The sequence below is a fragment of the Helianthus annuus genome, chromosome 3 (assembly GCF_002127325.2).
Source record: "Helianthus annuus cultivar XRQ/B chromosome 3, HanXRQr2.0-SUNRISE, whole genome shotgun sequence".
Lineage (NCBI taxonomy): Eukaryota > Viridiplantae > Streptophyta > Magnoliopsida > Asterales > Asteraceae > Helianthus > Helianthus annuus.
Window position 1 is genome coordinate 19,190,974 of NC_035435.2, and position 72,089 is coordinate 19,263,062.

Genomic DNA, 72,089 nt, shown 5'->3' on the forward strand with positions numbered 1-72,089 from the left:
TGAAAAATCCAGTATTTTCTCATGGTCAACTTTATGTGGCTTTGTCGAGAGTCACGAGCAGAGACGGACTCAAATTATCAATTCTTGATAACGATGGTAACCTGGGTGGGAGTTGGCTACAAAGTCTATTTTTCCTACAAAGTGTAAAAAGTCATAAATCACCACAATTTCAGCCATAAAATACACTCAAAGCCCACAAATAACAAAGTGGAGATTGCTAAAACACCATATTTGTGGGTTTTGTGTTGTGTTTGGATGATAAGGCTTTGATTATCTAATGACTAATATTAGTGTGTTTTATGTTGATTATCATGTTGTGTTTTATATTCATAGTTCTACGATGGTGTGTTTGAAGTTTTTATGGACTGTTAAGGTTTGGATATTGTGTTTTAGTGATCTTCACTCTGTTATTTGTGGTTTTTGAGTGTTTGAATATTGTGTTTTAGTGATCTTCACTTTGTTATTTGTGGTTTTTGAGGGTGTTTTATGGCTGAAATTGTGATGTTTTATGACTTTGTACACTTTGTAGGAAAAATGGACTTTATAGCCGAACCCCACCCATGGTAACTTACTAATAGGACATCTAATGTTGTATACAAAGAAGTTTTTGCTTACTTGTAATTTGTATTGGTATTTCTATATGTATTTTGTGTAGTTTGTACCAATGTTTTAAAACCCGGTTTTTTAATCATACCGGATTAGGTACAAAAATGGTTTAACCGGTTGAACCGGGTTGTGCCGGGCGGTTCAACCGGGTTGACTAGTTAATTGTATAATTGCATAAATTACAACATTAACTCAAAAAATAATCCAAAACTGGATTAAAATGGAAATCTTGAACGAACGATGGGGTGATGGAAGTCTGGAACAAGTCACGAATGATGAAGTGATGAAGCAAGTTTTGAATTTTGATCGATGGAGATAAAATATTAAATGGAACAAGTCATGAATGATGGAGTGATGAAGCAAGTTTTGAATTTTGATCAATGGAGATAAAATATTAAAAGTTGTTAGGTTAAAGCTAAAAGTAAACATGGAGATGAGATGATAAAAAGTATAGATCCTAACCCAAAAACAGACCTGAGACGGTACCGGTATAACGGTTCAAACCGGTATACCGTATTTTACCGGCGGTACAAAGTCTATGTCGTTTCTCCTACTTACCGGGGTGTTTCGAACCGGATTTACATCCGAAAATGGTAATACCGGTATAACCGACCAGTATTTACCGGTTTTTAAAACATTGGTTTGTGCCGAGCCGCATTTTCAGGCTAATTGTTTAGATTTTAGAGTTAATTAATGCATAAAATACTTATGTCATTATACCATTGATGTACCCGACAACACTGTTAAATAAGATATTTTTCTGTGAAGTAAATGCCCTAATTTATTCAATTTATGGTTTTTTGTGTCGGTAAGGTCTATCAAACATGTGTCTTACTATGTGAACTTATTATTTTATAGATATAGATTTTTTTAACACAACCCATAACCCGTGAAACTCACAGGTATATAACCTAGTGTATTAATGTAGGAATATGTTTCGAGTTTGTTCCAAACCCCAACATTTTTAAATCAACTCGATTCCTATCTTACTTCGAAAGGAAAGCAAGCCGCAAACGACGATGATGACATTTTTTGACAAGGATGATGAGGATGACAATAACTATTAAGTATTATTGACATATGACAACTATCTTGTAATTTTCGGATATTATTTTAGGATATTATTATCGACATATTAAGTATTATGCAATTTTAGGATGTTATTGTACGGATTAAATGTTTTATGCGATTTTAGGATGTTAAGTATTATGTTTATTTAGTTTGTTTGTGTTGCGTAAAATTGGAAAATTGGCAGATTTGTATATAACCGGAAATATTGAAAATGCTGCAAAAAAAAATTGAAAAAAAAAAGACTTTAAGCCGTGACATGTGTCGTCGCTATTGACACTTACTTTTAGCAAAGACTTAATTCCAGCGACACATGTCGCCGTTATTGGTTTATATCAATAGCGGCGACATTAAGTAATAGCAGCGACATTAAGTAATAACAGCGACAAAAGAGCCTTTACCGGCCAATCTTTAGCGGCGACATATATGTCGCCGCTATTAACAATAGCGGCGCATATCAATCCTTTTAGCAGCGACATTTGTCGCGGCTATTGCCCCGTTTAGTTACGCGCACCGGTTATAATCAACCTAAATTGAACTTGTTAAAAAATACCATCATATTGAAGCAATAATAACCAAATATCATCAACAAAACTAAATTAGATTGGAGTATTTGAACTTCAAAACCACAATTGAATAAATATACAAGCTGTCGAATCAAGCCAAAATTGAATAAAAAAGGTTCAACGCCAAATGTGACAAAATGAAATATCTTCAAAGAAAAATTGAATCAAATAAAAGTTGGAACACCAAACGTGACAAAGCATTCTACAGAAAAAATTAAGAAGCGATTTTCTTCAAAAGCGAGACAACAACAGAAAAAATTAAATCAAACATCAAAATCGATGGCAGACACCAAATCAGAACTGATTTTCTTCACGTATGATAATCGCTCAACTAAGAAGCGAGAGAGGAGACGACGCACATTTTTGTGGATTTTGTTTGTTTCTAACCTTGTTGGCCCTTTATATTTATATATAAAGAGTGGTTACCGTTCAAAAAAAAAAAAGAGACATTTTTTTGAATCTGGAACTATAATGGTTGCGTAGATAGAGTAATAGGGTTTTTAAGTTTGGAAAGGGCAATTGTGTCAATTTAACTAGTATGGGGAAATATGCATTTTAAATTTAAGGTTAAGTAAATATGCAATTGAAAAGATTTTTAAGAGGAAATATGTAATTGTCTAAAAAATGTAACTTTGAAAAAAAAAATAGGGTAAGTTTAAAACGGGTAAGGATCCGCATGTAAGTTAAATGAGTATATGGTATAGACGAAAAAAATATAGTTGTCTAGTATTGTGCCATGTGCCCCCTAAAAAGCTTTGTTTATTAGGTTTAGGTATAAGATATAATAAATAAATAATGATGTAGCAATAGAGAGAGAGAGAGACAAATTATATAAAAGTTATACATACATACATACACACACACACACATATATATATATATATATAGGATAGAAGTTGGCCAGAAAGTCCAAATTTCCTAAAAAGTGTAAAAAGTCATAAAACACCATAATATTAACCATAAAACACACTAAAAATCCACAAATAATATGATGAAGATTACTAAAACATCATGTATGTGGGTTTTGTGTTGTGTTTTAGATGTTAAGGCTCTGATTGTGGAATGACAAATATTATTGTGTTTTATGTTGTTTAGCATTGTGTGTTTTATATTCATAGTTCTACGATGGTGTGTTTGAAGTTTTTATGGACTATTAGAGTTTGAATATGGTGTTTTAGTAATATTCATTCTATTATTTGTGAGTTTTAGGTGTGTTTTATATCTGAAATTATTGTGTTTTATGACTTTTTAGACTTTTTAGGAAAAACACACTTTTCGTAGGATCCTCACCCTATATATATATATATATATATATATATATATATATATATATATATATATATATATATATATATATATATATATAGGGGAAGGTTCATTTGAGAAGAAATTTAATGTGAGAAGAAAAAGAAGAAAGGGCATAATAGTAAAATACTATTTCATTTATAACTCATATAATTAATTTTTATCTCTTTAATTAATTAGTCAATTAATAATTAATTATCCTACATATAATCTACAAAACCTACAAATATCAAAATTTTCCTACGTATATCCTACACATTATAGAATTTTATCCTACACAGTCGAAATTTATCCTACACACCTCGAAATATATCCTACACAACTAATAATCTATCCTACACAACTAGTAACTTATTCTACACTTTAAATTAAGTTTTTTTTTTTATTTGGAAAAAGTATATATTTTGAAATGGACTTACAAATTTAATTTAGTTAGTTATTAAAAGGGAAGAATACAAATTAATGATTTATGTAAGTTTACCAATATACCCTTATATTAAAATTAAATGCAAATATTAAATGAAGTAAAATGAAGCATTCTTATTGATTGAAACTTCTTCTTTTTTCTTCTTACAAAAAATTCTTCCCATTTGAACTCTCCACTATATATATATATATATATATATATATATATATATATATATATATATGGTCGCTAAAATGAAAACCACCTCTATTTGTAAGAACCATAAGAACCACTTTCTAGCCTTTAAATCAACAAGATTAATGGATGAGATTAAAAGTTAGAAAAATTAATATTAAATACAATTTGTCTTATTATGTCTTTAATTTTTTAATTCAAAAGGTTAGTTTAGTAAAATAATACTTTTTTGTCTTTTTCTTTTTATTATTTTTTAATTACTTTTTTGTTTTATTATATTACTTTTTAGTTTTATTATATTATTTTTTATTTTTTAAAAGATTTTTTTTTTAAAAACAATTTTAAATTCAGATTTTTTGACAAAAACAATTAATTTTGCGCGCCGGTTTTTTACACGCCGTTTTTACGTCCGGCTTTTTTACGCGACGTTTTTTTGACGCGACGTTTTTAACGCCGTTTTTTACTGCGCCGTTTTTTACGCGCCGTTTTTTTAACGCACCGTTTTTTTAACGCCGTTTTTTAACGCACCGTTTTTTTTTTGCCCGGCTTTTCCACGCGACGTTTTTTTCGCCCGTTTTTTTAACGCGCCGTTTTTTTACGTTTTACGTTAAATTTTTTACGTTTTACCGCGCCGTTTTTTAACGTTTTATGTTTTTACGTTGTTTTCGTTTTAACGCGCCGTTTTTTTTACGTTTTTACGTTTTTTACATTTTTAACGCGTCGTTTTTACGTTTTACGATTTACGTTAAAACTTTTTACGTTTTACGTAAAACTTTTTACGTTTTTTCATTTTACGATTTACGTTAAAAAGTTTACGGTTTAACAGTTTTTTTTTTACAAAAACATTTTTACGCAACACGAACGCACCCAGAAACGCAAACTTTTTACGTTATACGTTTTACGTCTTACGTAAAACTCTTTACGTTTTACGTCTTACGTAAAACTTTTTACGTCTTACGTAAAACTTTATACGTTTTACGTTTTTACGTTAAACAGTTTACATTTTACATTAAAAAGTTTACGATTTAACTTTTTTTTTAACAAAAACTTTTTTACGTAAAAACGAACGCACCCAGAAATCGCATACTCGGGGAGGTGTCTCAGATATATCGTTATCATCATCGACTAGAGGGGAAAAATACCAAAACATCAAAACAAAGTGTATCTCGAAAAATAAAACGGGGTTTGGCTCAGATTCGCGGATAATCAAAAGGCTGCAAAAGAGGGGTTGCAGGTTTAAAAAACCTACCCTCCGCCGTCCTTGCCGCGCCATCTTCCGTTTTTTTTATCATCACCGCCGATTTCAAAAAGGCACCAGATTCAACCGATTTAAACAAACCCAAAAATGGCAGTAGCAAACAAAATGACAGTAACGGGATTCCACAGATCAAAAACCACAAATCAAAACATTCAAAACCCAGATTCAACAGATCAAAAAACCCAGGGATCGGATAAAAAAAAACTCAGATTTTGAACCTCGTAAAACATTCAAACATTCAAACCCACAAGGAACCTGAACATCATTCAACCCACATATCAAACATTCAAACCCCATAGATCAAGAACACAGGCCAAAAGATTCAACCGATTCAAACATTCAAAACCCAGAAAAAGAAAGAACACATACCAAAAATTCAACAGATCAAGAACACAGGCCAGGATTTCACATATCAAAAACCACAAATCAAAACATTCAAAACCCAGATTCAATAGATCAAAAACCCACAAATCAAAACAGATCAAAACCCACCAACCACCACCGCCTTCCCCCTCTGCCGAACTCCCACCAAAACCGCCGACTGAACCGTGACTGACCCACCGTCGCCGTCACAGGGTGCGGCTGACCCACCACCACCGCCTTCATCCACCGCCGCCGACCAACCACCGGCCAAACCCACCATCTCCACCACTAAAACCCCCCCTTCGGTCACCATCTTCGGTCACCGGAGTAGCAGAGAGAAGAGAGTGGTTCGGGTGGGGAACGATGGGGTTCGGTCACCATCTTCAGAACAACACCCCCCCACCCACCGGCCGGAGGTCAAACCGCACCACCACAAAACCGCCCTTCACCGGTCGTCTCCGAACAGTTGCAGCCACCATCTCTTTTGCAGATCTGAGATAGGTTGCAGATCGAAGGGGTTTGGAGCTCGCTACCCCCAAGTGTAGCCGACAACCCCCCTGTTTACGTACCGGAGGAGCCAGCGACGTCCCAGCTGCGGCTCCCTCTCTGGTGACACCTTTTCAGGCACTGGTAACCAGCCGGAGATGACGACGGTGGCGGCGGCAGTAGAGGTTCAGGCGGCGGCGATGATGATGTCACCGGACGGGGAATGAGACAGATAAGAAAGGGGGCAGCGGTGTTTTGTTTTGTTGGAGGGCTAGGGTTTACATTATGCTCTTTATCTTGTTTAGTGGAGATACAAGATGAGAGATTTCAAAATTTGTTCAAAAACAATACAGGAAGATGAGATTTAAATAGAAAGGATAGAGGAGAGAGGAGAGATGTAATAAAAAATTCAGTGATTTAAATGAAGAGAGAGAAGAGATTTGACATTTGGGGTAAATGACCAAAATACCCTTTGGGTTGTCATGTTCTGATTGGTTGAGAGTGGTTCTCGCGGTTCTTACAACTGGAGATGGTTTTCATTTTAGCAGCTCCCTATATATATATATATATATATATATATATATATATATATATATATATATATATATATATATAGGGTTAGGTTCAATTGTGAACACCCCCCTCATTTGTGAACTGTGTGAACTTATCCTAGCCCTTGATCTTGTTTAAATATTATAAGGGTAGGATTGTAATTAGATATATAAACACTAATTTTTTCTAAATTTGATATACATAATCAATAACAGTTACCATATAAATCCTAACCACCCCTACATTCTTGCAATCAAAACATCAGAATTGTAGGTTCCCCAGCATCATTCAAACAAAAAATCAAACCCACGTCCATATTCAATTCAATCGACTTTCATCATCTTCTTTCACATCAAGAAACTTGCATAATATTTTTATCCAAGCCATTCGTTATCCAGCATCAATCATTGGTTTTTTTAGTTCGATACAAATTAATATTATGTCCGACAAAAATGCTCAGGTTAGTGTTTCTGATTCTTTGGCGATTTCTCCAGGTCCTGAATGCGCAGAAGAAGATCACGTGTATATAACATCCATTGAGAGCAAGGTATATTTTTTAGAACATCATAGTAATTAAGATACTGGTTGTGTATTCATTTTAGAAACGATTAGACTAACTATCGCTGTCTAAAATGGTAGTCACCATCATCGTCTAAACCAACGATTCTTCATTGCCTGAACCGACGATTCTCTTGTCAATTTAACCTTAGCACCTGCAGATCCGCCATTGTATTTCCGAAGATACTCATCGTTTAATTGTTCATTGGGATTAACGAGGATTGTAACTAGAGGTGAACAAGTAACAAAGGAAAACGAAATGGTGGGGTGCAGTGGTGACCTCCTGGAAAAGTATGAATTTCCATTTTCTGCAAGCTTCAAGTACTCTTGAGCCCAATTTGAGTAAGAAACTGGTGTTTGATAAAAAGAAGTTATAATGGAAAAATATCGCCAATACGGATCACTAAAGATGGAAAAATGGGCAGCTTGGGTAAGGGATTAAAACGAGTAACGTTTTGGTACTAGTCTGGTGGATCCAAAAGACTTTTTTTTTCCAATAACTTTTACAATATTAAACACAGATATTGTGCAATACATTGATTACAAAAATTATATTCAGTAATAATCTAATTTCTGAATGAAATAATTTAAAGTTTGGGACATTCAACCTATTCAACCCATCTAACTCAGTTTCCTTTAAAGACTGCTTGTGTATCATTAGCCCTCACATATAGTTGACCCATTCACAAGTAAAAGGGGAAAAATATAACTGACAAGATGTAACAGAATGAAATCCTCACAATATTTAATACAATTTAACACAACATAAGCATACCAAAACAACTACATCATTATCACATCATTTTGAAATTTCTCATAACAGGTCAAATGTGGATGATTTCGCATTTTACACCAACATTATATGTTTGGTCGACAACAAATAACAAGTTGTCACTAAGCACACTGCATAGAAATGAACAAAAGATAAAAAGATAGTTTGCATTATCAAGATATGAAGAAACATAGGAAAAAACATAAGACGTCCCATTAGTAAGTCATAAGAGGTGACCCACTGCAGTGTACATCGGAAGCATTAGACACCCTTTGCTTTGGTGGCAATGTGTCACTTGCAGCAACATCAACATCAAGATTGATAATACTTTTCCTCTTTTGAGTCTTGTATTCTTCCACATCCACAGTTGGTTTCTCCTAGTTAAGAAGCATAGCCTGACCTTCTTCCACTATAGATGCATCCTCTTCAACAGCATACAAGATCTTCTTTTATGGCATCTACTACCTGCACATGCTTCATTAAAAATGCATTAGCCATATTCCAGGTTGCAGACTAATAAACAACCTTTTGTACCCCTGTGTATCGACTGCTTATAGACATGTGTACATAGTGCATTTTTTTTGTACACCTGTGTATCAAATGCGTAAACACATATGTACATAGTGTACAACCTAGGTTGCAGATGTCACACCCTCAAAATACCACCTAGGGAGTGTCCCTGATAGGCGTGTGACGTACCAATAACGAGCCACCAATTACATTGAACCCATACAAGTTATAAATAAAATCCCATTATTAATAAAAACATCTTCAACAAGTTTAAACGAAAATCAATAAGTTCAGCGGAAGCAAATAGTAAACGAAGTTAAACTTTTTCAAAACCAAAGTATAGTATCAAGAAACTAGTCACATAAATCCTTCCTGTCGACCCATGACCACTCCAGCTACTCCAGTCAGCAAGTTCCCAAATCCAAAATACCTAACGATCTGCGAGCATGCAACAAGTGTATCAGACAACGCTGGTGAGTTCATAGTTTTACGAAAACGTTGTTTACCAAGTATGTAGTTAATCCATTGAAGTTAATTCCGAAAGTAATGTTGAAAACAATGTTGATAATACCCCAATACAAGACGGCTTCTGATTATTTTGCCCTTTCTCCAATGCTCCTATCAAAGCATTGGTCATGACTAGGTCATTAGTTCAACACCCGTTCTCCCAGATACGGGGTGAGGTTGCCAAACCTAAGTAGCGCTACTAACTAATACCATGTTACCTTCCTGGTAACCAAACAACACGGAGGGACTTTAATGGTGATAGGAAGAGTATATTATCCAACATCCCGTTTTAACCCAAAAGACTTGTCCCTCCCAGGAATACCCACTGACTGTCCCAACCACCGGGACGCATGCTCAAGAAAGATGAACTCACCTTCGGTTTGCTCGGTAATGTTATACAATTTTTGATTCACAATGATCAATCAAGTCCTAGCACAAGTATCATTATAATCAGGTTCACATATCCGAAAGTCATGAGATCAACAATGTGCATATAATGTATAGCAGTCAAAAACACATATTACACATACAGCTTGTATCCAAGTTCCCTCACTAATCCCTATTTGACTCACCTCTTAACTGTGTTCGGCCCAAATCACTACCGGCCCACTAAACCAAAGGCTCACCTTTCATCATTAGTATTATATCTAATTATGGCACATAGTTCTTCACACATATATGCAAGTAATCATACAAAATACATGTATTCATATTCAACAGCCTATGCATGCAATCTAGCTTTTTAATACGTTGCATGGTGATACATTACATGTTCAACACAACAATTAGAAGGGCCCAACAAGTGTGCTATCCCTTATGTTCTCGAACCAATCTTATGGTGTGCGGCCCATTTAGATAACTCGCTTGAGTAGTGTGTGCCTAGGTTCCGAGTGTGCGCCCTTAATAGATCCGATTTGAACAAGCGTGCGGCCCAATGGGTTGATGTAGCCCGTTTCGGTACAAGGGTCCACCATGAAGGTGTGCAGTTCCGGAGGAGGTGTGCGATCCACCGTGTACGCTTAACAGTCATCACACAGATTCAAGACATTTTCCCTTAACCTCCCTAAGCCATTTAACCAAATCCCATTCCTTCATAATCACCCTCATTACCCCTAGTTAAGGCCCATCGGCCCATGTCCAACCCAAAATACCCAACCTGATCCCAATAATTTACCTCTGTGTATGTGTCTCAAGAAATACTAGCTATCATCAAAGCCATAACTAAATTATCATGCTAACATTATCGACTCATTACCCCATGCAAACCCTATCCCATGGTTATTATGATGTCCATCACGTGAACAGCCCACATGATGTCATGATTACACATTGATCGGCCCAATAGCATTCCTTTTTAGTTGCAATGTTGACAGATTCATCTAAAAGGTTGTCGGCTGAATCATCTATCCATAGATTAACTTATGTTATTTTAGTTTACAACACATAAACACCATTAATTATTATAGCTCATAAGCCGGCCCCCCATTGGACCTTTGATCGGTCCAATAGATGATCAACATCTCAAAAAAACTTGTTGACTTTGTATCACTTTCATAATTCCATTGCTGCTTACCAATAATATCATGGCCGCCCCTTATGTCCAATCATTCATCATGTTTTACAAGCAAGATTTGACCATAAATTTAATATGATTGGCCAACCATGAGGTTGCCGCCCATAAAGTTACCGTGTGGTCTCTATTTGTTTCTCGTGGCCGGTTATTGAAATTCACAAATCACCATAGCAATTAATGTTTATTATTCCTTAGGCCAAAGCAATTAATATTTATTATTCCTATCAGTTTGATTAGACCAAAGAACGTGGCCGCCCCTTTCATATTATCTATGACCAATAACAACTCATGCACATAATCTATGATGTACCCAACATTCACAATAAGGCAATAAGTAAAATACTAACCACAAGATTGAATGGGTGGGATGATGCCTCGGGGGAAAATCTACTGCCGCACGTGAACTTGGGAGGGGGTTCTTCAGTCGTCGTGCGTCGCAAATCAGGGAGTAGGGGCGTAGGGTTTGTTTTGAGTTTGAGTTTGTATTTATTAGTCCTCCCCTAATACGTATCCTAAATAGTCAAGATCTTGGGGGCGGTTCCCTTCTTAACCGAGATGGGCTCAAGCCCATCCAATTGGACTATCGCACAAGCAGGAAGGGGTAGGGTTGTTATGTTGTGATTGAGAAACATGAAAGGATGTCACGTATCTTAAGTTAGAGTACCTACTCCAATTAAGTGGGCCGATAACAAAGATCTTCACAAGAATTGGGCCGAGATGACATTTAACAAGCACGCCGAGATCAAGATTAAAATGCATAAAATGTGAATTGGGCCAAGATCATGAAGTGCGAATGTGTGGCCCTAGCACGCGCGGCCCAACTCATCCGACTTTCTAACTCAGACGAACGACACACAAAACGTTTAACAATTACACTACAGCCACAAGCGTTTACTAACTTATATCATCGTAAGGAATATGAAAGAGAATTAACAGGAAACAGATCACGCGACTAAGAGACCCTGACCACGAAAGTTCGGGTTGTCACATCATCCCCAACTTGAAAGAAATTTCGTCCCGAAATTTAGCAAACGGTCACTGAGGAAGCTAGTTTTGTTAAGCGTTTTCGCGGGGTGTCACATCATCCCCAACTTGAAAGAATTTTCGTCCCGAAAATTGATCTAAAACAATGGCTTGAAGTGAGTTCCGACGAACCCGATCTATAGATACTTTACAACGCCTGGGGGGGCTAATCTTGTGATCGGTGGAAATCATGGTATGGTTGTTAGCGTTTTGTTATATTAGTTGCCAATCAAGAAACAGGGAATTAATGAGGTTCATACAAAGAATCGAACGAATCAGGGGTCCATTAAACATCCGAAGGATTTGGCCAGCAAATTTGTTGCCTAGAAATAATTTCCAGTAGTGGTGCATGGCGGCATGGCACAACAGGGAAGTTTGTTATATTGCGGTCGCGCGAGTGTATCATTTGTCCAATACAGAGTTTGATGGGTAAGGATTAGTGTTGCAAAACGACAAACGCGTGTAACTGGGACTCTGAATTAAGCCATCATGGTATATCGCTGTGTCATCGGTACTCTCGGATAGAAGTGATGCTCCGCGTGTTGTAGAGTTGAGTTTCAAAACTCACAAGGGTATTGGGAAGTAGGTCAATGTCGAACACTTGACCCACGAGATCAAGTTTACAACCAAGAAGAACATGAAAAGCTTCTACCGATTTACTATCAGTTAATTCTACTGTATGCTTACTTACAAGAAAGGTGGGAGTCAGTCCTAACTGACGACTGAACCCTAAAGCACATAACTCCAATCGAAACAAGAGTCAAATAAAACAGAAGCAGAAAAAGATCATTCAAAGAAGATGTACCGGTCTCCACATTGCCTTCACTGCGAGTCTCCCCCAGCGCCAATAGTATACACTCCTCCACGTGCTCCGTTCCCACCATTGTTCCCATTGTTGCCGCTCCCAATATTGTTGTTGTTGCCAGCATTCTGATTAAGCTGAGGGCAATCCCTCTTAAAATGACCCTCATCACCACACTGAAAGCACCCCTTTTGATTTCCCTGGTTCTGTTGAGACTGTTGCCTCTCCTGTTGCTGTGGCTGCTGCTGCGGCTGCTTTGGAAGCCAGACCCTACAATCCTTAGCCATATGACCCACCTTGTTGCACCTATGACATACCCGGGTGCACGGCCCGCGATGGTGAAACATACACTTATCACACTTTGGTAACTTCCCCGCGTAAGAACCCTGATTTGAATTGTTGCTCTGATTCTGGTTCACAGAGGATGTCTGGCTGAAACTACGGTGGGCGCTGTTGTCTGCCCTTTTCTGAGATTGGCTGGCACTGGTTGTTTTGTCAGTATCGTGCCATTTTCGCTTGTGATCACTAGCAGGTGTGGTAGCTGTAGCAGTCGAGGTAGTAGCAGAAACACGTGGCGGCAAGTTGCCACGTTCGACCTCTTGGTCAGTAATCTTATGTGCCAGACGGACGATACGGGGCAGATTGTCTAAGTTTGCAGCAGTAACGTACCCCTTAACAGCTGGTGCTAAACCCTTGAGATACAACTCAATTCGCCGGGATGGGGGTCGAGACATGTTAGGGCACAAGGTTGCTAAATCATTAGACCTCCTAGTGTATGCTTCAATCTCAGAACCCTCCATTTTCAGGTTGTAGAACTCGTTCTCCAGTTTCTGAATCTCATCACGAGGACAATACTCCTCTCGCATCAACTCCTTGAAATCATCCCAGGTAGTGGCATTCGCCATCTCAATACCCAGCATTTGTACTTGGGCATTCCACCAAGTCAAGGCACCATCCTCCAAAGTGCCTGTAGCATACTTCACACGGTCCCCCGCGGGACAGTTGCACATAGCAAATACCGATTCAGCCTTCTCGAACCAACGTAAGAGTCCCACAGCCCCTTCAGTCCCACTGAAGGTCTGTGGTTTACAATCCATGAACATCTTGTACGTACAAGCAGGTGGATGGTTTTGATTCGCAGGTTGACCTAAAACGAAGGAAGTAAGGCGCACAGGTAAGATTCGAGTATACGACACAAGGATAGAAAGTAATTGGCACATATCGTACCAGCCTGGTAAGCCGCTAGGGCTTCAGCTACACGAGTGTTGATCAAGTCGGTTAATTCGGCCTGGGTCATAGCAATGTGACCACGTCCACCACCTCGGCCTCCTCCACGTCCACTCATGGTTCTAAATAAGAGAAGGGAACTATCTTAAGGGTCGAAATGAGGTAAAAGTCGAGTATCACATTGAAATCTACAAACTAGCAAGTTTACACATAATAGGGCAGAACCCTTCCCACGCTCGTTAAGCCTCACTGGGATTTGCATGCACCTCGCGTTATCATTATGTGTGCACCCATAATAATAAGGCGATTTGCATGCTCATCTCAGTGCCTCTTAACTTGCGCTAAAAGTTTCCCCCGCATTCAAATAGCAAGCGAAAGGTTTTATAGGATCAACAATCACAATAGTCGAAAAAAAATGTCACACTAGCAGTTCACATAACAGGGGTTGGTAATGTAAGGGCTCATGCTGTTGTGCCAAGTGTGTAATGTTGTACATAAGTGTACACTAGATATACTATGCAATAGTAAATGAGAAACGAACCTTGCAGTCTGGAGCTGAGTGTCATGGTCGATTTCGGTACTGTTCGGTTATAGTCTGGTTTTATGAAAACGTTTTAAAACCAAGTTCACTATAACCAATGGCTCTGATACCAAACTGTCACACCCTCAAAATACCACCTAGGGAGTGTCCCTGATAGGCGTGTGACGTACCAATAACGAGCCACCAATTACATTGAACCCATACAAGTTATAAATAAAATCCCATTATTAATAAAAACATCTTCAACAAGTTTAAACGAAAATCAATAAGTTCAGCGGAAGCAAATAGTAAACGAAGTTAAACTTTTTCAAAACCAAAGTATAGTATCAAGAAACTAGTCACATAAATCCTTCCTGTCGACCCATGACCACTCCAGCTACTCCAGTCAGCAAGTTCCCAAATCCAAAATACCTAACGATCTGCGAGCATGCAACAAGTGTATCAGACAACGCTGGTGAGTTCATAGTTTTACGAAAACGTTGTTTACCAAGTATGTAGTTAATCCATTGAAGTTAATTCCGAAAGTAATGTTGAAAACAATGTTGATAATACCCCAATACAAGACGGCTTCTGATTATTTTGCTATTTCTCCAATGCTCCTATCAAAGCATTGGTCATGACTAGGTCATTAGTTCAACACCCGTTCTCCCAGATACGGGGTGAGGTTGCCAAACCTAAGTAGCGCTACTAACTAATACCATGTTACCTTCCTGGTAACCAAACAACACGGAGGGACTTTAATGGTGATAGGAAGAGTATATTATCCAACATCCCGTTTTAACCCAAAAGACTTGTCCCTCCCAGGAATACCCACTGACTGTCCCAACCACCGGGACGCATGCTCAAGAAAGATGAACTCACCTTCGGTTTGCTCGGTAATGTTATACAATTTTTGATTCACAATGATCAATCAAGTCCTAGCACAAGTATCATTATAATCAGGTTCACATATCCGAAAGTCATGAGATCAACAATGTGCATATAATGTATAGCAGTCAAAAACACATATTACACATACAGCTTGTATCCAAGTTCCCTCACTAATCCCTATTTGACTCACCTCTTAACTGTGTTCGGCCCAAATCACTACCGGCCCACTAAACCAAAGGCTCACCTTTCATCATTAGTATTATATCTAATTATGGCACATAGTTCTTCACACATATATGCAAGTAATCATACAAAATACATGTATTCATATTCAACAGCCTATGCATGCAATCTAGCTTTTTAATACGTTGCATGGTGATACATTACATGTTCAACACAACAATTAGAAGGGCCCAACAAGTGTGCTATCCCTTATGTTCTCGAACCAATCTTATGGTGTGCGGCCCATTTAGATAACTCGCTTGAGTAGTGTGTGCCTAGGTTCCGAGTGTGCGCCCTTAATAGATCCGATTTGAACAAGCGTGCGGCCCAATGGGTTGATGTAGCCCGTTTCGGTACAAGGGTCCACCATGAAGGTGTGCAGTTCCGGAGGAGGTGTGCGATCCACCGTGTACGCTTAACAGTCATCACACAGATTCAAGACATTTTCCCTTAACCTCCCTAAGCCATTTAACCAAATCCCATTCCTTCATAATCACCCTCATTACCCCTAGTTAAGGCCCATCGGCCCATGTCCAACCCAAAATACCCAACCTGATCCCAATAATTTACCTCTGTGTATGTGTCTCAAGAAATACTAGCTATCATCAAAGCCATAACTAAATTATCATGCTAACATTATCGACTCATTACCCCATGCAAACCCTATCCCATGGTTATTATGATGTCCATCACGTGAACAGCCCACATGATGTCATGATTACACATTGATCGGCCCAATAGCATTCCTTTTTAGTTGCAATGTTGACAGATTCATCTAAAAGGTTGTCGGCTGAATCATCTATCCATAGATTAACTTATGTTATTTTAGTTTACAACACATAAACACCATTAATTATTATAGCTCATAAGCCGGCCCCCCATTGGACCTTTGATCGGTCCAATAGATGATCAACATCTCAAAAAAACTTGTTGACTTTGTATCACTTTCATAATTCCATTGCTGCTTACCAATAATATCATGGCCGCCCCTTATGTCCAATCATTCATCATGTTTTACAAGCAAGATTTGACCATAAATTTAATATGATTGGCCAACCATGAGGTTGCCGCCCATAAAGTTACCGTGTGGTCTCTATTTGTTTCTCGTGGCCGGTTATTGAAATTCACAAATCACCATAGCAATTAATGTTTATTATTCCTTAGGCCAAAGCAATTAATATTTATTATTCCTATCAGTTTGATTAGACCAAAGAACGTGGCCGCCCCTTTCATATTATCTATGACCAATAACAACTCATGCACATAATCTATGATGTACCCAACATTCACAATAAGGCAATAAGTAAAATACTAACCACAAGATTGAATGGGTGGGATGATGCCTCGGGGGAAAATCTACTGCCGCACGTGAACTTGGGAGGGGGTTCTTCAGTCGTCGTGCGTCGCAAATCAGGGAGTAGGGGCGTAGGGTTTGTTTTGAGTTTGAGTTTGTATTTATTAGTCCTCCCCTAATACGTATCCTAAATAGTCAAGATCTTGGGGGCGGTTCCCTTCTTAACCGAGATGGGCTCAAGCCCATCCAATTGGACTATCGCACAAGCAGGAAGGGGTAGGGTTGTTATGTTGTGATTGAGAAACATGAAAGGATGTCACGTATCTTAAGTTAGAGTACCTACTCCAATTAAGTGGGCCGATAACAAAGATCTTCACAAGAATTGGGCCGAGATGACATTTAACAAGCACGCCGAGATCAAGATTAAAATGCATAAAATGTGAATTGGGCCAAGATCATGAAGTGCGAATGTGTGGCCCTAGCACGCGCGGCCCAACTCATCCGACTTTCTAACTCAGACGAACGACACACAAAACGTTTAACAATTACACTACAGCCACAAGCGTTTACTAACTTATATCATCGTAAGGAATATGAAAGAGAATTAACAGGAAACAGATCACGCGACTAAGAGACCCTGACCACGAAAGTTCGGGTTGTCACATCATCCCCAACTTGAAAGAAATTTCGTCCCGAAATTTAGCAAACGGTCACTGAGGAAGCTAGTTTTGTTAAGCGTTTTCGCGGGGTGTCACAGCAGACAAATAAAAAAATACCCTGTGCATATGTGTACAACCCAGTGTATTAATAAATCTTCACAACAATATACACATGTGTACATCGCCGTGTACACATGTGTACACAGTGTATTAATAAAAAAATACCCTGTACATATGTGTACAGCCCGGTGTACAATCCTCAAAACATTTCCCCCCAAAAAATAACAATCATCTGCATACACATGTGTACACCCGCCTCAAACAAGAAACTAAACACTAACCCCCTATTTGGTATCGAGGACACTAACCCATTCAACATCAAAATGATCCAAACAAGTTTTTGCAAACATTAAACTCTACACAACTTAAATCATAACCCTAATACACCAGTTAGTTCTGAAGAGAAAAAAACGGATATTGAATACAAGCCCTAAATCGCAGATTACGACATTATATTCCGGCGATTGGATATTCAAAGATGATATTAGTGTACCTTGGTAACTGGATATCGTTTGTATATTTCGGCGATTTTAATCGGCGACAGTAGTGTTTAATCTTTGTCACCAGCAACAACTCTTCTTCGTCGCCCCTCTGCCTTCTTCTTTTTGATGATGAATGAACAATGAAATAGAAACTGATGATATTGAAATTGGAAAATGCATATATTAAGGGATTTTGATTATTCAATAAAATTAATACCCTTTTTTATGATGTATATGTACAATAATACCCTTTTCACTTTAATTAAACATATAAAATTAACCCCATAATTACCATCATGCCATTGAATTAAAATCTCAAGATTATGTAAATTAAGGGTCCAGATCAGTTCACGCAGTTCACTTTTGGGAGGTTGTTCACTCTAGAACCCTACCCTATTCACGCACGTTATAACTAAAAAATCCAACATCACGCATGTTGAAACACAATAATCACGCATATTGAAAACATTAATCACACATATTATAGAACAAATCACGCACGTTGTCGTACGTGAAGCACGTTAAGCCGTAATGTACGATATACTTTATATATATATATATATATATATATATATATATATATATATATATATATATATATATATATGTAGGTAGAGATCCTAAGAGAAGTCCACCCTATTTGAGAAATTTGAGAAACATTTTGGACCACACATTTCCCTAAGCTTTCCGTAATATGCACATATGTATAGTTTAAAATCAACTATATACATACATGTATATTGTCAAATCTTGAATTATACAATGTGTATAGTCAATTTTACACTATACATATGTGTATATTACGATATGAGTGACCTAATTAAAACACTTTTAAAACTTGGTTACTATTCTGTGATATTTTCCTATATAAAAATGTAAAATTATATAAATAAAGCTGAATCTATATTAAAGAAATATAAAAAGTTATCTTTTTTCGTTAATTTTGTTCATCTACTTTCTAGAAATTACAAACATCTAAATACAATGAGTAATGAGTCAGATATAAGACTGACATTAGTCATATCCGACTCATTGATACCCTTATGTTTAGTATTACTAAAGTTTAAAAAGTTATAACGAAAATTTTCTAAAAACTCATTGATATCCCTACACTAAGTTTAAAATGTTATAAAGAAAACTTTATAAAAACTCATTGATACCCCTATATTTAGTATTACTAGAATTTAAAAAGATATAACGAAAACTTTATATTTTTTTTATGAAAATCCCAACATCGGTTGTTTAGTTGGGCTTGCTAATTTTATTTACCAAACTCTGATTTGTATCAAAGCCCAATTGATTTGTATCAATTGTCCACAGTGTGAGTTTTGTAAACCCTACTTGAATCGTTGGTCTCTTTCTATCTCCTCAAAATATTCATTACAGATCTCAATAATTGTAACCGGTATGAGGTACTCTGCCTCAGGTGGAGGCAGTATATCATCATCGATCTCAGCACACATATGTCGCCAGCAATCTGCAGCCACAGACGTTGATGACGATGGAAAGGGAGCATTTGCAAAGGTACCTATTAGTTCTTTAAATTGGGTGCAACCACTAAGTGTAGTAATAAGTGATTTATGTGGTTTAGACTACCTTCATAAGGGTGTTCATATCGATAATCGGATCGTTAGTTATTGTTAGAGATGTGAACATCAAGAGTAAGATTTAAGTATAAGGTTATTGAAAAGTTTATTGAGGATTTGAGAGAGTCTATAAAAGAAGACTAGATTCAAACCAGCAAAATTGAGTTGATGGTTCAAGCACAAATGCTTTGCCTATCGTAATATAATGTTACAACTTCCGTTTCTAATTTCTAAAGTCTTGATTGATATCCATAAAAGTGTTTGTTTTTTGAATCAGTGTTACTAAACCGTTTCGGTCACCAATAAGCGTAAAAGTAAGGTACAATGGATGAGTCACAGCTGTTAGAAAATGACGAAATTCAGATGCTTTCTAAATTGCTACACTATATTGATTAGTGTTGGCCTAGTATTGTTACAAACTTATAAAAGCAAGAATAGTTGTTTGCAAGTACATGTTTAGCGGAAACTAGAATCAATGTTTAGTGGGATCCATTATGAAAATCTAGTGGAAGTTGATATCATGAATCTAAGATTAGATTCTGGATTACCAAAAATAAGTTCATCAAGATGTGAAAGCACAAGATTAGATCAAATGGTTAGTTCAAGTAGCTTGAATCCAATTGAGCCAAATGTTGAAGACAACTCGTTGAAATTGCGAACCGCTGTTTGCAAATAAAACAACTCTGCCACAAAATCAGGTATGCACAAACTTTTTATCAAGAGTAAATTACAAAATCGTCCTTTATGTTAACACTAGATTGCAAAGTGTGTCTTTTATCTTCAAAAAGTACAAAAAACATACTCGATGTTTGCAAACCGCTACACATTATGTCCTTTATCCCTAACTTAGTTATTTTTCATTGTTAAGTGGGTGTGAAATGACCTAAATACCCTTACTGTTAAATAAATAACTAAAAATTAAAAAAATATAATTAATTGTGAGACCCACCACTCCCTCTTCATCTTCCCTAGTCTTCCCCACCCCCACCCCCACCTTTCACCACCACCACCACCACCTCACTCTCTCACCATCATCTACAACCTCATCCAACACTATCACTGTCACCATCATATTCAACCTTGAAAGATGTAACTAATTTAAATATCTAATATACCGTGACTTCCAAAATAATCACTATCACAATCTTTTGAAACCTTGGGACAAATTTCAAAGTATATGATTAAACCTTAACTAGTAAACCTGGTAACCATGAACAGAACTATCAGATTCAACCTTCACCATCATCTTCAACCAAAGATGTCACCATCAGTATTCTTATCAATCTCAAATTCACCTTTAACTACTAAACAATTGAAAATAAAAAACAACGAATCTAAATTACCGAAGCGGAAATGGGACCGGCGTATACGACGGTGGTGCGGCGGACGTGGTGCCGGAATATTCTGCTTTTGAAGTCGTCAAACCCTAACCGAACAACCAGAAACCCTAACTCCTAATTCTTATCGATCTCAAATTCACCTCTAGCTTCTAAACAACTGAGAAATAGAACCAATGAATCGGAGTTAGCGAAGTGGAAATCAAACCGCCGTGGTGCGGCAGAGGTGGCGGTGCCGGAATATTCGGTTTTTTATAGGAATTAGTACTCACTGTTGCAGCATAACAGCTTCTATTGTTGATAGAAATTGTTGAAATCTGAATATATGTGTTGAATCGAGTGCTGATTTTGAAATTCACGAGATGATTTGCATCAGTTTTGAAAATTGAAGGTTGAAGGTTGATCCGTAAAGTGATCTGACAAAAAAAAGTTTGAAGGTTGAAGGTTAATTATATTTCTTTTCATTTTTTAGTTATTTATTTAACAGTAAGGGTATTTATGTCATTTCATACCCACTTAACAATGAAAAATAACTAAGTTAGGGATAAAGGACATAATGTGTAGGGGTTTGCAAACATCGAGTACGTTTTTTGTATTTTTTTGAAGATAAAGGACACACTTTGCAATTTAGTATCTACATAAAGGACGATTTTTGTAATTTACTCTTTTATCAACATAACTGTGTTCTTAGCCTATTACTAGACCATAACTATTTAGCACTCTTGTAATTGAACTATTATTTATGTATTGAAATTATTAGCTATGTTGAATCTAATTTTTGTGTTTTATCTTCATTGTTGTCACTATTTTATTGAAGACTTGACCAGAAGCACTTCTCAAACACATATGCAACCACCAAAGTAATCTCATTTGAAACTGACCCTTAGTTACTCTATTTCTCCAAATTTGACTTATCGCACCAACATGCATGAGCAAATCTGCCAGATGAGTTTAGAATCTAAAATGACAGTAATGTAGTGTTTATGTTACAGGATGCTTCTTCCATCTTTTCAACTTCAAGAACCGTTGCATGCCTACTGATTTGGTTTACAAATGAGATGCAGCAGTAGGAATGAGTGTATCTATAGCCGCTACAAAACTGAATTATTACTCTTGTTGCTGAATGAGTGTATATATAGTAGATGCAAAACTGAATTATTACTTTTGATGTTTGTTAACGATTGTAATCTATGGGTGAGTCATTTGCAGTTTTGAAATTAATGATTTGAGTCATGAAATGTCAAGCACTCTTTATGAGGGAGTCATAAAATGCTATAACTGTGGTTGCTACAAATTGTTTCATAATGTTTTCTAAATATTACCGGTACATACGACCGCCTACAACTATCATCGAGACATTTTCTTAAATAAAATTAGACTAAACTAAGTTGTAATTGGAATGAATCATTTAAATTACCTACACATTACTTCAGCCGTGAGACCACCACAAATGGTGATGTATAATATGAAGACATTAATATTGAATTAAAGATATAAAGCCGGGTTATGGATAATTATAGTAAAATATTTATTGAGTCTTTTATCTATCTATAATCTATAACAACTATATAAAACATTACCAATGTACAAAAAGGTAATTTCCCTCAAAATTTTAAGACGTCATTCCAAAGGTCATGCGTACTTACCCTAATTTTTCATCCCCTCTCCCAAATCTGCCCCCATTAAGTTTCAGTGATTCTTTCAACAAAAGCTATGTAAATTGAAGAAGCAAATGAAAAGACAATGAGAGCAATTAATCAAGAAATCAATTATAGGGTGAATTCCAATTGAAGACGCGAATTGAATGTCTGTTACTCTTCGACGCTCTACATAACCCCTAGTTTTGCTTTTGTGTACCAGGTAAATGGTTTTTTCCAATCTTTGATTTGTGTTGTTACTGATGCTTAATTGTTATGGTTGGTTCTTTGTAAGTATCTATCATAAATGTTTCATATGATTGAATTGCGACTTTGCTCTGTTGTGGTGAATACTATTTCATAGTTGTAAAGTTAATTATTGTTGGTGCAATATCACATTCATCTCAAGTTGACAGTCAATCATTTCTGAATTATAAAATTTTGTTTATAATATATTAGGGTTCAGGAAAGTGGATCTAGATAGATGGGAATTTGTAAATGAAGGGTTTCTTGGAGATCAAAGGCATATGCTAAAAGACAATAAGGAGAAGAAATCTGGTTCCATTGGCCCAACTAAAGCAGGAATTTGGACGTGTACCGAAGTAGTAGGCCAGTATGGGATTGAGGAAGAACTCAAAAGGACTTAGAAGGGACATGAGCGTGTTAATGGTGGAAATTGTAAGGCTGCGGCAACTACAACAACATTCCAAAGACAAACTCATATCCATGGAGAACAAGTTAAGAACCACAGAAAACAAACTTTAAGTTGTTTAAATTGTTTTTTGATGTCAAAATTAATTAACAAATGATGGCAAAATGATGTTCTTCTTCTAATGTGACTGTAAACAAATCGGAAAAACAAGAGATTTACAACCTCTCTTTCTTGAAAGTATCTGAGTACTCCACTGCCAGTCATCCCTAGAAAACGATCAACTCTGGCATGAACATTAATTTGTAATGGAAAATAGAAATATCGTAGCTAGGTTGGAAGACTGTCCTGCAATGCCAGTAGCGGATATGCTCCAGGTATGTTTAAAGGAAAATTAAAATTTATATCTCAATATGGCCCTATACCATTAAAAAAAGCGATTTAATCTTATTTTGTTATTGTATTGTGTGCAGTCGCATGGGTTCTTTAACTGCTCTCTGGCGGTAGATGTTCCTCCCGGAGCTTATACATCAGATGTGAAAGACAGTCATGTTAAGGACACAATTGGTCTCAAGCTGGTTTCAAATGAGCTGATAGCCAAGCTTTGATTAATCATACACGGTGTAGGATAGAATGTTGAGCCATAGCCTAATATCCTTTGAAAATAGTATTCTAATAGCATGACGTTTTGCATAATAATATTGTCAATTCTATAACCCGTTTTAATAAATAGCATTTGAATTTGCAGGTTCCAATAATCATTCACAACAAGATTGAAAAAGCCGAAATTTGGAGTCAACTCTACAGTGAAGACATCAAAAATCAGTCTATTCCAGCATGGCAATTAAATGAGAAAATGTGATTTTGTGTCAATCTATCTTTCTGCCTCTTAACCTCCATCTGTAAACAAGAGTTATAGCTGAGCAATAAAATAAAAAATTATCGTTGGTTTGTTCTATCAGGTATGGTGACCTTCAAGGTCTTAACAATCAAGAAAGTGCTGAAGTGTCAATTTTTTTTTTTTTTTTGATTCACACTTTGCAGTGTTCATATGTGTCAAATTGACGTGAGCATCAGTAAACATGAATAACAAATCAAAAAGAAATTCACAGCCCAAGAGGACTTCATTCCGAGATTCTAAGGTAAGTAAGCATGTTTTGTTTATGCACATAAGGTGTTGAGTTAAATGCTTGGTTGGTCCCTGTGGTTTGCGAAAATTACGGACTTGGTCCTAATGGTTTATTAATTACACACTTGGTCTCAGTGGTTGCCATTTTTAAACTCGGGTGGTCCTTTACAATAACCTATGTTAGATTTCTCAGTTAAATGTCTGTAAAATGACCAAAGTACCTTTACTTATTAAAAACACAAAAATAAATAGCTTAACTAAAACAATATTTAAATTTTGTGGTCCACACTATTTCTTCTCACCCAAAACTATCTACGACCACCCAAACCTGATCATCACATACCCACTACCCCATTTCTCATATTCCCCGTCCACCATCACTCAGCCTGTATTCCCCCTACACCGGCATTCAAATCCACGACGACTAGAAGAGCTCCGATCGAAGATTCATCACCGTCGACCAACGAATCGCTGACGTCATCGTCGTCTAAAGCTCACCGGCATATACAGAATAATACAAGAGACACGATGTCGACACGAAAAGGAGGCAGAAGGAACATATTAGCCATCACCGGAGCTGCTGCTTTCTTAACAATCGTCCTCAAGTTCGCCATCGATGATATAATTTTCTCCATAAGCACAAAAGTTTCATCTAATTTGTTCTGTTTAGCTAATGTCTGTATCTAGTTTATCTCTTGCGTTGTTGTTATGTGGAAATTGAGTTGAATTTGGTGGTTAATTGACGACGGTGATGAATCTCCGATCGGAGCTCTTCTAGTCGTCGTGGATTTGAACGCCGGTGTAGGGGGAATACAGGTTGAGTGATGGTGGTGTCAAGAAACTGGTATCAAGAACTGCAATATTCTAACTCAGCTTTTATTCACTCTAAGGAAAGAATCTGAACTGGAAATACAAAGAATCACAACTCTTACTCACAACTCTCCTCACAAGCAGATTATCAACTTGATAATCTGCGTAGACAAATACAGGAATTAACCGAAAAGAGAAACAAAGAAAATCTCATTAAACAAACCCTAATCGCCTATACAAGAGAGAGAGAGCACAAGGAGAAAACTGAGATGCAAAGTGAAGTGTTTGGTACACGAATCCAGAGACTTCCTTTTATACAAATCCAGCCTTTAAAACAACATCCGGGTTACCCGGAACTCCTCGAGAGACTTCATGCTCCAGCCCAACTGATAAGCCCATTGAAACTTCATTTATAAGCCCAAGACTTCATGCTCCAGCCCAACTGACCAACTGAAAAGCCCATTATATATGAACCTCACATGCAACAAAGAAGAAACAAACAATAAGAATATAATAGAATTGAGATGCTAACTGAGATATTATTATTTTTTTAACACCCCCCCACAATTCTATTAATTAAACAGATCAAAAAGCTTCAATTTCTTACAAAGAACTTGATGTATTTTGACCAACTCTCCTTTAGTAAATATGTCCGCAACTTGATTTGCGGACTCAATACCAATACATTTCAAAACACCTTTCGAAATCAATTCTCTTAAGAAAAATAAATCCAGTTCAAAATGTTTGGTCCTATCGTGAAATACTGGATTTGCTGCTATAGACATAGCAGCATTATTATCACAATACAAGTTGATAGGTATATCAATTTTAATTTGTAACTCTCCCAACAGATTTTTCAACCAAATTAACTCACATGCAGCAGCACACATCGCCCTGAATTCAGCCTCAGCTGAAGACCTTGAGACTGTACTTTGTTTCTTACTTTTCCATGATACTAAACAATTACCCAAGAAGATACAAAACCCTGTAACTGATTTTCGAGTAACTAGACACTTAGCCCAGTCAGAATCAGCAAAACCAGACAAATTAAACGAACTACACTTGCTAAACAAAAGACCTTTTCCTGGGGCAGATTTAAGATATCTCAATAAGTGAAAAGCAAGTTTCAAATGTCCTTCAGTAGGACTATGCATAAACTGACTAAGAACATGTACTGCATATGAGATATCAGGTCGAGTATGGGACAAATAAATTAATTTTCCTACCAACTGTTGATAACCAGTAATATTTTTTAAAGGACCAGAATTAATGTTAAGCAAATTATTAACCACATGACTTTGGTCAATAGGTACATTAACTGGCTTGCAACCTAGCATACCGTACTTAGACAAAAGATCAGTACAATTTTTTCTTTGTGATATACAAATACCATCATCACAAGACAACACTTCTATGCCTAAGAAATATTGCAACAAACCAAGATCTTTGATCAAAAATTTTGTTTTTAAGCTTTGCTTAATATTTTCTATCTCAGTCAATGAATTACCTGTAACAACAATATCATCCACATATACAAGTAATACAACAAAGATACCATTTTTATTCTTAACAAACAAAGAAGTATCACACTTGCTTTGTATAAAATCAATGCTAAGCAAAACACTAACCAATTTTTCATTCCACATTCTAGGGGCTTGCTTAAGCCCATACAAAGACTTATTAAGTTTACACACTTTGGACAAATCATTAGACTGATAACCTTCAGGTAATGACATGTAAACTTCTTCATTTAGATCACCATATAAAAATGCATTATTAACATCTAATTGATACAAGTTCCAATTGTTTTGAACAGCCAATGCGATAATACATCTAACAGTTACCAGTTTAACCACAGGAGAGAAAGTCTCTTCATAATCAACTCCCTCCTCTTGGCTAAACCCTTTAGCAACAAGCCTTGCCTTAAATCTTTCTATTTCACCATTAGATTTATACTTAATTTTATAAATCCATTTACACCCTACAATACTTCTATTTTTAGGTCTGTCAACAACATCCCAAGTGTGATTTCTATGCAAAGCTTGAATTTCATCATTCATTGCAGAAACCCAGTTGGGATCCTGAACAGCCTCGTTAAAGTTCTTGGGTTCAACAGCTTTAGAAAGAATAGAGGCAAAACATTTATTATCACACGTAAGTTTAGAAAAATTAACAACTCGTTCAATCCCATATTTAACCTTCCATTCTAAAACAAAATCATTTAAGTTCTTTGGTAAATTAGAAGTCCTAGAGGACCTCCTTGGAACAAGAGATGTCTCAGAACCCATTGTGTCACCCTCAGAAGGAATTTGGACTTCATCTGTAATACTCACCGGTTCTGCCCTATCAGAAGACTCTCGAACCTCATCAGACTGCTGAGTACTCGTCTCAACATTAGAGGTATCAAGACTCGCTGATTGCTGAACTCCTGGTGTTCTCACATCAGTCTCACCTTGACCCCTTCTCTCATCATAGGGATCCTCCACAATTTGAAAAGGTTTGGGCTCTGAGTTTTCATAAACGTCAAAAAAATTGAGAGCATTAATGTCTTTAATAGGATTTGAATCATAATTGTTAAAAATAGATTGTTCCTTAAAGGGAAAGATTGTTTCATAAAACTTCACATCCCTTGAAAAAATAATAGACTTTGAATCAAGACTAAAAAGTTTATACCCCTTTTTTTCAAGTGAATATCCTATAAAGACACATTTTTCTGCTCTACTATTCAATTTATCAGATTCATTTAAAACAGTATGAAAACACAAGCACCCAAACACTTTAAGATGATTCAAGAAGGGTTTAAACTTATAAACTAATTCATACGGTGTCTTTCCAGCAAGTACGGAGGATGGAGTCCTATTAATAAGATAGGCAGCAGTTAAAACACATTCATGCCAAAACCTAACAGGTAAATTACTTTGGAATAGTAAAGCTCTAGTAACATTCAGCAAATGCCTATGCTTTATTTCAACAATTCCATTTTGTTGAGGAGTATAGGCACACGAAGTTTGATGAACTATTCCCAACTGACTACAAAACTGACTCATTTGATTGTTTACAAATTCTGAACCATTGTCGCTTCTAAAACATTTCACAGTTTGTTTAAATTGAGTTTTAAGAATGTTAACAAAATGTCTTATATTAACAAAAACTTCAGTTTTATCTTTCATAAGACAAACCCAAACAGCTCGGGAATAGTCATCAACAATAGTCAAGAAATACTTGTGACCTTCCCTACTAGCAACCCTATAAGGACCCCATACATCTAAGTGAACCAGCTCTCCCAACTGATAACTCTTATGTTCACTCAAAGGAAAGGGTTCCCTATGCTGCTTAGCCCTATGACATACATCACAAGGGCTATGATCAACCTCAGTTGAAATGTTTAAAGTATCTTTAAACATTTTAATAGCTTGATCAGCAGGGTGTCCTAATCTAGAGTGCCACAGCTTATACACAGAAGCATTAAAGATAGACAGATTAGACACAACAACATTACCACACATATATAAACCTTGAAGTTGGTTACCAATCACCAGGATTTTCCCTGTTAACAAGTCCTGTACATAACACTTATGTTCATCAAATCCAACAAACAATTTATTATCCCTGGCTAACTTATGTACAGAAATTAGGTTAACACTATATTCAGGGACGACAAAAACATCATGTAAAACCACACCATCAGCCAACTTAAAAGTTCCAATTTTAGTTACATAAGCGTTTGTACCATTAGGATGCTTTACTTGAATTTTAAGATTAGAAACATCAATGTAATTAGTTAAATTTGTTTCAGAATTTACCATGTGATTATTAGCCCCTGAATCTATTATCCAACCCAAACCTTTATTCACATCACAGCCAAAAGAAAAAACAGGACTGCTAAACACTGTAGAATTTTATGATACAAATAACAATACAATCAACCACAAGAAATAGCGACAAAAATGGTGACAAAATCTTATTAACCCAAACCAAAAAGATTTCCCCCCCAAATACCCAGAAGATCTTACAATAGTAAGATCTGATACAAAATACAGAATACAGAAATAAAGATGATGATCATCCACTGATGATCATCAACAACAACAGTACAACAAACAATAAGAACAATCTCTCAGATACAGATGAGAGATTGTCTATACAAATCTCTGTAGAAGACTGAAACCCTAGCAGAACAAGATGAAATGGTTACAAGTACAATAATGACCGTATAAGCTCCTTTTATATCTTGTAACATTGCAACTTCCACTTTAACCCTTCAAGTATACTCCACAATGATGATCAGCCCTCAAAGTTACACTAACACCCCTAAAGATATTTGTGACAACAACCAGCTAACAAATCAGTTAGACAAAGCCCAACAACTTCAACAACTTAACAATAGCCCAATAACATAATAGGCCCATCACAACAGATAATAACATGTAAGCCCAAAGCCCAATGAATGAAAGTAACTAAACATTTTAACACCCCCCCCCCCCTTCATTCATTTGGCTTAAACAGATCAACCAACTTTAACTTCTCACAAAACTGAACATGCTGTTCAACACCAAGGCCTTTAGTAAAAATATCAGCAAGTTGACTTTCTGAGTCAACTTTCACAGGATTTATAATGCCATTTGACACTTGTTCTCTTAGAAAATGCAAGTCCAGTTCGAAATGTTTAGTCCTTTCGTGAAAAACAGGATTAACAGCTATTGACATAGCTGACTGACTATCACATTTCAACGATATAGGTAATGAACAACTAATAGATAACTCAGAAAGTAAATTCTTCAGCCACATAAGTTCACAAGTAGCAGAACACATAACACGATATTCGGCTTCTGCAGTAGATCTAGAAACCGTGCTTTGTTTCTTACTTTTCCAAGAAACAAGACATTCACCCAGAAAAATACAATAACCAGTTACAGACTTTCTAGTAGACAAACACTTAGCCCAATCAGCATCAGCATATCCAAGTAAATCAAGACTTAAACCTTTTTTGAAACTTAGACCTTTTCCAGGACTTTGTTTCAGGTATCTTAATAACCTTAAAGCAAGACTTAGATGTGTTTCATTAGGTTTGTGCATAAATTGACTCAAAAATTGAACTGTATAACTTATATCAGGTCTTGTTAAAGACAAGTATATAAGTTTACCAATCAACTTTTGAAAACCTGTTATATTTGTTAAAGCCTTTTGATCTTTATCAAGTTTAGAATTAACTAAATAACTTTGCTCAATAGGTGTGTTGACTGGTTTACACCCTAAATAACCAAACTCATTTAGAAGTTCCAAACAGTATTTTCTTTGACTAAAACAGATTTCATCTTTATTATACAACACTTCAATCCCAAGAAAATACTTTAAAATTCCTAGATCTTTAATTTTAAACATGGTTGTAAAACAAGGTCTCCAAGGCCGAGTACTCCCCGAGTAGTCTCTACAAGGTAGGCTACCGAGGCGACTTTCTTCAACTCCGACTAATTACTTAGAATTGATCAAATGCGGTCAACATCGGCCAAATTCGGATCTAGTAGGTCAACTCGGGCCGAGTTTGACTTAAAATAAAATAAAACATAATTTCTATGCCTATCATATTAAAGAATGCATATCAATTTCACGTATTTTGTTATAAATATCAGTAAATTTATGTTATATGACATATATTTAATTTTCGAAAACTAATTTCTTTATAATTTAGCATGTCCGAATACTCCCCGTGTACTCTCCGCCTAGGCCGAGTACTCTCAACTCCCCGATCGACCGACTAGGGAACGCCTAGCGACTTTTGCAACCATGATTTTAAAAGTATCATTTAAAACTTTTTTAATACCTTCAATCTCAACAACAGAATTACCAGTTAAAACTATATCATCAACATATACAAGCAAAAACACAGTAACATTCACTTTGTTCAAAATAAACAAAGAATGATCACACTTGCTTTGTATGAAACCAAATTTTAACAAAACAGTAGTTAATCTTTCATTCCACTTTCTAGGTGCCTGTTTAAGGCCACACAATGACTTAACAAGTTTACAAACTTTTGATTCATCTTTAGAATAATACCCTAGAGGTAACTTCATATAAACATCCTCAGTTATAGAACCATGCAGAAAAGCATTATCAACATCTAACTGATACAAAGGCCATTTAAAATTCACAGCTAATGCAACAACAGTTCTAATAGTAACCATTTTGACCACAGGAGAGAAAGTCTCTCCAAAATCAAGACCTTCTCTTTGATTAAAACCCTTAGCAACAAGCCTGGCTTTAAACCTTTCTACTTCACCATTTGACTTATACTTCACTCTAAAAACCCATTTACAACCAATAGCCTTTCTGCCTTTAGGAAGATCAGCTAGCACCCAAGTGTTATTTCTGAACAAAGCTTCCATTTCTTTGTTCATAGCCTCTACCCACTTGGGATCACTAGCTGCTTCTTCATAACATGAAGGCTCAACAATTTTATTTAAAGAAGCAGTAAAAGCCAAATTATCAGATGACAAACAAGAATAACTAACAACCTTATCTAAACTGTATTTCACTTTACTGTTCAACACAAAATTCTCAAATTTCTTAGGCACAACAACTTTCCTAGTAGACCTTCTAACTGAAGGACTTATTCCCTCAGATGGGTTAAACTCATCATGTGAGGTACTAGTGTCCTCTGCCCTACCAGATTCTTCACTACTACTACTTTCAACTCCATCAACAGAATGCTGTTGGTCAGCACTGCTAGGAGTGGCAGATGTAGAGGGAATTGGTTGCTGATCTTCACCAGTAACCTCATGAGTTTGATTACTCCCCTCTTCATCATTGGGAACTAAAGGTTTAGTTGTTAATACCTCGACACTATCAAAAAATTCAGATGATCTAATTTTTCAGTTAAACACATATCTTGATTGATTAAACTATTTGACTTATAGGGAAAAACTGTCTCATAAAATTTGACATCTCTAGAATAAAACTCTTTTTTGTTATCTAAACTCCACAGTTTATAACCTTTTTTAACATTAGAATAACCAATCAATATACACTTTTCAGCATTATAGGACAACTTATCTGAATTATTCAATATAGTGCTAAAGCATAAACAACCAAACACTCTAAGATGTGTAAATGAGGGTTTAAAGCCAAACATTAACTCATAGGGACTTTTACCTAACAGCACAGAAGAAGGTAACCTGTTAATAAGATAGACAGCAGTTAACACACAATCAGACCAAAAATTAAGTGGAACACCACTTTGAAACAACAAAGATCTTGCCAAATTTAAAAGATGTCTGTGCTTTCTTTCAACCACACCATTTTGTTGTGGTGTGTACGAACAAGACGTTTGGTGCAAAATTCCTTTAGTTTTACAAAACACCTCCATTTTATTATTGACAAACTCAGTCCCATTATCACTTCTAAATACCTTAATTTTAGTTTTAAACTGAGTTAACAAAAGTTCATAAAAACTTTCTATGTTGTCAAACACTTCCATTTTATTTTTTAGTAAATAACACCAAACAGTACGTGAGAAATCATCCACAATGGTTAAAAAATATTTAAAACCATCTCTACTAGTGACCTTATATGGTCCCCAAACATCTAAATGAACTATATCTCCTATACTTTTAGTTTTATATTCACTTAAAGGAAATGGGACTCTGACTTGTTTAGCCCTATGACAAACTTCACAAGGATTTTTCACAACATTAACAACTCCCAGATCATCTTTTAAAATTGACAAGACTTGATCAGCAGGATGGCCTAATCTACTATGCCACAAATTGCTGTTATTTAAACTGTTAAAACAGAAATTTACTGAATTACCATTTTTGCTAACAAAATACAGACCATTATCCTGTTTACCAGTCACCAGGATTCTCCCTGATTTCGAATCCTGAAGCACACAATTATTATCATTAAAAACTACAGTTATATTATTGTCTTTAGCTAACTTATGGACAGACAATAGATTAACACTGTATGTAGGAACAAAAAACACATCATTTAGAATAACATCTTCAGCAAGTTTTATACAGCCAATTTTAGAAACTTTTGCTTTTGTTCCATTTGGATGTGACACAGTTAGATCATACTCAGAAACATCAACACTATTGAACATATCACTATCAGTTTTAACCATATGTTGATTAGCACCAGAATCACAAATCCAATTACAATCAAACCCAAAGTTTATTAGACTAGAACAGCACATAAACTCATTTGAAGAATTAAAGACACAATTAGACTCACCTCCCATATTAGAAGGTTGAGACTCAGAACTGGTTTTTTCACCCAAAAGACTCAATAACTTTGCAACCTGCTCTGGAGAAAAAGGAGACATAGATGGCACAGAAGATACATTTGACTTAGAATTTGAAAAATTTTTACCACCTTGACTTCCAGGTTTCTTTTTGAACCCTGAAGGATACCCAACTAATTCAAAACACCTATCAACAGTATGTCCAATCTTATGACAATGTGTACACTTAAGATTAGGATTAGGACCTTTATACTCTTTTCTTTTTTGTTCAAAAGACTGGTTGGTTTTAGAAGCAAATGACACATTTTGATTCTTTGAATTTCCACTATAATTTCTATGTGACTCTTCTCTGGACACAACCGAAAAAGCAACTTTGACAGTAGGTAATGGCTCTCTAGTCAACAAATTTGTTCTTACAGGTTGATAGATATCATCTAACCCCATAAGAAATTGCATCAATTTTATTAACATTGAAAAATCATTATAATCTTTTGCAGCTTGGCAAGAAATGTGGGCAGTTGAACTACAGCATCAAACTGTTTCCACATTGTATTTAATCTATGATAATACTCAGAAACTGAACTTCCACTTTGAGTAATACAGTTAATCTTTTTATATAAATCATAAACTATAGAGCCATCAACCTTGTCATAAGTTTCTTTTAGATCAATCCAGACTTCTGAGGCTAACTTAGAGAATACTTGCCCCAAGTATAACTCCTCAGACACAGAGTTTAACAACCAACTTAGCACAACCGAATTACACCTATCCCACTGACTACTTAGAACTTCATCATCAGAATTCTTTTTACATTTACCATCTATAAAACCAAATTTATTTTTGGCTTCAAGAGCCAATTTCATAGCACTAGACCACACCCTATAGTTTTCAGTTCCCTTTAGTTTTATACCCACAATAGTTAAAGAACTTGAATCACTAGGATGTAAAAACAATGGATCACCTATATCCAACTTGCTAATCAAAGTCTGAGAAGACCCAGCATTATCATCTTTACCAGTCATGATCAACAATCAATGAAAAAAACAAACACAAATAACAAATATGCCAGCAACAAGACAAGAATACAACAAACCCTAAGGCGAAGCTGTATCAGTGTCCAGATTCCAGGTTCGTCACTTATAGTGCCTGGACAGGTCTTAATACAGGAGCCAAACACTAAAAAGAATCAAACAACAGAACCACATATCAAATATATCAAACAATCAAGTGTCGGTCCTCACTACCCCGACTTCAACTAAGCCAATCAACAAAAAATAAAGAGAGGAGATAGAATGATCTCACAGTGGGTGCAAGCTATCCAAAAAACACCAGATCTAAACAGATCTGAAGTTTTAGCACAATATCAAGAACAATACAACTGGTCAGTTTGCCCTAAACCTTCAAGGGTTTAGAGACCAACACAGTTCTTCAACAAGAAGCAAGAAACCCTAGCAAGGGTTTGAAAAATCAACAACCTCCCAAGATCCAGAAGATCTAACAATATCAAGAACAGATCTGCAACTTGAAGCAGACCTACACAAAACAACAATCAAATCAGATCAACACAGCGGAACAACAACCGGATCAAGAGCTCAAAAGCTCTGATACCATGTAGAATTTTATGATACAAATAACAATACAATTAACCACAAGAAATAGCGACAAAAATGGTGACAAAATCTTATTAACCCAAACCAAAAAGATTTTCCCCCCAAATACCCAGAAGATCTTACAATAGTAAGATCTGATACAAAGTACAGAATACAGAAATAAAGATGATGATCATCCACTGATGATCATCAACAACAACAGTACAACAAACAATAAGAACAATCTCTCAGATACAGATGAGAGATTGTCTATACAAATCTCTGTAGAAGACTGAAACCCTAGCAGAACAAGATGAAATGGTTACAAGTACAATAATGACCGTATAAGCTCCTTTTATATCTTGTAACATTGCAACTTCCACTTTAACCCTTCAAGTATACTCCACAATGATGATCAGCCCTCAAAGTTACACTAACACCCCTGAAGATATTTGTGACAACAACCAGCTAACTAATCAGTTAGACAAAGCCCAACAACTTCAACAACTTAACAATAGCCCAATAACATAATAGGCCCATCACAACAGATAATAACATGTAAGCCCAAAGCCCAATGCCCAATGAATGAAAGTAACTAAACATTTTAACAAACACAGTTGAGCAAAACAACCCACCTGAAACATTACAGCTCTGTGATGATTCAAGTATTCTGTCATTAATCAAACTCAGCAATTTAGTCAACTGATCAGAAGTCAAAGCAGTAATAGGAACACTTGACTCTTCAATTTTAGAACTATTAGAAGAACTATTCTTCTTTCCCTGATTCCCTCTTGGTGGTTTCAACCAAGAAGGATACCCAATTATCTCAAAGCACTTCTCTATAGTATGCCCAACCTTATTACAATGAGTACATTTTAGATTTTGATTTAAAGATTTATTAGTTTTCTTAAACTCAACAAGTGGACTAACTTTAGAAACAAAAGACATGTTTGGATTTTTCTTATTACCACAACTATAGTTTCTATGAGATTCCTCTCTAGACACTATAGCAAAAGCCTCTTTAACAGTTGGTAACGTTTCTTTCATCAACAGATTAGTTCTAACTCCTTGATACACATTATCCAACCCCATTAAAAACTGCATTAATTTTATCATATGATTAAAATCATTGAACTCCTTAGCAGCATTACACGAACAGGAAGGCAATTGCAAAATCTGATCTAACTGACCCCACATAACATTCAACTTATGATAGTAATCAGATACACTAGATCCATTTTGACTAAATGAGTTAATTTTCTGATACAAATCAAACACGACAGATCCATCAACCTTGTTATAAGTTTCCTTTAAGTCTAACCAAACATCACTAGCCAATTTAGAAAAGACATTACCCATATATAACTCTTCACTGATTGAATTCAAGATCCAAGTTAAAACTATAGAGTTACACCTATCCCATTGCCTAGCAAGAATCTCATTTGTTTCAGATTTAACACAACTTTTGTCAATAAATCCCCATTTATTTTTTACTTGTAAAGCAAGTTGCATGGCATTAGACCAAATTGTGTAATTCTCAGAACCTTTAAGTTTAATAGAAACAATAGTCAAGTTACTAGAATCAGACGGATGCAAGTATAACGGGTCACTTGCATCAAGCTTACTCACAAGAGTCTCAGGTGGTGGATCACTAGGACCAGACCCACCACTTGTGACAACAGGACCATCAACCATTGTAACACTAAATCAAGTATCAACAAAAAACAACCAGAAAGTTGCAACAATAACACTAAAGAATCACAACAATCACAGATCCTAAAAGGGCGAAACCTTGACAGGGACCAGATCAGAGGGTCATCACTCAAGGTGCCTCTGCAAGCCTTATCAAGGGAGCCGACTAGACTCAATCTACAGGTCAGCAACAACAAGTAGAAAACAAAAAATGAAAAACAAATAACAACTAAAATGCAACAGGATGTACCCTTCCTGTGTCCCAATCAACACCGGCCCGACTAGTCCAGCAAACAAAATGCCTAATGCAAGAACAAGAAATAAAAGAACAAAGTCAAGGAACGATCTCACCAGAGGTGCGTATAGCTCCTGCAAATCAGTCTTGCAGCCTTCACTTAGGGCTACAAGATCTGATTAGAAGATTAACAGCAACACAGATCCACAAACCCTGATAGAAGATCAATAACAGTAAGATCTGTTGGTTTGCCCTGTAATCTTCTTGGATTACAGAGACCAACGAGATCACCACAAAGCCTCTTTCGATTATCCCAAGAACGCAAACCCTAAGAATAAGGTTTTCTTCTTTCACCGTGCACGCAAACCAAGAAGACCAAGAAAATCAGATCTGAACACAATCAGACCTAACTGAACAACAGAGCACCTTAGATCTTTACTGATAAACCCAGATCTACTCAGATCTGATATGACCGATCCTCAACCAGCCTCGGAACGGAAGAACAAAAAACCCACCAAGAGCCACTACGGCTCTGATACCATGTCAAGAAACTGGTATCAAGAACTGCAATATTCTAACTCAGCTTTTACTCACTCTAAGGAAAGAATCTGAACTGGAAATACAAAGAATCACAACTCTTACTCATAACTCTCCTCACAAGCAGATTATCAACTTGATAATCTGCGTAGACAAATACAGGAATTAACCGAAAAGAGAAAAAAAGAAAATCTCATTAAACAAACCCTAATCGCCTATACAAGAGAGAGAGAGAGCACAAGGAGAAAACTGAGATGCAAAGTGAAGTGTTTGGTACACGAATCCAGAGACTTCCTTTTATACAAATCCAGCCTTTAAAACAACATCCGGGTTACCCGGAACTCCTCGAGAGACTTCATGCTCCAGCCCAACTGATAAGCCCATTGAAACTTCATTTATAAGCCCAAGACTTCATGCTCCAGCCCAACTGACCAACTGAAAAGCCCATTATATATGAACCTCACATGCAACAGAGAAGAAACAAACAATAAGAATATAATAGAATTGAGATGCTAACTGAGATATTATTATTTTTTTAACAGGTGGACGGGGAACGTGAGAAAAATGGGGTAGTGGGTCTGTGGTGGTAGTTTTGGGTGAAGAAGAAATAGGGTGGACCCACAAACATTTAAATATTGTTTTAGTTAAACTATTTATTTTTGTGTTTTTAATAATTAAGGGTACTTTGGTCATTTTACAGACACTTAACTGAGAAATTTAACATAGGTTAGTGTTAAGGACCACCCGAGTTTAAAAATGGCAACCACTGGGACCAAGTGTGTAATTAGTAAACCATTAGGACCAAATACGCAATTTTCGCAAACCACAGGGACCAACCAGGCATTTAACTCTAAGGTGTTTGATGAAAATCTTCGTGTCTATTTCGTTATTGCATTCTATATTTCTATGTCATTGGGTTTTATGTATACAAAAAATGGTTAATATGCAAATACAAGTAGAGTTTGAGAAAACTAACACAAGCAGAGGATGCTCTGTCACAATTGACTTTTTATTTATATTTTTAGAACTTTGATGAATATACTCTTGTTATAGACTTATAGCATGCCTTGTATATGACTCTTCTCCATCGGTTTGAAAATTGTTATATACATATGCATCGACATATAATAAAAAGAGGATCACCATATCAGAAAATGAAAAAGAAAAAGACAAATAGGGAAATACTGTTACTTTTTATAAATGCGAAAGACGAAAAGCAATATAGATGGCAATTCATTAAAATTGACTGATCTTATATGTGACAAAATCTGTGTTATACTAGCTGGAAATAGTCTATGCGTGTAGTTCTTGTGTGAGCTTTGTTGACAGATTCGAGGAATAAAGCTTATTAATACCTTATAATGCGAATGAAGTGCAAGATTCCAAATTCCAAAGTTTATAATTTGATACGTGCATGATGACTTTAAACTATGTTTATGAGTAAAACTTACCATGCACACATCTCTTCATAACTTTATACTATTTGCTGCAGAACAACAATATTATGTGTCCTTAAGCATCAGTTATTTGGCTGTCAATATCTTGATGCAGATAGAAAGTTACTTGATACAATATTACTAGATTTTAAGTACATGCTTGGTTGTAAAAAGCGAGCATGAGGTGTGTTTTGGTCCGAGCCAATCTCAGGCAACATTTGGTGTGCTTTTAGTGATTGCAGGCGAGGTTAGTACAGGAGGCCTGCGACTCTGTGAGCTTTGATCAGAGACTCAATGGTGTGAATCGGCTTGCTTCTGTGTTATTTAACTTTTGGGCTTAATTGCCTAATTTTGTGTATGTAAATCTCACATGTCTAGCTTTTTTTATCTGTTTTTGAATCCCGCCGCAACGCGCGGGTAAACCCACTATGTAATTCTATAAATTTGCAGCTGATGCCGGTGATAAAGTGCTTCAGATTGGTGAAAGTAATGGACGTCTTAAGTGTTTCAGATTAGGTGGCTAACTATATGTTTATGATAAGGTGCCACCACTAATTGTTTTGCTTCTCATTTTTCTTGCTTCTTTTTTGGTTAAATTATGAAGTTAATACAGTTGCTCTCTGACTTAGCGTATTTGTTTGTATTGGCTAATTGGTTTGAAAGTTGCATAACGCCTAACTGTCACGTAGCACGGTTCATTAGTTGTAAAAATACTTGAGCGAGATTCATGTCAACTCCTTAACGTTCATTATGTCTACCGTCACGTGTTTAGGCGACCCACTTTTGTGTTCCTTAACATTCTCTACTTGTGTTCCTTAACATTCTAATGCCTACTGTCACTACGTGACACGTCGCGCCCGCAGCGAAGCGCGGGTACAATTACTAGTATTTAATTATGTATAATTGTAATTTAAATTAGATAGGTTTTAGTTGGTTAATTTATTGAGTAAACTGCCAAAATGGTTATGAGGTTTGGTCACTTTTGCCACTTTAGTCCAAAACTCAAACCTTTTGAATTTGGGTCCCGGTGGTTTCAATTTTTTTTGTCATTTTCATCCAAAATCAAAATCTGCTCATATTTTTCAGTTAACATCCAGTTATTCTGTCTTTTCCTCCATTTTAATAAAGGGCAAAATGGTCAGTTTTTTTTTTTAATTTGTTATATTAAAACGTAAAAAGACCATTTTGCCCTTCATTAAAAGGGAGGAAAAAGACAGAAAAACTGGATGTTAACTGAAAAAATCTAACAAGATTTTGATTTTGGATGAAAATGACAACAAAATTGAAACCACAGGGACCTAGATTCAAAAGGTTTGAGGTTTGGACTAAAGTGGCAAAAGTGATCAAATCTCAGGGTCCATTTTGGCAGTTTATTCTAATTTATTTAATTAAGTAGAGTTTGAGTCGGGTTAGGACTATAATGAGTTTAGTATAAATAGATGGTTAGTTTATTATAATTGGTGTGCTTTTAAATGATAAATAATAAAAGAGTCAAATAGTTCATTCAAATCGTGTTTGATTAAGCGCCTGATTTCCAACATAAATCAATCACCATACCCAGTCACATCTCACACATACCCCTATTTCCCCACCTTTTTGACTAGCTAAGAGGGTTGTCATAAACGTCATACTTGGTTGCCAAAAAGATGGAAAACAAGAGGTCTGGTGAGTAGATGATAACTGATAAGGGCAAAAGGATTATCTAATACTCTAGATATGTAACTCTTTTGTTGTCGTATAGGGTTCTTTATTACATAGTATCGGGTAGTGTCATTTTGATGAGGGAGAGCTTTCGCATTGTATTTGGAGCAGTAGTCAGTCATATACATTTTTTTGGGGGGTTGAGGGAATGCGTTTTCTTGTAATTTTAATTGTGACATGGCTCGACTTGTCTGCTATTATATTGTTTCGATTTATTATATCTTCTCTTTTCATTTTGATGAGCCACAAAAGATGAATTTCTTAGGTAATACGGTTATTTCTAAGTAAAACCCATGACATGATTAAAACATTAATTTCCATGTGTATGCTATTGTTAATGTGTATTTAGGTATTTACATCTTGTAAAATAATCTTATGACATTTATAAGTTTAAAAATAACGAACATTACAAGATGAAAACAACAATCACGAATAAAAACATAGTCACACTTGCATTTGAATTATTATCATAATTCAATATATATTATTTCGAGTAGTGTACGTCATAATTCAATTTATAGGATCATATGTCAATAGTAACATTGTCCTATGTGGTGCCTTAAACATACATACATACATACATATATATATATATATATAGAGGAAGGTTAACATACAAAAGGGCTTATCGTACTTCACGTACGCGACGCTGGTAACCGTTCAAATCAGGGCTATAATCACGCATGGAACAAATAATAACGCATGGATCCGTTGGTTTTGTGATAATAACGCATGGGAGCCAAAAAATCACGCATGGGAGCCTTTGTAATCACGCATGGGAGCCCTTATCATACAAATCACGCACGTTATATATTAATCACGCACGTTGTGTTCTTATCGCGTACGTTAACGTACGTTAAGCCCTTTTGTAAGGGCTCCCATGCATGATTAATATATAACGTGCGTGATTTGTATGATAAGGGCTCCCATGCGTGATCGATAATAAGAACTACTAATTTGGGAGTTGTAAGGGTCAAACGGAAGAAGACTGACAATGATCGACCAACAATCGAAGAAGATGAACAGTAACACACACAGAGATTTTTCACATGCGGTATTCAATTTTCCACATGCGATTCTACACACCCCATGCCATTTTTCACATTACCCCATGCTAGCCATTTTTTCACATGTGATATTCAATTTTCCACATGCGATTCTACACACCTCATGCCATTTTTCACATTACCCCATGCCATTTTTTCACATGCGATATTCAATTTTCCACATGCGATTCTACACACCCCATGCCATTTTTCACATTACCCCATGCCATTTTTTCACATGCGATATTCAATTTTCCACATGCGATTCTACACACCCCATGTTATTTTTCACATTACCCCATGCTAGCCATTTTTTCACATGCGATATTCAATCTTCCACATGCGATTCTACACACCCCATGCCATTTTTCACATTACCCCATGCCATTTTTTCACATGCGATATTCAAATCTTCCACATGCGATTTTGTCCATCTACACACCCCATGCCATTTTTCACACTACCCCATGCTAACCATTTTTCACATGCGATATGTATTGATTTCGCACCAGATCTGCACCTGATCGAACGGTTGGGATGATCGCGTACGTATCGTACGATAAACGCATTTGTATTTTACTCTTTACCTATATATATATATATATATATATATATATATATATATATATATATATATATATATATATATATTGAAAGGAAAACTTCATTAACACACAACCAACCCCGCCAAAAAAAAAACAGACGGGCGGCGAACCAACTACAACAAGCTATACAAAATTACACCAATCCATCCAAGACATATCTTTATACTTCGATCTACTTCTAACTCAAAGAAAGCCTACAAATTTAACCGCATAAAAGACGTCCTCCACCTTTGGCACCTTACCCGAGAAAAGGAGCTCGTTCCTGGCCTTCCAAATCATCCAACAAGTGATGAGCATCATGCCTTTATAGGCAATCAACGCCTTTCCTTTTAAGCCACTGTACGAGTGCCCTTCCAAAATATCCCTGAACAAAAACGCCATCGTTCAATCTAACAATCTCACATTTTCATAAAATTCGACAAGTATCAACGCACATAGCGAAGTATGTCTAGCACACTCCAGTGTCCCTAAACACACGATATTTTCTTTTTTATATGTTTTGACCCATATTCAGATTTAGTATTACTAAAATTTTAAGTAACACTTATGGACCGACCATTAGGTACTGGGTTCGTTTTCTATAAGAGGGGGTTTTACCAAATTTATTGGGTGTCCTCCTGAATTGGTGTATGACATTATAGCCTAGTGGAGATGGATATGGTTAGGTGATTCCGTTGGTGGCACGATGATACTTCAGTAGTCCGTTAGTGATCCAAATTTATCGTTAAAAAAAAAGAAAAACTAACAATATTTAAGTAGTGTTGTAGAGATCGCTAGACGTTAGTCGGGCGGTGGAGTACTGACTAGGGATTAATCGGATCGGAATTTTTATATCTAATTTTTAAATTTATATATATACACGTACATTAATATCAATATAATACTTAAAAATAGTTTAAAATTCAAACAACTAATTTTAAAACATAGCAAATCAAGTATTTAAACATTAATACACACACTAATATCAATATAATACTTAAAAATAGTTCAAAATTCAAATAACAAAGTTTAAAACACAACAATTTAAGTATTTAAACATTCAAACGTTAACATATCAATCATGGCCTCATCACTCATGGAATATGTTTTAACGGGTTAGAAACATGTTTTTTTTGAGCCAAATTGGTACTAAACAACTTGGACCATGTATTTAATGGTTAAAAACATTTGTTTGGGCCAAATTTGATCTAAAAAGAGTGGGCCAACTATAAACGATTTGGCCGACTTGGGCCGCCTTGCACTGACTAGGATCAACTTGTACCGACTACCGACTAATGGTTCGACTAGCTCAAAATTAATTAGCCAACGCCCAACTAGCGTCTAGACGCTAATTAATACCGATTTTAACAGTGAAAAGCCAACATAGAGTGTTTAATTGGGCTTGCTCATTTTCTTGGGGAACTCTGATTTGTATTGAAAACCCAATTGGTTAATATCAATAGAAGTTTTGTTAACCCGGTTGGTCTCCTTGCATCTCCGCCCACCCCTCACCCTCTCGTCTATAATCTCTAAAAATTTACCGATCCAAATAATTGTAACCGGTATGAGGTACTCTTGAACAATTTATCTTCATCGATCTCAGCATGTCGCCAGCAATCTGCAGGAAGTTGATGATGAACTGATAATCGGAAAGGGGGTATTTGCAAAGGTACACATATTCGGCGCAACTACTAAGTAGTAGTAAGGAGTGATTCATGTGGTCTAGACTACCTTTATAATGGATTATATATCTATTAAGATTAAAGAATGTGGATTCGTAGATGTTTATAAAGGATTTGGGAAAGTTTATAAAGGATTAGGTATAAGCATGTCAACAATGCTTTGCTAACCTTATCCTATTTTCAAAATGTGTTCTGAATAGCCAAAAGATACCTTGAATTCTATAAGAATCTTGAAATACGAGGAAGAAGCGAAATTGAGATGCTTTCTAAGTTGGTGTTGGTCTAATATTGTTACAAACTTACAAAAGCATAGACAATTGTTTATAAGCACATGCTAAATAAAATCCAATATGATATCTATTGGAAGTTGATATCATGAATCATCAATTGTGATATAAAAAGCATGAATTCAGATGAGAATTGGGTGGATAAGATTCAATTTTGGGTCATCCAAAATAGGTTCAAGTGTTCAACAACATGTGAATCTCCGAAATTAGATCAAGTGGTTGATTCGGGTATCTTGAATCTAATTGAGCCAAATGTTCTAAAACAACTCGCTGAAATTGTAGACTGAAGTTTGCAAGGGAGACAATACCGCTACAAACTCTGGTATGCACAAACATTTTTATCATCATATATGTGTTCATAGTCTTCATACCAGTAAATAACTATTTAGCACTCTTATAATTAAACTACTTGCCAGGTTGAACCTAATTTTTGTATTTTGAAATTTGAATCTGACCCATTGGTTACACTATTTATTCAAATTCAAATTATGGGATTAATACACTAGGGGTGAGTAAATAACCGAATTAACTGAGCTGTAACCGACTCAACCAAACCGAACAATTTATCGACGATTCAGTTGAGGAATAACCGATTAACCAAAATTGTGTGTTGGTCTTGGTTATGGTGTCTGTCATAACCGACATAATCGAACCGAACCAACATGTATCATGTATGTAACCAGGTTTTGCGTTTTCTGTAATATGCAATGTTAGATTTACAACTACATATATGTGTTTATATATCATGCTTAGCTATTTCATAATATAGTTTAGCCATTATGTTGTATAGCATGCATTAGATATATAGTGGATATATAATAAAAGCTCGAGGAATAGCAAAAAGCAAAACTGAGATTATAATCCAACCTTTCTACTAGTTGAATGTTTGAAAATATTAGCTTCTTTTATTAGGGAATATTTCACAGAATAGTAACTAAGTTTTAAAAGTGTTCTAATTAGGTCACTGATGTTGTTTTTGTCCCAATTAGATAACTTAACATTTAAATCGAGTCATGTCCTTTTTTCCATGTGTCAAGAAAAAAATGAAGTATAAATCATTTTAATATATGAAATTATATTTATTAAAAATAAAAATCATTTAATTACATTAGAAATTAAAAAAAACAAGTTACAATCCACGTCATCACTCGACGTTAGCATCAAACAAAAGAGAAAAAAGAAACAAAAATCCATATCACCACGGTTACCTATGAAATGGATGAAAAAGCCCTTAATTTTAATGAAGAATGAATGTTGAGTGACCTGATTGGAACACTTTTGTAACTTGAGTGACCTAATTGAAACACTTTTAAAACTTGGTTACTATTCTACAAAGCTTTGATAGTTAGCTCACCACCTGCAAAAAAAATGAAATTTTGTAGCCACGGTCTAAGTAGTTAATGCGGTAAAAAATCGGATATCGGTCAAGGACCGATATTTGAGATATCTGTTATCGCGGTGGGATATCGGTAATTTTAATATCATGCCAAATTTATATATAGCAATTTAACAATAACAATTCAGTTTACTCTCCTACCATTAAGAAATTAACGTTTTGCAACTTGCAAAACACTAACAATTGTAGCGAGTTGGAACCGACTAAGACTTAAAACACTAAAATTTTATACTAACAACTAACAACTAAGACTTAAAACACTAGAACTAAGAAGAAAGACACTCATATCAGAAAAATTGGTGATATATCGGTCCAATATCGGTCAATTTTGCCGATATTATTCGTACAAATATTCTAGCCCATATTTTGCATCGATATCTCGCCAAATGAGACAGGATAAAATCTCTTAAAAAAATATGGTCAAAGCTTTATTAAAGTTTATAAAATCATAAAAGTTTTATAAACAAGTTGTGGGGTAGGGCCCACCCAATAGTATTATTCCAATGTAGTGGTAACTTTTGTTTGTCCCTAAACGCAGTTTGGACATTTTATTAACTTCAAAACACTAAAATCTTATATAATAGTAATGTGTTCTTTCTTTAATGACTTTGTGCTACAGGATGGCTTCTGTGTCACATGTCAATAATTTGGTCTACAACGAAGATGCAACAACAGGAGGAATGCGTGTATATATAGTAGATACGGGTAGGGATCCTAAGAGAAGTCCACCCTATATGAGAAACTTGAGAAGCATTCTGGATCACACATTTTTCTAAGCCTTTCGTAATATACACATATGTATAGTTTAAAATTGACTATATACATATATGTATATTGAGTTATACACATATGTATATAGTCAATTTTAAACTATACATATATGTATATTACGAAAGGCTAAGAAAAATGTGTGGTCCAGAATGCTTCTCAAGTTTCTCAACTAGTCTATCACTTCTCACATGATCCTTATCCTAGTAGATACATAACTGAATTATTACTTTTGTAGTGTTTTTGTCAACAACATATAGCTGATCATATGTAAAATTGGTTGTCTCAATAATACACGAAATAACGTATCATTATGAATTATATTATTTTAGAGTTTTTTAGAAAATCAAGATTTTGCAGACACATGTGGCCTTAAATAAAAGTTTGGCTTTCCGAATTCAAAATCCAACATTCACAGTTGAATAAAATCTGTCTAGAACAAAAATACAGATTGTTGTAAACACAAAAAATTGCCACCTCAAATGATACTTTGACTTTCTAAAGTTAATACCAACTTTTATAGCTCAATAAAGATCGTTTCATCCCGATTGTCAAAACGGTGGAGTTGATTAAAGAGGACGTCTTCCTCTGGATTAGTTCTCGCTCCAAGCTTCCGTTGCCAAGTTGGGATAAGTGGCTTGATTTTGATATTGCTTCTATGCTGTAGTTTTGTTTCTGGTTTTTTGCGGTTTCTTTTGGTTTCTTGTATCGTTTTTCAGCTTCTTGCTGGCTCTTTATATATATATATGTATATAAAGTGAGTTTGCCGTTCAAAAAAAAAAAAAAAGATTAGACAGTAACAAACAAATATGAAACAATGCAGGGACCGGTTTTAAGGTAAGAGACCTAATAATATTAATACCCACGTAACAGGCAAGCGTACCTATCAGAGTATAGCATAGTTCAGGTAAGTTACCGAGTATCAATCCTAGGACACAAACGCTTTTAATACCAGGTTTATCACCTAATATGCAATCTACGAATACTAAAACTTAATTATAGCTTATACTGAAATTAACTAAGAAAAGATAATCCAGGGTTAAGAAAATATAACTATCCAAGACTCGAATCAAGGAAGACTAACTAGATTGATGACATGTACAGATATACTACTTATTAAACTATTTCAAAACTGAACATTAATAGTAGCGTCGGAAGTGCTAAAATAGACAGATACCGACTAAGGTTAATCCTATTAAAAATCCTATTAAACTAGAGTCACCACAAGGTTGCATAAATAATACGTTTGTTAATAAGGTAAATCTTGTGAGCACTCAAACATCATGTAAGAAAAGGAGAAAACCTATGTAAATATAAAATAAAAAGAAAAAAAGGTAAAGTTTCGAAAATAATACAAAATCATGGGATGTTTACATTTTTCCATGATAGATCATGTGATGTTTAATAACTTTGACTTTTAGTTTCATATGTTATGGGTTTGGTTTGTAAAGTAAACTGATAGTTAATATAGGTTTTGAATTAATATTATAAGAATTTTTTTCTATACCACGATTGAAATTAAAAATAATTGTTTCAAATACAAAGTTGAGAAGGGTTCACATGATTAAAGTCTAAATTAATCTATTTTGATTTGAATTAAATTGATATTTGTTTAAAATCTGTTTTGACAAGTGATGAATCATCATCCGTAGTATGGAGATTATAAGCTATAATGTAGTACTAGTTTTTTATATCGCGCGTTGTGGTGAAACCGAGCAAATGATAATGTAAAACAAACCTGATTTGAAAATAAATAATGCTGTTTAGAAAGTCAAACCATTAAAATGATTTAGTTTATAATCGTATCGTTCTATGATACCAAATAAATACTTTATTTTGAGTATAACCTCGTTTTAATAAAACTTATAACGAAATGTCAGGGAAAGAAATCAAGCACAACTACGTACTTAAGTTTTTAGAAAAAAGTTATAAACGTAACTTATTAAAGAAGTATCAATTTAATCGATAAATTAATATATGTTAAAACAGAAAAAAACAATTATTAAAAAAAGTAAGGGAAATACATGTTTAAAAAAAATAAAAATGTGTTATTAAAAGTAAATATAATAATAAACTATTATAATATATTAAATAATAAAATAATAAAAAACTATATATTATTATAAAAATAAAGTTACTATTCATCGTCCTTCGATATCAATTTAATCGATAAATTAATATATGTTAAAACAGAAAAAAACAATTATTAAAAAAAGTAAGGGAAATACATGTTTAAAAAAAATAAAAATGTGTTATTAAAAGTAAATATAATAATAAACTATTATAATATATTAAATAGTAAAATAATAAAAAAGCTATATATTATTATAAAAATAAAGTTACTATTTATCGTCCTTCGAAATCAATATATATATAATATAAAAATAAAGTTACTATTCATCGTCCTTCGAAATCAATATATATATATATAATATATAATATATAATATATATATAATATAATATAATATAATGGAGATTGTAAGCTATAATTCTATATAGCCTTAAAATATATGGTTGGTGGAAATTTACTATTTTTTATTCTTTTCTTTATTCTTTTCAATACGTTTCCTTCCACTTTAGTAATCCAAGTTGTGGTGTGGTGAAGTTGGTTAGAGTTAGGGGTGTGCACGGTTCGGTTCGGTTCAGTTTTTGGGTAAAATCAAAACCGAAACCGAAATGTCGGTTTTCAGGTTTTCAAAACCGTTCGGTTTCGATTTTTTTCGGTTTCGGTTTTTTTCGGTTTCGGTTTTTCGGTTTTTACGTCGGTTCGGTTCGGTTTTTCGGTTATTTCGGTTTTTGGAACAAAATTATGTAAGATTCAAAAAATAAAAAGTATAATTTATATTATAACAATCTTTTTATATGTTTGCAGTTAAGTTATTATAGTTAACATCTTTAATTAATATCGTTTGCATAAACCAAACCTTATAATCTATTTTTATGTTTCTTCAAAGTTTTTTTTAAATTTAATCTTTATATTAACTTTTGTTATATCTTATTGGTAATAATAAATCATTTCAATTATAATGTTTTTATTATAAACACTTATCATTCAAGAATAAAATTAACATTTTCTACTAGCATTGGGTTAAACACTTAAACAATTTAAACTTAAACATAAAAATATATGGATTGTAACTTATCGGTTCGGTTCGGTTTTTTTTCGGTTATTGAAAAAGTTTATCCGAAAACCGAACCGAAATTTTCGGTTATTAAAAATCCGAAAACCGAACCATCGGTTTTTGTTTCGGTTCGGTTTTTTCGGTTCGGTTATTTCGATTATTCGGTTACGGTTCGGTTATTTCGGTTTTTTTGCTCACCTCTAGTTAGAGTTGTTGACTTTGATAAGGGAAATGCAGGTTAAAGACAATGTTTTCCTTTTCTTATGTTGTTTTTGTTTCAATATTGCTTTTTTCCACGTCTTCGCGGTAATGTGCGGGTCCGAAAATTCGAATGTTAACTTTTTCACGCTTCGAAATCACCGTCGCAAAGGGGAGACAAAAAAGCCTCTAATATTTCAAATTTGACATTTACACTCCCTACACTTTCTATAAACTTTATAAGATGGCATTTCCACCCCTATTGAGTTCTAACTTTTCAAATTTTCCAACCATATTTTCATTCTTTAGCTTAAAAGAAAATTATTATTTTCTTACGTGATTATTTTTATGTACGTGTCGGTATAAATTTATGTTTCAACGTAATTTTTTCAGAAACAAGTCAGGTCAAACACAATGTGTTTTCATACTTATTTTCATCTACGTTTTGACATTTTATGGTACGTGTCGGTATAAATTCATGTTTCGGCATTTGTTTTCAAAAACGAGTATGGTCAAATATACTACGTTTTCATGCTTATGTTTGCGTACAGTTTCGGTTGGTCTACGTTTTGATGTGAAATTTGTTCGGAAACAAGTCAGGTCAAATATATTATGTTTTCATTCGACGATATAAATTCGAGTTATTGTATGTTTTGACTCCGTTAAGTCTTGATGTAAAGGTAAGAGTGGTGTAGGAGTTAGGAGATTGGATACGTTGAAACACAGGTTTTTATTTTAATATAGTTAATGTGCCACCAGCTCTAAATAACTAAAGCTTCGCCGTCGCAACGCGCGGCTTTTGGCAACAACCTAGTGTAATATGGAAAAACAAAGTTTTTGAACTAATGTATTTGATGATATTGATCTATAATATGTAGGAAACGTTCGCGTAAATAAATAAAATAAACAAATTTTTATTACTGATTACAATACACAGAAATAAAGAAAGCAAAATTACAGTACAATTACAACTGAAATAAAATAAAATACAAGAACTTAGATGAAGAAGAAGGCTGAGGCACGTGTTCAACACGTTTCCCTTAAAACAAATTCCGAGTCTCCCAAGAGTACTCGTTTTGTTTCCCAGGGTACAACAGCCGAAACAGCGTACTGCCGGAGATAGCCTACAACCCGAAGGTTACCTTGAAACTGCAAGAGAAGGACAAGAAAAATCTGTAGAGAGAAAGTGAGATCGCTATTGTGTATCTGGTATTCGTTGGTATGTTCTACAGCAAGGTATGGAGCTATATTTATACAGCTCCCGGTTTGAAACAGCTAAAAACGAATTAAATGAGATGTTTAAATTGTATTAAACGTTTTCAATGCAATTTAGTACGTCATTTAATTCTCAGTCAAAGCCTGTTAACTCGTCAGTTACGAAGCTGGACTGAAACTGCACTGTCATTCAATGCTGGAAGCTTCTGCGCGCGCAAGTCACCCTGGTGCGCGCGCGCCCAGGTCTGCACGCCCATGCGCGGTGCATCCTCTTGGCTCACTGCCATGCGTGCATGCGCCAGACTGGCTCAAGTCCATGCGCGCGTGCGCCACGTCACCTGTGAGCCTACACGAGCACGCCACACAGTCGCGCTGTATTGGCTCACTTACGCCACAACAGGACCCATGCACCATGCGCAACCGCGCGCCTTCGTGCCAACGTGTACCCGTGCGCGGACTGCAACGTCACGCGCTTCGAACCTGCATGTCACTTGGTCCTTGTAGCCTCTGAGATCCACCATGAGCACGTGGTCAAAAATACAAATGCGGCTCTCAAGCGGCTCGCGGCGATGCGAGCGTGCGAAGTGCGCCATCAAAGCGCCACATTGCGCCTCATCACCCACGCCACGCGACGCCACGCCATGCGAGCGCGAGCGCGAGTTAGGGTGCTCCGCACCCTTCGCGAGGACACTAGTGTGTGCGTCCATGAAACAATAAGGATGGAGAGTTCCACCTTAAATACCCATTTAAGTTCCATCTCTCCTCCGATGTGGGACAAGGTGCTACTTTCCCTTTTGTTTCAGCATTCAATGTTTCAAACACCCAACTTTGAGCATCGATATCTCATTCATCTTAGCTCGGTTTTAGACGTGGTTTAGTTCGTTGCGAAGCTCTTCCAACATGGAACACAAACCCACTAATATATATATAAAACCCCTCATTTTATTATATTTATTTCTAGTCCAAAATAGGAAAAAATCATTTTCCTATATTTGTAAAAAATGTTATTTTCACCTATTTTTCCAACATAATATGTTGAAAATTCAAGTCAAATAACAAGAGTATTAATGCATTATGCTCAGAAGCAAAGTGGATTATATAATTGTTGGTGACTTAACAAATATAAACTTGATATCTTTGTTTCGAGTAGGGATGGGAAAAGTGATGGGTTGGACATGTTTAGGTCATGGGTTAAGATGGATATAGGTTAGGATGAGTTTGGGTTAGAATGAGTTTTCAAGACAAAGGTTAGGATGAATATGAGTTAAGATGAGTTTAGGTAGGGCTGTAAACGAACACGAACAAGGCCATGTTCGTGTTCGTTCGTTAAGGAAATTAACATGTTCGTGAACTGTTCACGAACGCATACCGAACATAAGTTTATGTTCGTGTTCGTTCGTTAAGGAAATTTAGTTGTCCACGAACAGTTCGTGAACACGGGTCTCGAACACAAACGAACACAAGCAAATAAAAACGAACATAAACAAACATTTAAGTTGAAAATAATAAATAAAAACATTGTTATCCTTAAACATTGGAAATAAGTAGTTAAATACAACCATCAAATGATAAACAAAACACAAGAAGTCTACTACAACCACCAAACGATGAATCAAGTTTAACTAACTTAGACATAATTATCCCCAAAAAATGTCTTAGAATGTCCAAATTTTAGCTAACTTAGAAAAAATAGAGTTTCAAGTTTTCCGTATGTTTAGATAAAATGTTTATTATTTATTATTTTTTAATATAATCAAACGAACGTAAACGAACGAACATGAACTAACGTAACCGAACGTTCACGAACACAGTCGAACGAACGAGACCTGTGTTCGTGTTCGTTCGCTAAGCTAACCGAACGAGACCTGTGTTCGTGTTCGTTCGTTAAGCTAATCGAACAAACATAAACTAACTTCCCGCTGAACGGTTCACGAACTGTTTGCTGAACGTTCGGTTCGTTTACAGCTAGGGCTGTAAACGAACCGAACGAACACGAACAAGGCCTTGTTCGTGTTCGTTCGTTAAGGAAATAAATGTGTTCACGAACGGTTCATGAACACTTACCGAACGAGATTTTATGTTCGTGTTCGTTCATTAAGGAAATGAGCATGTTCGCGAACGGTTCACGAACACAGACGAACACAAATAAATTTGGCAAACGCGACGAAGGATAAAGATAGATGGTCTATAGAGTAGCACTCGAACTTGAATCCCTTATTGTGGAACGGAGGTCGATTGTATTCGTGGATGTAAATAATGAGAAATGAAAGGGTAATGATGCATAAACAAGGTGAAAGTGGGTTTCCTAGTTTAATTGTTAGGGAAATAAAAAAAAAATAAAAGTTTAATAATATAAAAAGTAAAAATAAAATATAAGAAATTACAAAGATATTTAATTAAAACACAAACATACGAATATAAACGAACGCAAATAAACGAATGTTCATGAACACGTTCACGAACACCTTACCGAACGTTCACGAACACAATCGAACGAACGGGACCTCTGTTCATGTTCGTTCATTTAAGTAATCGAACGAAATTTCTTGTTCATGTTCGTTCGTTTATTAAATGAACGAACATAAACGAACTTCCGCCGCACGGTTCACGAACTGTTCGCTGATTGTTCGGTTCGTTTACAGCCCTATTTACAGCCCTAAGTTTAGGTAAAGACAGGTTTACTAAAGGTTAAGATGAGTTTGGGTAAATATTGGTTTTACTTTCGATGATGACAGACAAAAAACAAAACACAAAAATTAATAAAATAAAAAAATTGAAAATTTTAAAAAAGAAAAAAAAATCAAAAAATAAAAAAGTTAGAAAAATCAGAAAATCAAAAAAATCAAAAATGTAAAAAATTCAAAAAAGTTAATAAAATACAAAAAAAAAAGAAAAAAAAAGAAAAAGTAAAAAATTAAAAAAAGTTCAAAAATATTAAAAGAAAAGTAAAAATCCCCAAAAAAAATAAAAAATTCAGAAAAATAAAAAAATAAAAAAACTTAAAAAAACAAAAACAATTAAAAAATAAAAAAAATATTTTTTTTGATATTTTGATTTTTCAAACATTTTTTATGTTTCTAAATTTTTAACATTTTTTTATTTTTTATTTATTTTTTATTTTTTTTTATTTTTCTAATTTTTATATTTTTTGGGATTTAATTTTATTTAATTTTTTGGATTTTTTAATTTTTTTACATTTTTCTTTATTTTTTTTATTTTTAACGTTTTTACAATTTTTTTTAAATTTTTTAGTTGTTTTCTTATTTTTCTGACTTTTTTTTTAATTTTTTTTTGGATTTTTAATTTTTAACTCTTTTGATTTTTTCTTATTTTTTAACATTTTTTTATTTTTTACATATTTTATAAAATTTTTAATTTTCTGAATTTTTTTTTGGGATTTTTAATTTTTTAAAATTTTTGGATTTTTCTAACTTTTTTAGGTTTTTTTGATTTTTTTGATTTTTTGTGAAGTCAATGTGTACGAACACTCGAATAGGATAAAGAATCTGATTGTGATGCTCTTTTTAGAGTTACCCATTTACTCAGCGTAATACACATTCTAACCCACGAATTATTTTAAATAAATATATTACAAACCATCCTTAATTATTTTCCTACTCATCCTATCCTGTTCTATCCTCATTTTTAAAATGACATAAAATAACTCAAAAAACCTAAATGAGTTTTTACTACCAGGACTAGTTTCGAGTTATCGTTTAGCATTAGGAATATAATATTTCTTGAAGTTGTGAGTTTACATTCTAGATTGAAGATGGACAGATATGAACCATTTTTTGACGGGTATTTCACTAGAAAACTTTGATAATAAATTCTAAAATAGTTACGGGAGAACCATCCGTAATGATTAATACCCCTTAATGTCCTTTTATTCATTACTTTTTATGTTTTTCCTCCTCATTGAGCTTTATTATAGAAATGTCTCTCCTTCTTCGTGTCCCTATAATGTCCATGGGGGAAGGTGTGGGGGTATTATCAAACTATTTCATGCATCTATAATGCCCATTACGCATGGCCTAAGACTATCCATAATGGTTAATGCCCTCTAAGGGGTATTTTTCGCCACATTAGCATCATAACGCCCATTTAAAATATGTGTAATGGTTAATGCCCCTTAAGGCCATTTTAATCATTACTTTCCGCTTTGTTTTCTCTCCATTGGCCATTATACTAGAAACGCATCACCCTCTTTATGCACATATAACTCTCAGGGGACGGTGTTGGGGCGTTATCAAGCCCTTTTACGCCTCTGTAGTACCCTATAAATTATTAAATTTAAAAATGTAAATAAATACTTATATGTTATCCTAGCCCACCCACAGGGCCGTCTCCGAGAATGATAGAAAACTTTTGGGCCTCGTGCGAGACAAAAAGATTGGGCCCCCTCTCTATAATATAAATTAATCAATCGTATATCAAAAAGTCACAATACGACGATAATTGTTATAAAATAAACAAAAGTATTGTAACAAAAATAACAGTAATATGTGTAAACATATCCAAATTAGTTTGGTAACAAGAATCTTTTCATACAAATAAAATAAATAGAACTAGATATTGAGTTTTTTTAAGTTTATATTGTAAATGGTTAAATCAAATAAAATAAATAGAACTAGATATTGAGTTCTTTTAAGTTTATATTGTAAATGGTTAAATGAGAAATAAAAAAACCCTACAAAATTAAACAAGCATGTAAAGTGTGTTATCTAAATGGTTAAATGAGAAAGAAAAATGAAAAACCTTGCAAATTTATGAAGAACCAAATTCAGATGTGAAAAATCAAAAATAAAACTAAAAAATAAGCGTGTAAAATTGCTATTGATGTGAGCATATAGGACATTTCCCCTGTTAATAAAATAAACTGAAATCAGCCCCTTGAGCCCTGAACAAAAAAAAAATGGAGAAGTCAAATTAAATAAATACATGAGACCCAAACAAAAACAAAAGATGGAGAAGCCGAATTAAATAAATACTTGAGGCGCAAACAAAAACAAAAGAAGGATAAGCCAAATTAAATATTAAATTAAAGCTGACAAGGGGATTCGCACAGGCCGCATCCATTGAGGCAAAGCTAAATTTGTGTTATTTTTTCTACAATAAATTTATATATCAAATATATATTATTTTTTAAACGATTTGGGCCCTTAGATATTTTGGGCCTTGTGCGGTGGCACCTCTCGCACAGGCCCAAAGCCGGCCCTGCCCACCCATCAAAATCTCTCTCAAAACGACTCTCCCAATTCTTTACTCTTTGATGTACTCACAACCAACCTAGTCTAATGATCTGGCATCTTCACGACTCAGGAGTTGTGTGTTATAAAAATATTTAGGGTATGTTTGGCAAAAGTAGCTGGTGGCTAAAGGCTGGAAGCTGTAAGTTAGTAGTTGGTAGCTGTAGCTTTTTAGATATATTTGGTGTTTGGCGGAGTAGTTAGAGCTTTTAATAAAATGTATAAACTGACCAAAATGGACATAACTAAAAATTTAAAAAGTTTGTGCATTAAAAAGTTCATTATCTTTAGAGATTAAAATAGTCATTTTTCCTTAAAAGCTTGTAGCTCCTAAACGCTGCTAGTATGAGCGTTTAACCAAAAGCTTCAAGCTCTTAACCTAAAACTAAAAGCTTCAAGCTCCTTCAATTAAACGAGGCTTTTTATTAAGTATGAACTTTTTCTTAAAAGTTTAAAGCTATAAGCTCCTAAAAGCTCCATACCAAACATACCCTTAATCTTTCTAAGGTGATTTTATATGATTTTGTTTTTCATATGGTTCTTTATATTTATAGAATTATAGATGAAGAAAGGATATAGGATTTTGTTGGTTTGAAGAATATTGTATTTTTTTTTTTAGATTGAAACTCGTGTGGTGGATATGATGTTGGTGGTAGTGGTAACAATATGTTATCTTCTAGCCCTTTTTCTCTTATGGTGGCTTTGATTTCACAAACAAACTTCTTTTAATCCAACAAAAAGTATAACAGGTAATGGTAACAATATGTTATCTTCTAGCCCTTTTTCTCTTATGGAGGAGATTCAATACTTTGATAACCAAATGGTGATCGAAAAGACAAACGTGTACGAAGGAAATATCCTTTAAATTCTTACAAGTGGACTAGAGGCTATAAGAAGAATAATCATACATGATGTTTAAGATCTCAAGCATAATTTGGACTTGACGCATACATTAAAATTGGAGACGAAGGATTTTTCACGGCTTACAAATGAATGAACACATGAGAGAATTAAAGCATTTTTCATGTCATTCGAATACGTGAGTCCGAGTTTTTAATGATGAAATCGGATTCATTTCGGAGTTATGTTTTCACTGGTTCACTTTAATCGTATACATATTCTATGCTTTGTATTAGATATGATGATTAAATATGGCAATAAATGTTGCAAGTGGATTGGACTACCTTTGTGCACAAGAAATCATACATGGTGATGTTAAAAACTAGGAATACTTTTTTTTTCGGTTATTGTTTATACCATATGTATATGTATGTGTGAAAGTTATTTCTAAAACAAAACTAAATGAGAAGGGGCTGAATCAGATGATTTGGGGTAAGGTAGGGAACGGGGATGATATTCGTTTTTGGATAGACACTTGGGTGGGCGATCTTCCCTTCATGGAAAGATGGCCACATTTGTTTGTTCTGGATGCGTGTAAAAATTGTAGGGTTTCGGAAAGAATAGTTTCGGGAAATGGTAATGGCGGATACTCTTGGAACTGGGCTAGGCACCCCGAGTCTAAAACAGAGCTGAAAGAATGGCAGGAATGTCAAGAAGCTATTAACACGGTGAGACTATCCAATGAGAAAGATGCGTGGAGATGGAATGTGGACAAACAGGAAAGTTTCTCGGTGAAATCAGTGAAAGATACGATTATTTTAGACAGGGGTAATAGCCAGCTTCCCATATTCGACTGGTGCAAATGGGTGCCCATCAAGTGCAACAAAATGGCTTGGAGAGGCAACATGGATAGGCTGGCAACTAGAGTTAATTTGAGAAGAATGAACGTGGATATTCCCTCGGTTATGTGTCCTTTCTGCGACGATTATGAGAAATCGGTGGATCATTTATTTTCGGCTTGTACGGTGGCTATTCGGGTGTGGGCGGCAATCAGTGCTTGGTGCAACTTACCCCCGATTTTCGCTTTCAATTTCCAAGATCTGATGGATATTCATAGTGCCTGATGTATCGTAAAAATACATCTTTATTCGTGTCCGTTTTTAGTCGTTTATTATTCGTTTTAGTTTCGTTTTAGCATAGATTGTACATACTATTGATATACTTTCATTTTCCAGGTCTTTGCAGCTAAAATATGCAGAAACGAGTTGAAATTTGGCAAAGCAAAGTGTCGGATCAGAAAACGGAAGCTCAGGAGCTGAAACAGGTCGAAAAACTGATGCTGGAGCTTTCAGGCGGGCCGCGAAGACATAAACATCTTCTTTCGCGCCTCGCCAAGGAATAAAATAATAGTTTTTGAGTTTAAGAGTGTCACGGGCTGCGTAGCTTTGAACCATAAGTTTTCGCGGGCCGCGAGAACGTTAAAATGTTTGCCGACTTCGAATTCCTCAATGGCTATAGGGTTTTGAGCTTATATAAACATCATATACGACAACAGCCGGACATATACGAATTTGAGAGTTCTTGGAGGCGAATTAGAGGCTGTTGAAGGTTCTTGGAGCACTCGGGAAGCAAGGAATCATTGGGGAACAATCGGGAGCACTCGGGATTGAAGCGTTCGGGTTTATTCTTCCCGTTATCTTCTTTGTTCGTTTGTTTTTAATTGTTTTAAGATGAATTCAGATCTGATTATATTGATTATGATACTTTTAGACATGTTTTCTGGCTAAATACCTTTAACTACCTAGGCTAATGACGAGTGTTTGATAAAGTTTGGATTTTTATTCGTTAATAATGTTGGTTTATGGGTTTTCTTGAAAAGTAAACGACTTTGGAATTCTGATTTGGTGTATATGCGTGCTTGATATTGTTTGAATATTGATTATTGCTTCGTATGATTCTTGGTGACGGTCTTTATCACATAATAGAGTCATGCTAGGGTTCTAGATTTAGGTGAGTGTCTATATCACATAATAAATCTTTAACTCTTTAAGGTGAAATTACGTAACTAACCTTAGAAGTAATATTCGGTAATCTTATAAAATCAAGTGCTCTACTAATCTTGTCGTTGTAAGGCTCGGGGTTATTAATGGGTCTCGGTTTGGTATATAGCTAGGATTAGGTTTTGTAAGAAATCGGTCTTAGTTCCCTAATCAAATCTCGTGTCTATTAAACCAAGTTAGAATCCATAGTTGCCTTAGACTTTCGCGCTGTAAGGTAGATTGTCATATTAGGGCACTTTTCAAGAAGTTAGAAGACTGTAAGGAAATCTAACAACCGGTAGTCGTAACAGCCTTGTAGAGTCTCACAAGTTTCTTCCTGAGAAGGGTCGGGAGGTCTTAGTAGGGATTTCTTAGGGTTTAGCATTAAAAGATCCCGGTTCCATACCACATTAGTTTCAAATAGAAATCCATTCTAAGTTAAACATGAGTCTAGCCTAGGTAGTCTCCATCGCCTCTGAGTTAAGTCTTTATCCAAGTTCGTGTTTAGTTAATTTAATTAATTTAGTTTAATTTTTAATTGCAAACTTAGGATTTTTAGAACCCCCCCCCCAATCAAATAAACAATTAGTAAGTCGTGTCAGTCTTAGTCTAGATAGAGTCGTAGCGTAATTTAATTGAGTCTTGTGGGTTCGATATCCGGACTTACTTAGCTTTACTAGAGTCGATCGGTTTACTTGCCGGTCAGTAGCTTAGTCGAGTTTAGAGAGTCTAGAGTATTACTTTGAGTCTAGATTTAGGTTAATTTTAATTGTTTTTATTAAACTACTTTTTGCACATCAGTGCTCTCCAGGTCGGGAAGAAAGCGAAGAAGATTATACATGGTTTGGTTATTATCATGGTTGCGAAAGTCGCTAGGAGCTTCCTAGTCGGTCGACCGTGGAGTTGAGAGTACTCGACGTAGGCGGAGAGTACTCGGGGAGTACTCGGGGAGTACTCGGACATGTTAAATTATAAAGAAACTAGTTTTCAGATATTAAATATATTTCTAATAACATAAATTTACTAATATTTATAACAAAATACGTGAAAATGATATTCATTATTTAATATGATAGTCATATAAATCATGTTTTATTATTTTTTAAGTCAAACTCGGCCCGGATTGACCTACTAGATCCGATTTTGGGCGAGTTTGACTGCGTTTGATCGATTACGAGTAATTAGGCGGAGTTAAAGAAAGTCGTCTCGACAACCTACCTTGTAGCGACTACTCGGTAAGTACTCGACCTTGGAAACCTTGTTTTACAACCATGGTTATATAAAGAAATTAGTTTTCAGATATTAAATATATTTCTAATAACATAAATTTACTAATATTTATAACAAAATACGTGAAAATGATATTCATTATTTAATATGATAGTCATATAAATCATGTTTTATTATTTTTTAAGTCAAACTCGGCCCGGATTGACCTACTAGATCCGATTTTGGGCGAGTTTGACCGCGTTTGATCGATTACGAGTAATTAGGCGGAGTTAAAGAAAGTCGTCTCGACAACCTACCTTGTAGCGACTACTCGGGAAGTACTCGACCTTGGAAACCTTGTTTTACAACCATGGTTATATAAAGAAATTAGTTTTCAGATATTAAATACATTTCTAATAACATAAATTTACTAATATTTATAACAAAATACGTGAAAATGATATTCATTATTTAATATGATAGTCATATAAATCATGTTTTATTATTTTTTAAGTCAAACTCGGCCCGATTGACCTACTAGATCCGATTTTAGCCGAGTTTGACCGCGTTTGATCGATTACGAGTAATTAGGCGGAGTTAAAGAAAGTCGTCTCGACAACCTACCTTGTAGCGACTACTCGGGAAGTACTCGATCTTGGAAACCTTGTTTTATAACCATGGTTATTATCTCGTGTTGGTGTATTTGGAATAACAGGAATGTTCTGGTCTTCAATCAGGTTAGGAAAAGCCCTCAAGATATTATGTTAGAGATTAAGGCGAAGAGGTTTTAGGTGGGTTAAAAATAGATGTTCATGTAAATATATTAGTTGGAAGGAGTGGTGTAAATACACGTTGTATATGTTGTAATTTTGCCCTTTGCTCGTTTGGGTCGGGGTGTTGTTCTTGTTTGGCCTTTTGACCGTTTGAGTCAGAGGTGTGTTTTTAATGAAGTTTTATTTAAAAAAAATGTATGTGTATGTGGGTTTCACAAATAAATACTTATCTACTTATTCTTTTCATTGTAGTTTGGACCTTTTAAGTTATGTTTTCAAGAGTTGACCAATTTGCAAGAGCTTCAAAAGATTTGAGTCTAAAAAGAATCTATTTATAATTACTCTAATTACAAATAGACTTATGGTTTTTAATTTTCTTTATAGATATTAACTAGGTTAAAACCTCGTATATTACACGGGTTGAATAAATGTAATTTTATATACTAAATAATATATATATATATATATATATATATATATATATATATCTTTAAAAATCTCATTTATTACATGGGTTGAATAAATGTAATTATATATATCAAATAATAAAACAATATATATTTAAAAATCTCGTTTATTACATGAGTTGAATAAATGTAATTTTATATATTAAATAATAAAAAATGTTGTATTTTTAAGAACCCCCGTGTATTGTACGGGTTGAATAAATTTAATTCTATATATTAAATAATGAAAAACGTTACATTTTTAAAAACCTCATGTGTTATACGGGTTGAGCACATATAATTTTACATACCAAAAATAAAAAGTTATATCTTTATAAACCGTATGTATTATATAGATTGAATAAATCTAATTTTATATACTACATAATAAAAAAAAGTTATATTTTTAAAACCCCGTGTATTACACGAGTTGCATAAATGTAATTTTGTATAGTAAAAAACTAAAAATGTTTATATCTTTTAAAAAAAACCTCGTTTATTACATGGGTTGAATGAATCTAATAAAAATTTATATCTTAAAAAAAAAACTAACGGATATGCTCGATATACGATGAATGGGGTGATGGTTCTTATAAATGTCACGTAAACATAGTGATTCCTGTATTTGAGTTGAGAGTTGAACACGAAAATAAAAGTATAGAACCAATAAACATTGATTAATATTTTTGTTTACCTCTTACAAACATTTTCGAAATAGGTTCTAACCTTAACTACTTTAGTTTAATAAAATACATAAATCATTTACATTATATTAATTTATATGTAGCGTACATCTTTTGTTAATTTCAGAATAAATAATTTTGAAACCTGATAAATATTTTAAAATATTAGATTATCTCCTATACGAATTGTTTAAATTTATATTAAATTTAGTTTTATAATTATCTTTTAATTGATATTAATTATCTATAAAAAAATAGATGGCTTCAATTAATGACATGTGTCCTCTCATTGGTTTCTTTTATTATATAGTACTAGCGGTAAGTCCCGTGTGCAAACACGGGTCGTTTCTTAGAAAGCAATGCATAAAAAATATAAATGATGAATATGGTTATATTTATATAGACTTATAAATAAATAAGTCAATCGGTAAATACTTAAAGTTTAGAGTATAAAAAATACAAAAATATACAATTTATTAATCTTTTGTAAACGAAATAACATTTGCATTCAAACATGTTCCTTCAACCTCCACAAAACACTATTTTAACCCAATAGTAGTTTTAAACTACCGTTTTAACCCAACGGCAGTTTCAACCATAGTTTTCTCCACAACAAATACATTTAACCCAACTGTGGTTTCAAACATCTGTTTTCATCCATCTGTTGACAAAAGTCAACAGATGTATCAACTACTGTTTTATTTTCAAACATCTGTTCACAACAACAGAGCTTTCATCATTTAAACTCTCAAACCTAAATATTCATTTAATTAATTTAATTAACAAACATCGTTAATAATTTTAACACTAGTTATATAAAATATGAAAGTGTCAAACAGAGGTAACTATATAGTAAACAAACTTCAATACAACACACAACATTCAATAAAATACAGCATGATAATTTCTAATCAATGGGCGAAACAGTAGTCTCGATAAATAAAGCTCCTTTCGGATCACTGTAGTTGTCAACATGTTGGAGGTATTTCAAAACTTCATTGCTCAAATCAAATTCATCCATATAATAAACAAAGTCAACAGATGTATCAATTACTGTTTTATTTTCAAACATCTGTTTTCATCCATCTGGTGACCAAAGTCAACAGATGTATCAACTACTGTTTTATTTTCAAACATCTGTTCACAACAGAGCTTTCATCATTTAAACTCTCAAACCTAAATATTCATTTAGTTAATTTAAATAACAAACATCGTTAATAGTTTTAACACAACTAATTATATAAAAACTACAAGTGACAAACAGAGGTAACTATATAATAAACAAAGTTCAAAACAGCAAACAATATTCAATAAAATACAGCATACTAATTCCTAATCAATGGGCGAAACAGCTGTTGCATTAATGTCTATCGCCTTCGTCAATCCGAGCCGTAGCGAGATACCGAAGAAATCAAGTCTTTATAGTGTTATATCTAGTTAAAAGGAAAGGTGGCAATCTTGTAATAAATGAAAAGTTTCATTAAAGCCTTGACCTATAAATAGGAGCTTTAGGTTTAAAGTTTAAGACTTTTGCTCCATTTGGTGATTCAAGTCTAGAGAGAGAAAGCTCTCTCTACGTGATTTTTGTATCGTACTCGTCATATCTTGCAATAAAATCACGGTTCTAGTACGTTATTGTGTGTTCGGTCACGCACGTTCACGGAGTCCGCACGTCGAACGTTCGTTACGCAATCGAACGGTGTCAAAACCGGTCCTACAAGTGGTATCAGAGCTAGGAGCTCGATTGCTTTGATCAAACACATTGATTCGTACCAGATTTCAGCGTTTTTAGATCCGAATTGCATCATTTCTTCATCTTCTACTCATTTTTCACGTTTTTTACTGAAATTCGTCAAATTGAACGGGATTTTACGGTCTGAATCGGCTGATTTTTTGATATGTTGTGCGAAAATACCTGATCTATAACCCTACCAAGTTTCAGATCCAAATTCCTAGCCGTTTAAGAGAAATCGAAGATTTTCGGTCCGATTTCGCGTCATTATCAGAGAGGTTTCGCTCTTGTGAACCAAAAGGTTCCGCTCATACGATCAAAATTCAGGTTTCGCTTTTGTGAACAAAAAGGTTCCGCTAATACGATCAAAATTCAGGTTTCGCTTTTGTGAACCAAAAGGTTCCGCTCATACGATCAAAATTCAGGTTTCGCTTTTGTGGTTTCCAATAGGTTTCGCTTATTAGTCATCACTGTGGTTTCGCTTATAACTGTCATCGTCATCATTGTGTCTGAACATTTAAGATTGTCGGGCATTTAATTAGTTGCATGTGATTAAAAAATTTTTGGCCCAATCAGCTGACATTTACGGCGGCACATTATCTGATGTTGTGATATGTGATTTATCGGCACATTATAGGTGATCTGCATAGTGTTTTACGGTCCAATAGTTTGAATTGTAAATTGATGTTGTCGGCTTAGTGTAAGCTAAGGCCCAATCAAAAAATTAAAACAAGCATAAATTGTTGTCGGCCAGCTTTACATAAAGGTTCAATTAGATTTAGGCTTTTATTAAAGTTGTCAGATCACAGCCCACGATTAATAACATAGTTGTTGTGATTTTAATTGTGACCGACCCACTTTAAACAAAAGGCCCTATCACATGTTTTGAATAAAAGAGAGGCCCAATCAGATTTACATTGAAAGTTGTCGAGATATGGGACATTGAGTGTTGGTTCAATCAAAATTAAACACCACGTGAACATCATTGTGTCGGCCATTTCAATAGTTGTCTGATCAAAAAATTAAAGGTCCAATGAGAATCGATTTGATTATATAACTTGTCGGCAATTTTTTGTTTTGAAAGTCACAAGTTAATAAACGGTCCAATTAGAGAAGAAAGTGATATCATCTTATGAGGACTTTAACCAGCGCTTGGTGACAGCAAATGGTGATTCTGTTTCATAAATATCAACAACTCAAAATGGAATAAAATTTGATAGCAACTCGAAAGGTGAAAACGGGAAAACTGAGGAAGTGGTTGAGAAGGGTAATATTGTAAAAATATTGAAAATTACCGAGTAGTGTGCAGGATGTTGAATGGGTTGGTGGTGTAATAAATGAAATTGTAAATGTTGTCAGCATAGTGAATTTTTCGGTCCAATCACATACATTGAATCATCGGCCCAATCATGTGATTCATAGTTTAAAAAGGTTTGACATTTAGGTCCAATGAATTGAATTGATAATCAAAGAATTGTAATTTTATTGTGTCGGCCACTCTTTAAATAAAGAAGACAAAGATAAAATTTGTTAGTCAAAGTTGACTTTGTTTGGTTCACTTGATCAGGTCACAATCCAATTCGGGAATTTTATTTGATTCAAAAGTTTAAAGTGCAACAAATCGAGTGGAAATCCGAACCAGTTGTCGATCCTAAGATCCTAATCAATTTTGTTTGTCTGTGTTTTAGGTGGTTTGTCGAGCATCGGATACACGCACGAACGAATCTTCACCCGATCTGTTGTCACCGGTTTATTAGATATTCATCTGATTCATTTGTTTTTGAAAAAGAGATTGAACGGATTTTAGAGTGTGTGAATTCTCGTATCATTCGAAAAACTGTTGTTGTGTATTTTTCATTACCAAAGCATGGATTCTAAGATTTATATTGCAATAAACAAATTTGATAATTTTACAGGTATCAAGGGAGAATCAACTGAAGAGTTGATCGAAAGATATGTCAAGTTATACTTAGAGATGAAGTGTTTGAACATTAGCAAAATGGATGAGACGTTGGTTGAGAAGTTGGCGTATGCTTTACCGATTGATGTGTGGGGAACGTATTTGTTGGCTTGGAAGAATAGTTTTGGATATTTTGGATTCAATTTGAGCACGTTCATCGAGAAGATTCAAGCTCAAGAACTTGAGTTCCAAAAGATTAGAAAATTGAAGACTGATTCAGGAGAGAAGAATTATGAAGAAGCAACTGATGAAGTAAAAGTCAAATCTGAGAAAATTGTTCAAGAGGTAGAGGAGCAGGTTAAAGAAATTTCAGCTATCAAGGTGGAGAAGAAAGCTGAAGCTGAAAAGATGACCGAGAAATGCTTAAATTGTGAAGATCTGAAATATGAAAATGCCAAACTCTTGAGGGATTTAGAGGGTTTGTCATTAGAAAATGAAAATCTTAAAAAATCAAAAAATGTTTTGAAAAATCAAAAATAAAATTTAGAAAATGAAAAAGTAAAAATTGAGAAAGATTTTCAAAATCAAATAAAGATTTTAGAAGATGAGAAAGATATTTTTGGTAAAAATAATCTTGAAAAACAAATTGCAATAAATTCTCATCTTGCTAAAATCATTCAGCTTGAAAAATAAGCTGAAAGTGATCAGAATAAAATTGCTGAGTTAGAAAATAAGCTGAAAGGTTTTGTGACTTCTGCACCATATGTGTGTCCAAAACCGATCAATTCAGTTCCAATAAGTGACGATGTCACAAACTTTGACAATGTCAAAGTTGAAGATTGCGATTAGAAATCTGATGATGAAAATGAAAAAAAATTGAAAAACAAAAATTGTTTTTGAAATTAAAAGAAAAATTCAAAAATACTGTTTTGCAATCTACTGAAATAGGTGAATGCTCAAAGCAAAAACTGTTAAGAAGATTGTAGAACAAAAACAAATTGTTAAAAAGCCGAAAAATGTTCAAAACAAAAATAAAAGCTCATCAGTTCGATCATCCAGTCGTGATAAAAAACCACAAAAATTGGAAAATCAAAACTCACAAAAAAATTGGTAATAAGTGGTGCAGGTTTGACCACAGTACTCAAGCGTCAAATCAAGCTTATAGGAGAAGTCAGGAATACTACAAATCAAATCAGTGTTATGATTTGAGTGTTTGGTATGATAGTGGAGAACGGTACGATAACAGAGTGTGCTACAAATGTGGTTTTCAAGGACACATTGCTGTTAACTGCCAGAGACAGAGATTTGAGACAAGAAGATGTTATGAATGCCAAATCAAAGGTCACATTGCCAGAGATTTCTCTATGAGATCAAATGAAAGATCGAGGGCTATATCTCAGAAAAGGGTGATAAAGTCAGTCAAAGTCAAAGAAAAGCCCAAGGAACTGAAGGTTTCAGAACAGAAAGTCAAAGAACAGAAGGTTCAAGAATCTAAAGTTCAAGAAAAGAAAGTGAAACTTTCTCAGGGGCAGAAGGACAGACTGCGAAAGAAGAGGAAGAAGGCCAGAGAGTATCTAGAGAAGATTTTGTCCTCGGGTTCATCTGTTGATAAAAATAAGAGTTCTGATGAATCGACTCCCTCGATGGCAAAGTCAAGCAAGATGAATTCATCAGATACAAATCTGAGGACAGGAGAGAGAAAGAAGAAGAAGAAAGTTACTGGCGATGAATCTGTTTCTTCGGAAACAAAGGAGCCACATGTCGGCGATGAATCTGGCTTATCAAAGTCAGACAAGCCTTGTGCAGGCAATGATTCTGGTTTGTCAAAACCAGAGGAGCCTGGTGTTGAGGTAAAAGTAGAGAATTCTGGTTTAACAATGGATGATGCAAACTTTCCACCATTGTTGAACAAGAATTCGAAATCACCCAAGGACCGTCAAGCTTGGGTGAAACTGTTAAATAAAAAACCTGACTTGCCGGAACTCCCAGGTTGGTAATTGAGGAGTAGGAATCGGCATCTTTCTTGAGAAATTCACTTCGGTGATATTTCGACTTTCAAAAGATAAATTAAGGACATTAAGTTGTACTTGATTCATCTTTCCTACAAGTGATATTTTGAAGAACAAGGTGATGAAACCCGAGTTTATGAAATGACACACAAAACTAATTTTCCGGAAAAACCATTTTGATTAAAACAAACTTAAGTGTTTTGAAATCATAATGGGAAAATAGTTTGTTGTGAGGGGGAGTTCTGATTGTTTATGCCAGGTGGATAGAGAATTGAAGTGATTCTCATCAAGTTGTCAAGTTTGTACAGTTTGTTTCAAATTTTCTCAGAAAATAAAAATTGAAACATGTTTTGATTTTAGGGGGAGAAAAATTTTAAAAAATTTGAAAATTTGAAAATGTCAAAAACATTGAAAAATAAAAAAAAATGAGTTTTTGTTGCATAAAAGAGGAAATGATAGTACATCAGTGGTCTATCACAACACGCTAAAGATATGTAATGTTTAAAAGTGATAAACAATCTTACTACGGACGTGTCGGTAGATTTTTGCACACTTAGTAAATTGAAATGAGATATAAACCTAAATTCAAACTTGCTTAATTCGTGGGTAACTATTCTTGGATATATGGGTAACCCCCGAAATCTTGTTTGAAAGATCCCTCTTTCTGAGATACTAAGTCTTTATACTCAGTGATATCTAGGGTATTATTCCGGGACTTCTGCTGTATGGAAATACTGACCTAGTCCCCGAATAATACTTTCTACAAAATGCTTTGAAATATAAGCGCAGCCCTCAGCAAGTTGATAAAACAATAAAATTGATAGTCACTGCTGTTGTAACAAAAGATCCTCTAAAGGGGACCCACCAAAAGTCGAAGCCGTCATCTCTCTGCGTATACGGAAGTATCGACCTGAGCTCTCACGGCCCTCGCAATTTACCCCTTAACAGATATCATCTGTGGTATACTCACCTGTAAGACTGAACATTGGGATCTGGATACGGGAGTATATTCAAGTGGAGTGATACACATTTAAGTTCAAGTTTCTAAAACATTAATATCGTATCTCGAATCAATTGAAATTTGTGTGAAAATTTAAAGTGGACCAATATATTGACAATCTAGGTAAATTGTTTAAAACTTGAAATGTTTAAAAGCTTAACGGTGTTGGTGATATGTCTCAAAAACTGATATGATCTTCTTGTACAAACTCACAAAAATATGTTTGTACATATTTCATTTTTGCATTTAATTTCTGCTATTGCATTTATGTTTCTTATTTTGAAAAATCCAAAAAGATTTTCGACAACTGATGTTGAAAACTGATATTCAAAATCTCAAAGGCTAAACATGATGAACAGACAGGTTGGTTAAATGGTTTGAAATGTTTAAAACGATTCATTAAGTTGAATCAGAATTTGGAATGTTTAAAATTTTGAAAAGTTTTAAATGTGAAAAGTCTCAAATGTTTAGTTGATTCATTAAGTTGAATCACAACATTGTTGATTGGTAATAGAGTGTTGAGATGTGTAGGTTTCTGAATCTGTTGCTACGAAAAGCCAGGTGTCGATCCCAAAGCACGGAAGCTTGACGAAAGGGGGAGCCTGAAGAAAAGAAGTCTGATCGATAGGAAGAGCAACGGAAGCTCGAAGACAGATCCACGGGAATTCTGTTCGAGATAGAGAAAGACAAGACGCTACGAGATTGACTGCGGCAATATCCAAGGGGGAGATTGTTAGTGCATTAATGTCTATCGCCTTCGTCAATCCGAGCCGTAGCGAGAAACCGAAGAAATCAAGTCTTTATAGTGTTATATCTAGTTAAAAGGCAATGTGGCAATCTTGTAATAAATGAAAAGTTTCATTAAAGCCTTGACCTATAAATAGGAGAGTTATGACATAAGTTAGAAGACTTTTTAGCTCATTTGTGGTTTTGGTGATTCAAGTCTAGAGAGAGAAAGCTCTCTCTATGTGATTTTTGTATCGTACTCATCATATCTTGCAATAAAATCAAGGTTCTAGTACGTTATTGTGTGTTCGGTCACGCACGTTCACGGATTCCGCACGTCGAACGTTCGTTACGCAATCGAACGGTGTCAAAACCGGTCCTACAACAGCATACAAAGTTCATCCATCTGTTGACCAAAGTCAACAGATGTATCAACCACTGTTTTATTTTCAAACATCTGTTCACAACAACAGAGCTTTCATCATTTAAACTCTCAAACCTAAATATTCATTTAATTAATTTAAATAACAAACATCGTTAATAATTTTAACACAACTAACTATATAAAAACTACAAGTGTCAAACAGAGGTAACTATATAATAAACAAAGTTTAAAACAGCAAACAACATTTAATAAAATACAGCATCATCATCATCAACATACTCAGTAAATCCCACCAATAGCAAAGCAAAGATAGGGTCTGAGGAGGGTAAGATGTAGACAACCTTACCTCTACCCCGTAGGAATAGAGAGGCTGCTTCCAGTGAGACCCCCGGCTCGATGGTAGTTTTGCATCAAGCCTTGGACATAAGGCGCATAACACTCAGCAATCAGGACAAAGACCGATTAGTGCATGTACATTTTTGTCTTTCAGCTATCAACGCCACCACATGATGCATGATTAACCGTCCTCAACGTTTAACGTTATTTTCACGAAATTAGTAAAATGACGTTAAAATTAGTGCACTTTCACTTTTGCCCCCTGATGGCCCACACATATATACATTATATGCGCATACCGCAAGCGGGGCATAACAATGGGCGAAACAACATACAAAGTTCATCCATCTGTTGACCAAAGTCAGTAGATGTATCAACCACTGTTTTTTTTCAAATATCTGCTCACAATAACAGAGATTTGATGATTTAAACAGACCTTTGCCAATATTACAAGCTTTTACACTCTCAAACCTAAATATTCATTTAGTTAATTTAAATAACAAACATCGTTAATAATTTTAACACAACTAATTATATAAAAACTACAAGTGTCAAACATAGGTAACTATATAATAAACAAAGTTCAAAAAAACAACATTCAATAGAATACAACATAGTAATTCCTGATCAATGGGTGAAAAAACATACAAAGTTCATCCATCTGTTGACCAAAGTCAACAGATGTATCAACCACTGTTTTATTTTCAAATATCTGTTCACAATAACAGAGCTTTGATCATTTAAACAGACCTTTGCCAATATTACAAGCTTTTACACTTTCAAACCTAAATATTCATTTAGTTAATTTAAATAACAAACATGGTAAACAATTTTAACACAACTAATTATATAAAAACTACAAGTGTCAAACAGAGGTAACTATATAATAAACAAAGTTCAAAACAACAAACAACATTCAATAGAATACAACATACTAATTCCTAATCAATGGGCGAAACAGCATACAAAGTTCATCCATCTGTTGACCAAAGTCAACAGATGTATCAACCACTATTTTATTTTCAAACATCTGTTCACAATAACAGAGCTTTGATCATTTAAACAGACCTTTGCCAATATTACAAGCTTTTACACTCTCAAACATAAATATTCATTTAGTTAATTTAAATAACAAACATGGTTAATAATTTTAACACAACTAATTATATAAAAACTACAAGTGTCAAACAGAGGTAACTACATAATAAACAAAGTTTAAAACAACAAACAACATTCAATAAAATACAGCATACTAATTCCTAATCAATGGGCGAAACAGTAGTCTCGATAAGTAAAGCTCCTTTCGGACCATTGTAGTTGTCAACATGTTGGAGGTATTTCAGAAGTTTGTTGCTCAGATCAACTTCAACCATATCCCCCCAGATGCTTGTTATCAGCCATTTGTTATTTTCAATTATATTAGTCCTTCGGCGCCTATCTACATAATCAACTACACAAGGATTATTGAAAGCAAACACCTTCATCCAGCCTTCTTCTTCATATCTGAGCTAATCAACAGTTAGCTCAGCAGAGTTTCCAATAACAATTAAATGCAGCCTCTTTGTGATCGTCAAAAAATGCCCTTGGCAAGGATTGACTACAATACTCTCTGGTAAACGAAGCATTCTGAAAGTCTCACTCAGAACATCAAAAGCAACGATCTTCCTCTCACCTAGTGGATACCAATAATTTGAAACCATAAAATATATGGTTTTATCAGCATAAACTCATGTAGACCATGAATAACCTCTTCAACCATAATTATTTACGCTACCGAAATTTATTGTTCTCCATGACTCACGACGTCGTGAGTAAACACGAGCAGTAGCTACATTACGGTAACATCTGATGTTCAGCACTTTCAGATCATTAAATTGATCAAAATAAATCCACTAGTATCAGAGTTTCGATCATGATTGTAATTTAAGTAGTTATCATACAAAACCTTATAGCGCCTGGTAGTTGGATTCCAAA

At 34.8% G+C, this 72,089-nt stretch overlaps 1 long non-coding RNA gene across 3 annotated transcripts; it reads left to right on the top strand.

The window, feature by feature from the left end:
* The first annotated feature begins 20,214 nt into the window (after positions 1–20,214).
* Positions 20,215–39,357, top strand: LOC110928732. Of its 3 annotated transcripts, XR_004888376.1 has the most exons (7): positions 20,215–21,219; positions 21,259–22,688; positions 22,925–23,491; positions 23,588–23,737; positions 23,863–24,076; positions 24,159–24,256; positions 39,030–39,357. It is a non-coding gene; the product is annotated as an uncharacterized LOC110928732 (long non-coding RNA). The 3 variants fall into 3 exon arrangements; XR_002586625.2 differs by having other exon boundaries at positions 20,215–22,688; XR_004888375.1 differs by lacking the exon at positions 23,588–23,737 and having other exon boundaries at positions 20,215–22,688; positions 22,925–23,202.
* Positions 39,358–72,089: the final 32,732 nt, after the last annotated feature.